Source organism: Salvelinus namaycush, chromosome 5 (assembly GCF_016432855.1).
Source record: "Salvelinus namaycush isolate Seneca chromosome 5, SaNama_1.0, whole genome shotgun sequence".
In the NCBI taxonomy this organism is placed as follows: domain Eukaryota; kingdom Metazoa; phylum Chordata; class Actinopteri; order Salmoniformes; family Salmonidae; genus Salvelinus; species Salvelinus namaycush.
Window position 1 is genome coordinate 70635566 of NC_052311.1, and position 67917 is coordinate 70703482.

General features: G+C 45.8%; 1 protein-coding gene and 1 long non-coding RNA gene across 2 annotated transcripts; both read left to right on the forward strand.

Moving 5' to 3' along the window:
* Positions 1-12647: 12647 nt before the first annotated feature.
* LOC120047327 (cell surface glycoprotein 1-like) lies at positions 12648-31120 on the forward strand. The gene is made up of 6 exons (XM_038992851.1): positions 12648-12708; positions 12880-12945; positions 13138-13221; positions 13360-14921; positions 15063-16469; positions 31067-31120. The coding sequence occupies exons 1-6, from the start codon at positions 12648-12650 to the stop codon at positions 31118-31120; spliced, it is 3234 nt and encodes a 1077-aa protein (XP_038848779.1).
* Positions 31121-40215: 9095 nt separating this feature from the next.
* LOC120047777 lies at positions 40216-43294 on the forward strand. Its single transcript, XR_005476923.1, has 3 exons — positions 40216-40343; positions 42592-42674; positions 43199-43294. It is a non-coding gene; the product is annotated as an uncharacterized LOC120047777 (long non-coding RNA).
* The last annotated feature ends 24623 nt before the right edge of the window (positions 43295-67917 follow it).

The window sequence follows — 67917 nt, forward strand, 5'->3', positions numbered from 1 at the left end:
GACTCCTGAAAGACAGGACAAAGTCATGTTTGGATGTCACCTACTGTGTCGCCTTTAGCCGTGTTGAAAACAACTGGGAACTCTCTGACTTCCGACTTCAGTGCGTTCAAGACAACCGGGGGGAAAAAACTAACTCCGACAGGGAAAAATCGTTTTCAATAGTCATCCAACTTGGATTTCCAAGTCAGAAGCAGCGCGGCTTGGCGTGTCATGTTTCGGAGGACTCCTGACTCGACCTTTACCTCCCCCGAGCCCGTTGGGAAGTTGCAGTGATGAGACTAGATCGTAACTACCAATTGGATATCACAAAAAAATGACAAAAAATTAAATTAAATAAAGTCGGAAACTCTGGCATCTTTTTAGAGCTCCAACTTTCCGACCTAAAGACCATGGATTTGACCAAGATCACTTGCCTTGAAAGCACCATTAACCCAACACTCATTGTCACATCATAATGCATCATATGCATAGAAATAGAATCACCAGAACATCATGTCAGGTGTACAGTTCAGTTTACCAGTCAAATTGCCATGGTCAGAGGCTCTATCCTTTCTAGTGATTCTATTTCTACGGTCACATCATAATGCATCATATCTATGCTTGTGTCCGAAATAGCACCCTATTTCCAATATAGTGCACTTCTTTTAGCCGGAGCCCTATAGAGTGCCACAGTAATGAGTCAAAATCCCCATAAAACCTAGTAGTCAAACAGGGAAATGGTTCCAATCGTTTTCCCACCATACATTTTTCCCATAGTGGATTTTAGAAACACTTAAAATAAGGGCTGTGTTTCAGGTAGGCTTACCATTTTGATAACTGTGTAAATCTCTCTAGGACAAGGTGACTTTTATCAATATATTCGCCTGTATTTACCCCCCCAAAATGAAATGCTAATTAGCTGCTAATGTGGCTATCATAAAGAATTTCAAATGCCACGATGATCATGCTGATCGAGGCAAAGGTAAGAATCTCTTGACTAACTATCTAATGTTAGCTAAATGTAGTAATTAATAAATTGGCTACATTTCTTTAAATGGACAATTCTGTGAACTGTTTAGCGCAAGTTTTAAATTGACACAATACCTGTTAGCAAAGGTGTCAGCTAGAAATGACGTTTAGGAGCTTGCAGGGATTTGTAGTTTTGCATGTCTACTTTGATGCTAATTAGACATTTCGAATCTGAGAGTAAATAGAGCCAAATGTATTGCTAAAAGTCACCTTGTCCATGAGAGCTTTACATGGTTATAAAAATGTCACACCACGGTAAACCCACATGAAACACAGCCCTTGTTTTATGTGTTTCTAAAATCGCCTATGGGAAAAATTAATGGTGGAAAAACGATTGGAACCATTTCCCTCCCTGTTTGACCGCTAGGTTTTATGGGTATTATGACACCTCCACTGTGGGGCTATATAGACGGGTTGGTTGTTTAGCAACAACACTGGCAAGTAACTGTGGGTAAAATAGACAGGGTAAATAGACAGGGTTTGCTTAGAATGTTGACAACATGTAAACTATATTTAGGCTCTAAATGTTAATTGCAAACAAATACATTTGCATAATGAGCACTTGCTAGCTGAGGTTTAGAGTCATAACAAGATACACGCATTCCGGCCATTGATGAGCGCGCATGTTTTTCGTGACGTCAGCCAACCAGTGTATGGATCTTGATCAAAAGTAGTGCACTAGCCTACATAGGGAATAGGGTGCCATTTAGGACAGAAATGTGAAGGTGGTGTCATAATAACCTTTGACCCTAGTCCCCCATTTGACCCACAACAGATTCTACTGTACCTTTAGCCAACTCTCATGACTCCCTGGCCATAGACTTTGTAGTTTGATATTACAGAATGAATAGCACATAATTTTATTTATTTAACAGTATTTAATCCACAGTAATTAATATAAATGGGGATTTAAAAATAATTATAAACTGGGTGGATCGAGACCTGAATGCTGATTGGCTGAAAGCCATGGTATATCAGACTGTATACCATGGGTATGACAAAACGTGTATTTTTTACTGCTCTAATTATGTTGGTAACCAGTTATAATAAATAGCAAAAAGGCACCTCGGGGATTCGTGATATATGGCCAATATACCACATGGCTACGGGCTGTGTCCTAGCACTTCGGGTTGCGTCGTGCGTAAAAACAGTCCTAGCCGTGGTATATTGACCATATACCACAACCCCTTGGACCTTATTGCTTAAATAACATGCCTACCTTGAACTCTTTATTCTCCATGTCCTTGCAAAATCAGTACATTTCCTTGCCAAAATGAACGCTCCTCCAGCACTAGCGAGAATCACTGAACTGCTCCCGCGGTTTCTCATCAGTTTCAACGTGTATCAGTGATGACGTAACAATGCTGTACAGATTTGACGCACTTCCAATCTCGTGCTGATGCAACGCTCTGTGCGGTTGTAAATTCACGCATGGAAATCCTGCGAGTTGTAAACAAATGTAGGCTACTATTGTCCTTAAAAATGTAATGTTGTGGACGCAATGCAAAATAAAATAGAATACATAACCCACACCGATAACCCAGAGTTCATCATTAAATAACATGTATTACTCATAAAATATACAGCAAACTTCAGATACTGAAAGAATTCATGGGAGTTTCGAATTCAGTCACTATTTCATATGTACGTGCTAGTTTCATCCGTTTAAAAGAATGATAATGACACGAAAAAACCTGTGAACCTCTTGTTGCTGATTTGGTGAACATAGCAAATGTATTGCACATATTTCCAGTTAAAATGATTTTCAAAAAGAGACAAAAACGGGGATTTGAACATGCAATCACATACAAGGATTGAGTGGTTTCATTTTTTGAAGAAGTTAAAGCAAGCAAAACCTGTTAAAAAACATTGATTATAAGACCAATAATATAGATATTTATTTTCCAACAGAAGAAAATCTAATTGCTGCTGTCCTACCATTGGTTTACAGTGTTTCTCCTCTCCAAGGGAGACATGTTTTCCACCTCACATGCCTCGGGATAGTATCGATGCTTTTCACAAACGTTGTAGTACTTAGTGTGCATCATTGTTTTCGCTCATACAGCTGCCCCTACTCTTCTAACCACCCCTTAGTAACTAACGAAGGCATAAAATTATGACATAAATATCACAAGAAAGAACACATGAATTAATCATTTACTTTCTAAAATACTTTCTAGAGGCCAAAGGACAGGTAGGTTTAATAACACAAATGTAATATGTCCCATCAAAAAGTCCTGTTGCTCACATACCGGTATGCAAAACCAGCATCCCAAATGGCACCCTATTTCCTTTAGAGTGCACTGCTTTTGACCAGAACCCTATGGGCCCTGTTCAACAGTAGTGTACTATTCAGTATAGGGAATAGGGTTCCATTACAATTACTCATGAGAGCAAATACTATGATGTTTTGATTCCCACAGAGCTTAAGACATGAATGATTTTATTAAAATGTTTGTTCATAAAAAATGTATGATTTCCCCTCCTCCCACATGGATTACAGACAAGAGGCTAGGTGCGTTCTGACTGTCTTAGTGTGCGGATAAACAAGACAATCACTCTCATGAAACTTAAATGAAACATCACTCCTAATGTCTTTTCTCAGCCCAAACACTCAGCCCAATATCTACAGTCAAAACAGGTTTTGAAAATGCTTCTTCCACATCTTTTGATCCCTGTCTGTATTGCTCTCAGTGAAGTGCTACTATCCCCTTGGACTACAGGTTATTGCCATCATAAGGTGTCTGTCTGTTGGCCGGACACTTTCTACCGTTTAGGACCTTTGTGGGTAAAGGTAAAGATGGGGTATAGAAGCAGCAGTTCCTCTGAAGTCCAGTATCTGCTGGAAGGACACCTGGTGGTACGAGAGGATGAGTGTGGGCCAGCCAGCCTGTTGTTCCTCCCCCTCTCCCTCCCCCGTTTTCTCTCTCTCTCAGTCTGAGGGACTTTTAAGGCTCCTGTGCGGACTGTCTCGGTTCGTGCCCTCCCGAAGCTGGCTGTGGTGATTTAAGACACGCTATATTTATGTGTGTATTTGTTTGTGGCCTCGGGCTCACTTCGCTGTCCCTCTGTCCAGTACGTACCGTTGTAGCAGGCCCAGTGTAGTGGCGTGTAGCCCTGGTTGTCTGTGATGACGGGGAGGGTCCACACTGACTGGGCGGTGTGTAGGAGCCACCCCAGCACCACGATGTGTCCGGACGTCGCCACCAGGTGGACAGGGCTCCGCCCCTTACCTTTCCGAACCAGGAAGCTGGCGCTGTGCTGCACTCCTCGTGACCCGTCACCGCCTAGGAGGAAGGGAGGGGAGACAAGAATGGATTTGAATAATTCATAATCTATTAAATGATAAGGAATCATAATAGGTATATTTGGGCATAATTTATATTCCATGCTAGATCCCACACCAAAGCCATCCCTAATAGTTCAATGGCCCCATCCCTAGATCAGAACAAGCCTCCCCCTCTCTTTCTGTGTGTGAGCGCGTACAGCCAGCTCTCCTCACTACCCTTCTGTGTAGAGCTGTTCTGTGCCATTTGTCTCTGGCTCCCTTGTTGAGCAATGAGTACACACAGTCTGTGTGTCCGCTCAGCACCGACAGCATCAGAGGGGTTCTGATACACAAGACAACAGGTCATATTACAAACTGGTAATAACCAGGCTGAGTCCCAAATGGCAACCTATTCCCTATATCGTACACTACTGTTGACCTGAGCCCATAGGGCTTTGGTTTAAAGTAGTGCATCAAGTAGGGTATAGGTTGCCATTTGGGATGAAGCCCTAGTGTCAAAATCTCTTTATTTCAGGAATTGTATCCGAAACCCAAATGAGTTACTGTCTATTCCCGTCTTGAACATCCACTGCACTCTGGAGGTCAGCATTTCCAATCAGGAAACGCAAACACTCCGAATAACCGTTGGTAGCTAGAGGAAGATAAACAGAGAGGATATAAGAATGTCAGATGATTGACCGTTGGTAGCTGGAGGAGGATAAACAGAGAGGATATAAGAATGTGAGATGATTGACCGTTGGTAGCTAGAGGAGGATAAACAGAGAGGACATAAGAATGTCAGATGATTGACCATTGGTAGCTAAAGGAGCATAAACAGAGAGGATATAAGAATGTGAGATGATTGACCGTTGGTAGCTGGAGGAGGATAAACAGAGAGGATATGAGCAGATTGCTGGATGACTATAACCTTCACATGAACAGACAGATTTGTAGAACAATGGTGTTGGTAGATGACATCCTCAAGATGTTAACACAGCAGATAATAAAGAATTTTGGGGCTGAGGCCATCGAAGCCTGTCACCTGCTAGCTGTGTACCTGGCTCTGGATAGAAGTCTCCCCTGTGCATTGATCTAGGATCAGCTTACCCTCCCTAGATCCTCAATCATTAGTGGAAAACATGACAAAAAATGACCTTAGATCAGTGTCTAGTGGGCATGTTCACACTATACCATGTAACATCCCTAGAGTGGACATTGTCGTCCTAGCAACATTACCAAACAAATGGCCATCTTGGTCAGGAAAACTTTTTAATTACAGAAGCTCTGTGTGATATCCTATGTGTACCTGCAGCGTGGATGGGGGTCCTCTTTAGGGTGAAGTATTTAACCAGGATGGAGGCTCCCTGGTTGATGAGGACGTCAACACACTCCACATGGCATTTTAAGGCAGACAGGTCCAGAGGGTGCGCCCCTGGCTGTCCCTCACGTCTAGATCCAGCAGAGACTGAACCAGGACCTCCATAGCATGGGGGTGGCCGTGGTACGCCTGAATAGAAACACAAACACAGTCTCAAGCAAAGTCCAGTGGTACGCCTGAATAGATATACACTCTTAATATAATCAATGTCCTATAGTAGACCAGTGGTACGCCTGAACAGAAATACAGTGCTAGACCTCTAAAGTAGACCAGAGTCTTTCAATCGGGAGCCCATTTTTGCTCCCGCCCAGCATCAACATCTGAGGTCTCTGCCAAGCGTGGGATTGAGAAACAAACACTCTACTTCTCCTCTGAGGTTGATTAACTCAAATGGCAAAATAAGGAAATCATCATCACTCTGTAGAATATGCATGTATTTCACACTAATCAGGAATAGATAGGAATTTGGTGTGTGAGTCTGTCTGGACAGTCAACTTCCTGTGGAAAATCAACACCATGCCTGCATCCCAGATAGCACCCTATTCCCTATGTAGTTAAGTACTTTTGATCAGGGCCTATAAGGATCTGGTCAAAAGTAGTGTACTAAGTAGGGAATAGGGTGCCATTTGTCATATGGAAACCACTACAGGAGCAGGTACGCTTTACTCACAGCGAGGTGTAGAGGGCTGATGGGAGCTCTGACATCAAAGTCGTTTAGCATGTCTGTCCCTGAGGTTTCAATTAGTTGAGGAAAGACAAGGACGCCAGTTCAGACTTGTAACATATTTACTTGGAAGGTTAGTCTAGTAGCATGTGAAACATGGTAAATCTCAGTGACCAGCCCATGCAGACATCCTGGGGTGTTGCATCCATACCTTAAACAAGCAAGTGTGAGAAAGTTACCAACTGGCACTTACATCTAAAGGTGTTTCACTTGCAATCTGGAAAAAGAACATCAAGAGTGACGATGCGTCCACGACAAACATGCAGCCACACCTTAAAACCTACTGTTGGGTTCTGAGAATATGAAATATACTAATTCATGTCACTGAGGGAGAGCGCTTAATGTATAACGTTTACATTATGTCAGGATATGTTATTGTTAGCCATCTGGGATCCTCTGGGATTTTTTGTTTATTTCACCTTTATTTAACCAGGTAAGCTAGTTGAGAACAAGTTCTCATTTACAACTGCGACCTGGCCAAGATAAAGCAAAGCAGTGCGACACAAACAACACAGAGTTACACATGGAATAAACAAGCGTACAGTCAATAACACAATAGAAAAAAAGAAAGTCTATACAGGTGTGCAAATGGCGTGAGGAGGTAAGGCAATAAATAGGCCATAGTTTCAAAGTAAGAAACATTTTGCAGACTAACACTGGAGTGATAGATGAGCAGATGATTATGAGCAGATGATGATGTGCAAGTAGTGATACTGGTGTGCAAAAGAGCAGAAAAGTAAATAAAAACAATATGGGGATGAGGTGGGTAGATTGGGGTGGGCTATTTACAGATGAACTATGTATATGTCATGACTGTCCTGATCAGGTGTAACGTTCGTCTTGTGGTGAATGAACGGACCAAGGCGCAGCGGGTGATGAATACATACTGATTTATTAAATGAAAGACGAAACACTAAAATGAACACTAGAACAAACTACAAAACAATAAACGAAGGCAACAGACCTGAAACAAACGAACTTACATATAGACGAAGAACGCACGAACAGACTACCTAAAACGAACGAACAAACGAAACAGTCCCATGTGGAATACACAGACACAGGAACAATCACCCACAAACAAACAGTGAGAACAACCTACCTTAATATGGTTCTCAATCAGAGGAAACGTCAAACACCTGCCTCTAATTGAGAACCATACCAGGCAACACATTAACCCAACATAGAAAACACATAACATAGACTACCCACCCCAACTCACGCCCTGACCAACTAAACACATACAAAACAACAGAAAACAGGTCAGGAACGTGACATCAGGTCAGGTTACAGGAGACCACAACCCTACAGATTATCTCTCAACCCCAACAGATGAGGAGAGATCTAGGGGTCTGAAGATGTGGGGGTTTTATGACCCCTCACACCCATGGTAATTCCCTCACACCCATGAAAATATTCCCTCTCACTATGTGGAGAACCAGCCTCAGAACTTTAAACATGCAATAAAGGGACTTTGGAACAATGGTTTCCGTCAACTACAATGGTGGTCATGACGATAGATGGAATATCAAAATGTATGTCATTTTTGTTTTGTTATTAAAGGTTAATAGATGACGTTATTATGAAAACATTGTAACGTTAAGAGTTTTCCTCGTATATGCTTGATGTTTATACATTGTACGTTGTGTGGAAAATGTCCAAATCAAAGAGAATGTTTCGGTAAAGATGAAATGTGAAGTTAGTTGTCTAAAATTGGATTTGAGTAAAATCTATACCTTGCCCTTTAAACTTGGTATGCCCAGAGAATTGCCCTGAAGGCGGTTACGCCCACTTCTGACCCGAGGGTATAAAACCTGTGAGTGCAGAATTAACAGATTAGACTAAGTGACCCGAGCTGCAGCCAAAGGTCTAAAAGGTCAACGAACCCAAAACGCAACAAGTTTGAAGACAAAGAAATCTTTTTCTACCCAAGCTACGGATGAGTAGCGGTGTCTAAGCGGGTGAATTCAAGCCGAACCACCTAGCCTCCACTCCCCATCGAATCGTGGTATCTACCCTCTTTCATCTTTACGCTGTGAGCTCTGAGCTACAGAGCTATCTGTCCTCCGAAGACCCCTTCCAGAGCAAGGACAAGTGAACAGGCCAGTAAGCCAAAGGACACGGACATCGTGAGGACACCTAGAGAGGTGCGCAGGAGCAGTGCGTCATTGAGCAGCTTGAACGGTCCACGCGGGAAAATCCACGGAGACCTTCCACAAGTAATTACATCATTATATTCTGACTCATAACAGCGGCAGTTTGGGGCAAGGCTAGGGTTAGAATGAGCATAGCTGACAATTTCCCCCAAATGTATATTTATCTCGTGTACTTTCTCTCTTTCTCTCTCTTTTAAATCCCCATTTTGGGTAACACGCGCCCTAGTGTGTTGGCCCGTTATACTAAGTTCTAATCAATAGCCTAGAATGTGTTTTTGTGTGTGTGTATCTTTTATCATCAATTTAGCTTTTTAGTAAATAAACATTCAACTAAGATTGGTGTGGTGCGAATTCATTAGTGAGACCCGGGTCCGTGCAGAATCCCGGGCTATACGACGTTCAGAACGAGATTGGTAGAGGCAACTGGTTAATTAGCGGCTGTGGTAAAATCGATATTCTGATATTCTTTGAGTTAATTTGGGAAATAGAAACTCAATAAAAACTAGTTTTCCCATGGTGCCCCAGGTTAATGAGTTAATAATTACTTGATTCAGTTAATCACGTAATTAGAAACTTGTAATCATTCGATGAGCAACAGTCGTCACATTAACTAATACAACGTCACAACATATAGCTGCAGTGATCGGTTAGCTGCTCAGATAGCTGATATTTAAAGTTAGTGAGTGAAATGTAAGTCTCCAGCTTCAGCGATTTTTGCAATTCGTTCCAGTCACTGGCAGCAGAGAACTGGAAGGAAAGGCGGCCAAAAGAGGTGTTGGCTTTGGGGATAACCAGTGAGATATACCTGCTGGAGCGCGTGCTACGGGTGGGTGTTGTTATCGTGACCAGTGAGCTGAGATAAGGCGGAGACTTATAGACTTATAGATGACCTGGAGCCAGTGGGTCTGGCGACGAATATGTAGCGAGGGCCAGCCGACAAGAGCATACAGGTCGTAGTGGTGGGTGGTATAAGGGGCTTTGGTAACAACACGGATGGCTCTGTGATAGACTGCATCCAGTTTGCTGAGTAGAGTATTGGAAGCTATTTTGTAGATGACATCGCCAAAGTCGAGGATTGGTAGGATAGTCAGTTTTACTAGGGTAAGTTTGGCGGCGTGAGTGAAGGAGGCTTTGTTGCGAAATAGAAAGCTGTTTCTAGATTTGATTTTGGATTGGAGATGTTTGATATGAGTCTGGAAGGAGAGTTTACAGTCTAGCCAAACACCTAGGTATTTGTAGTTGTCCACGTATTCTAGGTCGGAACCGTCCAGAGTAGTGATGCTGGGCGGGCAGGTGCGGGCAGCGAAATTTTGAAAAGCATGCATTTGGTTTTACTAGCGTTTAAGAGCAGTTGGAGGCCACAGGAAGGAGCGTTGTATGGCATTGAAGCTCGTTTGGAGGTTAGTTAACACAGTGTCCAAAGAAGGGCCAGATGTATACAGAATGCTGTCGTCTGCGTAGAGGTGGATCAGGGAATCACACGCAGCAAGAGTGACATCGTTGATATATACAGAGAAAAGTGTCGGCCCGAGAATTGAACCCTGTGGTACTCCCATAGAGACTGCCAGAGGTCCGGACAACAGGCCTTCCAATTTGACACACTGAACTCTGTCTGCGAAGTAGTTGGTGAACCAGGCGAGACAGTCATTTGAGAAACCAAGGCTGTTGAGTCTGCCGATAAGAATACGGTGATTGACAGAGTCGAAAGCCTTGGCCAGGTCGATGAAGACGGCTGCACAGTACTGTCTTTTATCGATGGCGGTTATGATATCGTTTAGTACCTTGAGCGTGGCTGAGGTGCACCCATGACCAGCTCGGAAACTGGATTGCACAGCGGAGAAGGTACGGTGGGATTCGAAATGGTCAGTGATCTGTTTATTAACTTGGCTTTCGAAGACTTTAGAAAGGCAGAGCAGGATGGATATAGGTCTATAACAGTTTGGGTCTAGAGTGTCACCCCCTTTGAAGAGGGGGATGACCGCGGCAGCTTTCCAATCTTTAGGGATCTCGGACGATACGAAAGAGAGGTTGAACAGACTGGTAATGGGGGTTGCAACAATGGCGGCGGATAATTTTAGAAAGAGAGGGTCCAGATTATCTAGCCCAGCTGATTTGTACGGGTCCAGTTTTTGCAGCTCTTTCAGAACATCTGCTACCTGGATTTGGGTGAAGGAGAAGCTGGGGAGGCTCGGGCAAGTAGCTGCGGGGTGTGCGGAGCTGTTGGCCGGAGTTGGGGTAGCCAGGAAGAAAACATGGCCAGCCGTAGAGAAATGCTTATTGAAATGTTCGATTATCATGGATTTATCGGTGGTGACCGTGTTACCTAGCCTCAATGCAGTGGGCAGCTGGGAGGAGGTGCTCTTGTTCTCCATGGACTTTACAGTGTCCCAAAACTTTTTGGAGTTAGAGCTACACTGTGCAAATTTCTGGTTGAAAAATCTACCAGACACAGTCTGGTACCAATCAACATGACAGCCTTGAGTTGGGGAGGAGTGAGCACTTTGGGGTAGCGGTCAGGTCAGATGAAGTGAGGAAGAACAGATATCACAAAGGTTCTGTCTAGCAACAGAGATGCATTGGCTGTTCAGAGGTGTAGGAGTAGACTCAGCATAGGAGAAAGGATTAAATATCAGTGCTTGTGTGAATATGTTTTTTGTCTAATGCAACTGTCTTGACCCTCTGGGAAGAATAAACTTGGTTAAAGCTTTCATAGTGTCCGTCGAGTTTTTACTCTGAGAATTAGAACCTAACAGTTGGCACTGCGAGCAGGGTTCACCACGATTTGCAGTCGAACTAGAGATTCTGAATCAGTGAAACAGAAACAAGGTAGGCACAGTTCCTACACCTGTTATCACTAATTCTGACATCTTGGGGAGATGAGAGTCGTACGCTGAACCAATTATAGGGTACGGACCTAGAAAGCCTGAGCTTATTCAGTAGTCCCATTGTAATTATGACCGGTCGTAGCTTTGTGGTATATGGTAAGTCCTGGAAGGTAAACCACAACAGGTTGATACCTGCAAAGGGTAAGTCCTAGGGGGTAAGACCCGGGTGGGGTTGGTTACCTGCTAATACCTGTAACGAGTGGGTGAAAGTCTCAGCCGCAGTGGACATGCGGCAGGAGAGTGGGTGTGGATGGATAAAATGACATGCTTGTGTACTAGGATAAAAAGTTGCCATTCAGGGTTAGAAGAAAAGCATTAAGATACTCGAACGCTGTTGGATTTGGTTGTATTAGCAATAAAGAGAGCAATAAAGAGAGGTTGGTTTTATGCCCTGTTAAGGTGGGGAACCATGACAGATTATGTGGAAATAGGAAGACAAGTGTGAATCATTTTGGTAATGTGTGTTATCAACAACAGTGATATTTGAACAGATTGGAGATGACTATCCATAACAATGAAATCCTTCATACAGTGAGGTTAGGGTAGGTTACCATGCTTGTCCTGAACCACAGCTGTAGACACAGCCTCCTCCAGGTCCTCAGACACTAGCTTGGAGATCCGTTACAGGATGTCTGTCACCCCACTGAGCCCCTATTGCAGGTTAGGGGTCACATCCACTTGAATGTCCTTCATATGACGAACCTCATACAGAGCAAATTAGGAAAATATGATATATTATGATTTATGTTAGTAACAATACAATATGGGAATTTTATCCCAAAGCTACCTACAGCTAACATATATATTTATGTATGTGATCTATGTAAATAAAGGAATATAACACAGCTGTAAAACTGTGAAGGACTATATGGTGGAGGCCTACCCATTTCCCAGGAGCATTGTAAAAAGTGGATTTGGGTACAGTGTTTATTTCCCCCTAATATCTTTGAAGATTACACCTAAAATAATTAGGCCTACTTCTTTCTACTGCTGAGCTGAGACCATTAGGGTTAAACATTACAGATATAAATGCAATATATGGAGTAGAAAAGATTGCCTGCCCAACATACGTTCTACATGGTCTATTTCTATCTGAATGTAACACCTCAATCAAGCATGTTAATTGATCGTTAAGTCATGTTTGTCAGGTAAACGGTCATTAGTGGCCTATATAAGCCTCATACAGGCCATGTGAAGACATTACCTGTTGATAACACAGACTATTTTCATGATCATGGGAGGTGTGAGAGAATTGCTGCTCTTTGTGGTGACTGTGGGGGTTGTGAAAGGTTGGTTCACTAATGTTTTATTTGGATTGAAGGGATTTGGTTGGGAAATAATCTCAACTTTATCAGTTGGAGATTAAAATTTGACTGTCTGTTCCGCATTGGTCATCTGCTATTATTAATATATGTAGTTATTTTGTGTCAACTCAACTTCTGTCAACACTTTCTCCTCAGTTTCTTGTTACCCTGTTGGAAAGTCCCAGAAGCAAGAGCAAGTCTCTCTGCAGAGGAGACTTGGAGGTAAGTGTTTCTTTCCACAACCCTTCTAGCTTTGTACTGTGTCTATGGTGCTGCTGTGTTTGACACTCATTCAACACCATAGCAACACCATAACACCATAGCTGTCATTCAACAACCATCTCAGTTGTCTAAATGTTGTCAAACCCTTTGATTTGGTCATTTTGCTTGTGTACCTTAACCTACGTTTTTCAGAGCTGTCATCAAATGACGTCTCCATTGTGCATGCCCTGGCCTTGCTCCGCTCCATAGGGTCTGACGCTAAACAAGACAGAGAAGGTACGGCCTGAAACATATACTTTTAAATCTGTGTTGGGTTCATGTTGCTCAACATTCGAATGGCAATTTGGCCTAGACCGTGTAGAACAGCTGTGTTGCTGTAGAATACCCAACTGTTCCTTTTTGTTTTCTCTCTAGAGTATTTCGAGACTAATGAAGTAGAATCCCAAGCTTCTCCAAACCATGGTAGCTCTCCGGCAAATGATGCCCTGTCCTCTGACGACGCTACCTCTGAAGCTGCCACTGGCCCGTCTGACGACGCTACCTCTGAAGCTGCCACTGGCCCGTCTGACGACGCTACCTCTGAAGCTGCCACTGGCCCGTCTGACGACGCTACCTCTGAAGCTGCCACTGGCCCGTCTGACGACGCTACCTCTGAAGCTGCCACTGGCCCGTCTGACGACGCTACCTCTGAAGCTGCCACTGGCCCGTCTGACGACGCTACCTCTGAAGCTGCCACTGGCCCGTCTGACGACGCTACCTCTGAAGCTGCCACTGGCCCGTCTGACGACGCTACCTCTGAAGCTGCCACTGGCCCGTCTGACGACGCTACCTCTGAAGCTGCCACTGGCCCGTCTGACGACGCTACCTCTGAAGCTGCCACTGGCCCGTCTGACGACGCTACCTCTGAAGCTGCCACTGGCCCGTCTGACGACGCTACCTCTGAAGCTGCCACTGGCCCGTCTGACGACGCTACCTCTGAAGCTGCCACTGGCCCGTCTGACGACGCTACCTCTGAAGCTGCCACTGGCCCGTCTGACGACGCTACCTCTGAAGCTGCCACTGGCCCGTCTGACGACGCTACCTCTGAAGCTGCCACTGGCCCGTCTGACGACGCTACCTCTGAAGCTGCCACTGGCCCGTCTGACGACGCTACCTCTGAAGCTGCCACTGGCCCGTCTGACGACGCTACCTCTGAAGCTGCCACTGGCCCGTCTGACGACGCTACCTCTGAAGCTGCCACTGGCCCGTCTGACGACGCTACCTCTGAAGCTGCCACTGGCCCGTCTGACGACGCTACCTCTGAAGCTGCCACTGGCCCGTCTGACGACGCTACCTCTGAAGCTGCCACTGGCCCGTCTGACGACGCTACCTCTGAAGCTGCCACTGGCCCGTCTGACGACGCTACCTCTGAAGCTGCCACTGGCCCGTCTGACGACGCTACCTCTGAAGCTGCCACTGGCCCGTCTGACGACGCTACCTCTGAAGCTGCCACTGGCCCGTCTGACGACGCTACCTCTGAAGCTGCCACTGGCCCGTCTGACGACGCTACCTCTGAAGCTGCCACTGGCCCGTCTGACGACGCTACCTCTGAAGCTGCCACTGGCCCGTCTGACGACGCTACCTCTGAAGCTGCCACTGGCCCGTCTGACGACGCTACCTCTGAAGCTGCCACTGGCCCGTCTGACGACGCTACCTCTGAAGCTGCCACTGGCCCGTCTGACGACGCTACCTCTGAAGCTGCCACTGGCCCGTCTGACGACGCTACCTCTGAAGCTGCCACTGGCCCGTCTGACGACGCTACCTCTGAAGCTGCCACTGGCCCGTCTGACGACGCTACCTCTGAAGCTGCGCCTGGCCCGTCTGACGACGCTACCTCTGAAGCTGCGACCGGCCCGTCTGACGACGCTACCTCTGAAGCTGCGACCGGCCCGTCTGACGACGCTACCTCTGAAGCTGCGACCGGCCCGTCTGACGACGCTACCTCTGAAGCTGCGACCGGCCCGTCTGACGACGCTACCTCTGAAGCTGCGACCGGCCCGTCTGACGACGCTACCTCTGAAGCTGCGACCGGCCCGTCTGACGACGCTACCTCTGAAGCTGCGACCGGCCCGTCTGACGACGCTACCTCTGAAGCTGCGACCGGCCCGTCTGACGACGCTACCTCTGAAGCTGCGACCGGCCCGTCTGACGACGCTACCTCTGAAGCTGCGACCGGCCAGTCTGACGACGCTACCTCTGAAGCTGCGACCGGCCAGTCTGACGACGCTACCTCTGAAGCTGCGACCGGCCAGTCTGACGACGCTACCTCTGAAGCTGCGACCGGCCAGTCTGACGACGCTACCTCTGAAGCTGCGACCGGCCAGTCTGACGACGCTACCTCTGAAGCTGCGACCGGCCAGTCTGACGACGCTACCTCTGAAGCTGCGACCGGCCAGTCTGACGACGCTACCTCTGAAGCTGCGACCGGCCAGTCTGACGACGCTACCTCTGAAGCTGCGACCGGCCAGTCTGACGACGCTACCTCTGAAGCTGCGACCGGCCAGTCTGACGACGCTACCTCTGAAGCTGCGACCGGCCAGTCTGACGACGCTACCTCTGAAGCTGCGACCGGCCAGTCTGACGACGCTACCTCTGAAGCTGCGACCGGCCAGTCTGACGACGCTACCTCTGAAGCTGCGACCGGCCAGTCTGACGACGCTACCTCTGAAGCTGCGACCGGCCAGTCTGACGACGCTACCTCTGAAGCTGCGACCGGCCAGTCTGACGACGCTACCTCTGAAGCTGCGACCGGCCAGTCTGACGACGCTACCTCTGAAGCTGCGACCGGCCCGTCTGACGACGCTACCTCTGAAGCTGCGACCGGCCAGTCTGACGACGCTACCTCTGAAGCTGCGACCGGCCAGTCTGACGACGCTACCTCTGAAGCTGCGACCGGCCAGTCTGACGACGCTACCTCTGAAGCTGCGACCGGCCAGTCTGACGACGCTACCTCTGAAGCTGCGACCGGCCAGTCTGACGACGCTACCTCTGAAGCTGCGACCGGCCAGTCTGACGACGCTACCTCTGAAGCTGCGACCGGCCAGTCTGACGACGCTACCTCTGAAGCTGCGACCGGCCAGTCTGACGACGCTACCTCTGAAGCTGCGACCGGCCAGTCTGACGACGCTACCTCTGAAGCTGCGACCGGCCAGTCTGACGACGCTACCTCTGAAGCTGCGACCGGCCAGTCTGACGACGCTACCTCTGAAGCTGCGACCGGCCAGTCTGACGACGCTACCTCTGAAGCTGCGACCGGCCAGTCTGACGACGCTACCTCTGAAGCTGCGACCGGCCAGTCTGACGACGCTACCTCTGAAGCTGCGACCGGCCAGTCTGACGACGCTACCTCTGAAGCTGCGACCGGCCAGTCTGACGACGCTACCTCTGAAGCTGCGACCGGCCAGTCTGACGACGCTACCTCTGAAGCTGCGACCGGCCAGTCTGACGACGCTACCTCTGAAGCTGCGACCGGCCAGTCTGACGACGCTACCTCTGAAGCTGCGACCGGCCAGTCTGACGACGCTACCTCTGAAGCTGCGACCGGCCAGTCTGACGACGCTACCTCTGAAGCTGCGACCGGCCAGTCTGACGACGCTACCTCTGAAGCTGCGACCGGCCAGTCTGACGACGCTACCTCTGAAGCTGCGACCGGCCAGTCTGACGACGCTACCTCTGAAGCTGCGACCGGCCAGTCTGACGACGCTACCTCTGAAGCTGCGACCGGCCAGTCTGACGACGCTACCTCTGAAGCTGCGACCGGCCAGTCTGACGACGCTACCTCTGAAGCTGCGACCGGCCAGTCTGACGACGCTACCTCTGAAGCTGCGACCGGCCAGTCTGACGACGCTACCTCTGAAGCTGCGACCGGCCAGTCTGACGACGCTACCTCTGAAGCTGCGACCGGCCAGTCTGACGACGCTACCTCTGAAGCTGCGACCGGCCAGTCTGACGACGCTACCTCTGAAGCTGCGACCGGCCAGTCTGACGACGCTACCTCTGAAGCTGCGACCGGCCAGTCTGACGACGCTACCTCAGCAGCTGCGACCGGCCAGTCTGACCATGCAATTGAGGAACTGTTGACTTCTGCATCTCAGCCCCCGTTGACCACAAACATGGATATCTGACGTGGGACATGGTGCTCGGGGTCCATGCAAGAGTTCATGGTTACTCTAGTCCAGGTTGTGTGTGTGTAACTGCATTTTCTTGTTTTGGCTCAATTAAACGCTAACTGTAATATTTGTGTCCTCAGTATTGTTTTGACGGTTCCTACTTTGAGTTGAGGTCTATGACCTGACATGAGTAACTGGTGATGGCAACATTTATTTTGCATTATAACCATGCTTTGGCATCAGCAATATGTCTACTTTGACCCGTGTGCTTAAACTACCATTTGACTTAAGCTACATTTGGTCAAATTATGCTAGTAGCATCACATGATGTGGAATGGGTTCTAGTTCATTTAAACTTGATGGTTGTGGAACTGAGTGTTTGGGATTTGTACATATGAGGCTGTTGCTAGAATCGGGGTTAATGGTGTCAGTGCTAACTAATATCACGGTTGTCAACTTGCATTTAAATGACTCTGCTGGGTGTCTACTAGTCTTCTCTCGTAATTGACTTGGTTTCCTATTAGTTAATGCTTACATGTAAAACCAGCTCTCGTATCATTAGCCCATCGTTTTGGCGGTTGGTCTTCATATCCCAGTTCTAATCCAAACTTTCAGGTTAAATTCAGGCTGTCTAGATCCAGGAGAGACTGAGCCAGGACCTCCATAGCATGGTGGTGGCCGTGGTACGCCTGACTAGATATACACTCTTAATATAATCAATGTCCTATAGTAGACCAGTGGTACGCCTGAACAGAAATACAGTGCTAGACCTCTAGACCAGAGTCTTTCAATCGGGAGCCTGTTTTTGCTCCCGCACAGCATCAACATCTGAGGTCCCTGCCAAGCGTGGGATTGAGAAACAAACACTCTACTTCTCCTCTGAGGTTGATTAACTCAAATGGCAAAATAAGGAAATCATCCTCATCATCACTGTGTAGAATATGCATGTATTTCACACTAATCAGGAATAGATAGGAATTTGGTGTGAGTCTGTCTGGACAGTCAACTTCCTGTGGAAAATCAACACCATGCCTGCATCCCAGATAACTACATAGGGAATAGGGTGCTAACTACTTTTGATCAGGGCCTATAAGGATCTGGTCAAAAGTAGTGTACTAAATAGGGAATAGGGTGCCATTTGTCATATGGAGACCACTACAGGAGCAGGTAGGCTTTACTCACAGCGAGGTGTAGAGGGCTGATGGGAGCTCTGACATCAAAGTCGTTTAGCATGTCTGTCCCTGAGGTTTCAATTAGTTGAGGAAAGACCAGGATGGCCAGTTCAGACTTGTAACATATTTACTTGGAAGGTTAGTTTAGTAGCATGTGAAACATGGTAAATCTCAGTGACCAGCCCCTGCAGACATACTGGGGTGTTGCATCCATACCTTAAACAAGCAAGTGTGAGAAAGTTACCAACTGGCACTTACATCTAAAGGTGTTTCACTTGCAATCTGGAAAAAGAACATCAAGAGTGACAATGCGTCCATGACAAACATGCAGCCACACCTTAAAACCTACTGTTGGGTTCTGAGAATATGAAATATACTAATTCATGTCACTGAGGGAGAGAGCTTAATGTATAACGTTTACATTATGTCAGGATATGTTATTGTTAGCCATCTGGGATCCTCTGGGATTTTTTGTTTATTTCACCTTTATTTAACCAGGTAAGCTAGTTGAGAACAAGTTGTCATTTACAACTGCGACCTGGCCAAGATAAAGCATAGCAGTGTGAACAGACAACACAGAGTTACACATGGAGTAAACAATAAACAAGTCAATAACACAGTAGGGGGAAAAATGAGTCTATATACATTGTGTGCAAAAGGCATGAGGTAGGCAATAAATAGGCCATAGGAGCGAATAATTACAATTTAGCAGATTAACACTGGAGTGATAAATCATCAGATGATCATGTGCAAGTAGAGATACTGGTGTGCAAAAGAGCAGAAAAGTAAATAAATAAAAACAGTAAGGGGATGAGGTAGGTAAATTGGGTGGGCTGTTTACAGATGGACTATGTACAGCTGCAGCGATCGGTTAGCTGCTCAGATAGCAGATGTTTAAAGTTGGTGAGGGAAATAAAAGTCTCCAGTTTCAGGGATTTTTGCAATTCGTTCCAGTCACAGGCAGCAGAGAACTGGAAGGAAAGGCGGCCAAATGAGGTATTGGCTTTTGGGATGATCAGTGAGATATACCTGCTGGAGCGTGTGCTACGGGTGGGTGTTGTTATCGTGACAAGTGAACTGAGATAAGGCGGAGCTTTACCTAGCATGAACTTATAGATGACCTGGAGCTAGCGGGTCTGGCGACGAATATGTAGCGAGGGCCAGCCGACTAGAGCATACAGGTCGCAGTGGTGGGTGGTATAAGGTGTTTTAGTTACAAAACGGATGGCACTATAATAAACTGCATCTAGTTTGCTGAGTAGAGTATTGGAAGCTATTTTGTAGATGACATCGCCGAAGTCGAGGATCGGTAGGATAGTCAGTTTTACTAGGGTAAGTTTGGCGGCGTGAGTGAAGGAGGCTTTGTTGCGAAATAGAAAGCCGATTCTTGATTTGATTTTGGATTGGAGATGTTTAATATGAGTCTGGAAGGAGAGTTTACAGTCTAGCCAGACACCTAGGTATTTATAGATGTCCACATATTCTAGGTCGGAACCGTCCAGGGTGGTGATGCTAGTCGGGCGGGCGGGTGCAGGCAGCGAACGGTTGAAAAGCATGCATTTGGTTTTACTAGCGTTTAAGAGAAGTTGGAGGCCACGGAAGGAGTGTTGTATGGCATTGAAGCTCGTTTGGAGGTTAGATAGCACAGTGTCCAAGGAAGGGCCAGAAGTATACAGAATCGTGTCGTCTGCGTAGAGGTGGATCAGGGAATCGCCCGCAGCAAGAGCAACATCATTGATATATACAGAGAAAAGAGTCGGCCCGAGAATTGAACCCTGTGGTACCCCCATAGAGACTGCCAGAGGACCAGACAACATGCCCTCCGATTTGACACACTGAGCTCTGTCTGCAAAGTAGTTGGTGAACCAGGCAAGGCAGTTATCAGAAAAACCGAGGCTACCGAGTCTGCCGATAAGAATATGGTGATTGACAGAGTCGAAAGCCTTGGCCAGGTCGATGAAGACGGCTGCACAGTACTATCTTTTATCGATGGCGGTTATGATATCGTTTAGTACCTTGAGCGTGGCTGAGGTGCACCCGTGACCGGCTCGGAAACCGGATTGCACAGTGGAGAAGGTACGGTGGAATTCGAGATGGTCAGTGATCTGTTAATTGACTTGGCTTTGGAAGACCTTAGATAGGCAGGGCAGGATGGATATAGGTCTGTAACAGTTTGGGTCCAGGGTGTCTCCCCCTTTGAAGAGGGGGATGACCGCGGCAGCTTTCCAATCCTTGGGGATCTCAGACGATATGAAAGAGAGGTTGAACAGGCTGGTAATAGGGGTTGCGACAATGGCGGCGGATAGTTTCAGAAATAGAGGGTCTAGATTGTCAAGCCCAGCTGATTTGTATGGGTCCAGGTTTTGCAGCTCTTTCAGAACATTTGCTATCTGGATTTGGTTGGCATAAATGAGTAAAGCGGTGCCACAGAAATGTTTGAATTACAGCAGATACCTACCGGTAGCTCAAAAGTTGGAGCCAATTTTGTTGCTGTATTAACTGCATTTAAAGGTTGCGTGTACGTGCTTTTTGAATTCATGGCGACTAAGTGCGGTTTGCTACGACGCACACCCTGAGCGTTCATCATGCGGCTAGAGAAGGCCTGTATGAACAGACTTCCTCACGCTTCTCATAGAAATTTACCGGTTTCTTCCAATGGTTTATCCCATGTAAATCGGAGTGGGTGGGAAATCCTGGTCAAACTGTTCCTGCCCTCAAACCCTAGGTTAGCGGCGCTACAAGCAACTCTGGGAGAGCCTGGACCTGATAGCAGCCTGCCAGCTAAGACAGGTTAGCATTGACTTATTTAAACCTGAAAGTTTGGATTGGCACTGGGATATGAAGACCAACCGCCAAAACGATGGGCTAATGATACGAGAGCTGGTTTTACATGTAAGCATTCACTAATAGGAAACCAAGTCAGTTACAAGAGAAGACACCCAGCAGAGTCATTTAAATGCAAGTTGACAACCGTGATATTAGTTAGCACTGACACCATTAACCCCGATTCTAGCAGCCTCATACAGTGGGGCAAAAAAGTATTTAGTCAGCCACCAATTGTGCAAGTTCTCCCACTTAAAAAGATGAGAGAGGCCTGTAATTTTCATCATAGATACACTTCAACTATGACAGACAAGATGAGAATTTTTTTTCCAGAAAATCACATTGTAGGATTTTTTATGAATTTATTTGCAAATTATGGTGGAAAATAAGTATTTGGTCACCTACAAACAAGCAAGATTTCTGGCTCTCACAGACCTGTAACTTCTTCTTTAAGAGGCTCCTCTGTCCTCCACTCGTTACTTGTATTAATGGCACCTGTTTGAACTTGTTATCAGTATAAAAGACACCTGTCCACAACCTCAAACAGTCACACTCCAAACTCCACTATGGCCAAGACCAAAGAGCTGTCAAAGGACACCAGAAACAAAATTGTAGACCTGCACCAGGCTGGGAAGAGTGAATCTGCAATAGGTAAGCAGCTTGGTTTGAAGAAATCAACTGTGGGAGCAATTATTAGGAAATGGAAGACATACAAGACCACTGATAATCTCCCTCGATCTGGGGCTCCACGCAAGATCTCACCCCGTGGGGTCAAAATGATCACAAGAACGGTGAGCAAAAATCCTAGAACCACACGGAGGGACCTAGTGAATGACCTGCAGAGAGCTGGGACCAAAGTAACAAAGCCTACCATCAGTAACACACTACGCCGCCAGGGACTCAAATCCTGCAGTGCCAGACGTGTCCCCCTGCTTAAGCCAGTACATGTCCAGGCCCGTCTGAAGTTTGCTAGAGAGCATTTGGATGATCCAGAAGAAGATTGGGAGAATGTCATATGGTCAGATGAAACCAAAATATAACTTTTTGGTAAAAACTCAACTCGTCGTGTTTGGAGGTCAAAGAATGCTGAGTTGCATCCAAAGAACACCATACCTACTGTGAAGCATGGGGGTGGAAACATCATGCTTTGGAGCTGTTTTTCTGCAAAGGGACCAGGACGACTGATCCGTGTAAAGGAAAGAATGGGGCCATGTATCGTGAGATTTTGAGTGAAAACCTCCTTCCATCAGCAAGGGCATTGAAGATGAAACGTGGCTGGGTCTTTCAGCATGACAAAGATCCCAAACACACTGCCCGGGCAACGAAGGAGTGGCTTCGTAAGAAGCATTTCAAGGTCCTGGAGTGGCCTAGCCAGTCTCCAGATCTCAACCCCATAGAACATCTTCGGAGGGAGTTGAAAGTCCGTGTTGCCCAGCAACAGCCCCAAAACATCACTGCTCTAGAGGAGATCTGCATGGAGGAATGGGCCAAAATACCAGCAACAGTGTGTGAAAACCTTGTGAAGACTTACAGAAAACGTTTGACCTCTGTTATATACCCTTTGTTGGCAATGACAAAGTATTGAGATAAACTTTTGTTATTGACCAAATACTTATATTCCACCATAGTTTGCAAATAAATTCATTAAAAATCCTACAATGTGATTTTCAGGAATTTTTTTTCTCATTTTGTCTGTCATAGTTGAAGTGTACCTATGATGAAAATTACAGGCCTCTCATCTTTAAGTGGGAGAACTTGCACAATTGGTGGCTGACTAAATACATTTTTGCCCCACTGTATGTACCAACCCCAAACACTCAGTTCCACAACCATCAAGTTTAAATGAACTAGAACCCATTCCACATCATGTGATGCTACTAGCATAATTTGACCAAATGTAGCTTAAGGCAAATGGTGATTTAAGCACAGGGGTCAAAGTAAACATATTGCTGATGCCAAAGCATGGTTATAATGCAAAATAAATGTTGCCATCACCACAGTTACTCATGTCAGGTCATAGACCTCAACTCCAAGTAGGAACCGTCAAAACAATACTGAGGACACAAGTATTACAGTTAACGTTTAATTGAGCCAAAACAAGAAAATGCAGTTACACACACATAACCTGGACTAGAGTACCCATGAACTCTTGCATGGACCCCAAGCACCATGTCCCACATCAGATATCCATGTTTGTGGTCAACGGGGGCTCAGATGCAGAAGTGAACAGTTCCTCAATGGCATGGTCAGACTGGCCGGTCGCAGCTGCCGAGTGTGAACGCTGCGTGTATCACATCCGGTATCAGGATAAATAAAAAGCAAGGTCTGCTAACTTTCTTTAATTATGTTTAATTACCGCAAACAATGAATGGCAAATGCAATTTTCGTATATACGGGTTCGCTGTATCACCACGCAGGGTACACAGGGAACTGGCAGGAAGTACGTAAACAGCTGTTCTTATACCGTGATGACGTAGTTCCAACGCGTCTGTTGGCCTATCACAGTAGAGGCTGGGCGCGGTTTAGACTTTGCCCCGCCTTTGCTGGCCCTCGGATTTGTCCAAGCCCCTTGGCGCGTTCCTTTTGTCCACATCTGGTTGCTGGGTAGATTAGATCCGTCTTGTGTCTGTCGATTCTACACTGAAACAGTTCCTAATATGGTATTGTCCAGTATTCTAATCTCCTGGTTGGCCTAGAGAGATGCACCCCTCCCCTCTCCAGACTGTCCACAGCTTTTATGGCCTGTGTTGGTCATTCCTTACACCTACACACACACCCCCCTCTGTATTGTGTGTGTGTGTAACAAAACAATATTCATCTTCAAACAATATGCTAACAGGCTATAGTGCATAAACATAAATCCTAACAATTTCCCCCTTTTTACACCCCCATGGGGTGTAACCAACTTATATATCCATATACTGGGTTGCCGTTGAACCCAGGAACATGAAACCTTCAACCAGGAGGATAGTTTATTTTATTTTTTATTTTTTTATATTTTTTTTGCAAAACAATATAAAAACATCAGTGGGGTTTTAGATGCCCCCTTTTGACACCCCCAAGGGTGTCATCACAACAACATGATTACATACAGAATATTAAAAAAAAAAACATCAGTGGGGTTTTTAGATTCCCCCTTTTGACACCCCCCAGGGTGTCATCACAACAACATGATTACATACAGAATATATATTTTAAAAATGTAACCCTCTGGTCTCTCCCTCTATACATCTTGTACCAGGTGGGCTCCTTGCCACCCGGGAACTTCAAACCTTCACAACAGGGAGGACTAATGTAATGACCTGGATAAAAAGTATATTGTTTCTTTTTATTATTATTAATTTTTATTTTTATTATACGACCACTTCACCCACAGCAAACCAAGGTCATCCTCAGTCAGACCCATCTTTCTCCTGTAGTTTGACTCAGTATCAGCATCTCCATCCGGAGCATCAAACAAAGGCATCATACCAGCAGCCTTCGCTACATCTGTAACAGATTTCTTTAGACAAGGTATGATGCAAGCAGCACAACACATTAACATAAGAAATACAACTACTAGGGTCAGAAATCCAGTAACCATCAATGTAGTGTACTTACCAAACCAACCACCCAGCCAGGGGAACAGTCCATCCTCCTCCACACCTGCAAAACCCTTTATCTCCACAGATAACTTTTCCAACCCGCTCAGAGCTTTTGAAATGCTCCCATCCGGACTGGTATTATTAGGAACAAACGTACAACACTGTTCTCCAAACATCTTACAAAACACCTCTCTGGTTGGCCAGAATCATGTCTAGTGCTAGCCTATTTTGTCTAGCGGTTCGAGAGGTGGCATCCAATTGTTCAGCCATCCCTATAAGTGCGGTGTGGTTAACTCATTGTTGATTATAGTAAATATAATTGATCCAGGCAGTTTGCTTATCATCAACAATAGCTGGGCCAATAATGGGCAACAAATGCCACAGACCATCATTTCTGTTTAACGCCCAGAATTCGTGGGGGACCCCTACAGGGAACCCCAACAGGTTGGTGTGGATGTTATCTGTACCCTCGGACCAAGGAGCGTCACGTTTCTGCCGTCTCCTGGGTTGGTCCCGCGCCTCTGTGTCATGTGTAGCTCCCAGGAGTTGGTTAGCTGTAACCTTAATAATAGTCAATGGTGTTATCAGACTGGCCAAAGCACATGTGCCCTGCCAGTCTCCTTTCAAAATGGAGGTCAACCGCCTGACAGGTCCACGCATCCACCATACATCAGCAACACCTCTAGTTTGGTTCAGCCCTTCAACGGGCCAGGTGGCATTAATAGTGACATTAGTGATGCAGTAGGGAGCCTCCCATAGTCTATACCCCTACCTGTACCAGTGATACAGCTGTAATATCCCCCATATGCCTCAACTCCCCACGGTGCCTTCTGGGGGGGACTTCTGGGAACACAAGACTCAGAGCTTTACACAGGGTCGAATTTAGCTTATGGTAAAAACCCTCCAATATGCACATCCAACCTCCCCACTGCTTAGGGCAAATGGGTGAGTAGCCAGAACAGGTCTAGCATGTCCACAGATCAGTCTTTTCTATTAAGTGTTCTGGCGGTGTATCTCATATAGGCTAACCACATGTTCTCCCTACCCTCATATCCAGTTTCAGTCCCCAATTGGTCACTGTCTGCGATATCCCTTACATTTATTACCTGTACCGGATTGGAGAGCTTAGGTGATGTGGCACACGGTCTTGAAGTGGTGGAGGAGTTCGGCTGAACCTGGCCTTGGCCTGTTGGAACTGGTGGTGGTTTTGGCAGTACTGTGACGGTAACCATCCCCATCGTATCCGCCCCGATTCTTTCCAATCCCAGGGTATAGGTACCTGCATCGGAGAGCTTAATAGACTTGATGGTTAGTAGGATTTCATCACCTTTACAAACATCAGTCTGCCCCTCAGTCCTTCCCCAGATAATGGGAAACCTGTCTACTTTTGTCGGGTTCCCTATGCTGTACGGGTAACCCCTCCTCCATTCCCAATAAGCACACCCATGCCCATTACACAGCTACACTGGCACACTCCTATACACAGGTGTTAAAACCAAACATTTTGGCTCAATTCTCCTGGTTCCACAAATATCTCAATTTCTTCCCTGCTTATCCAGATTAAGTGATCCTTCATGCTTGGTTAATACAAAATCCTCATCGTCTAAACTATGGGTCAGGTTACCCTCTTTAGCCTTCTCGGGGGCTCATGGTGTATCAGGAATATGGCTCCCACAAATCAGACAGCTCAGAACAACCAATACTCCTCTAAAGCCCCACCCTCTCCCAGAGAACACATCATCAGCCAGAGGCCAAGCCACACTTTCACTTCTATGAACGCTCACAGCGGGGAAAGATCGGGTATAAGGAAATCTTCAGTAGAGAGTTGGCCCCCAGTACCCTGTTGGTTCTGGTTCTGCTCCTACCCCTGTGATTGTTCGACAGAGTCAGTGTGTCTTACCCTAATACAATGTGTGATATGCCCCCCAGGTAGCTCTTTCAGTTATCCTCACTGCGAATGCAGTCACCAGGAGTGCTTGGTATGACTCCTCCCACCGTGGCTGCTTCCAGTCCTTTTTCTTTAGTGATTGGACCCAGACCCAGTCCCCTGGCCCATTCATGTGGGTAATCTCCTCCTGTAGTTCTCCTGTAGAGCATAAAATCATGGACATACGGGTTTGGTTAATTAACAGTATTTTAATGTGTTCTGCTAGAACCTCTGTCATTCTATCTGTTCTATCTGATTAGCTAGAATGTCATCCATTATTATCCTAGTCCACCATCTCTAGAAATGTTTAACTAATAGGCCACACCACAACGTGTCCTATTCCATCCCCCTTTTGATACATGGCTCCGCCCTTGTATCAATACTGGCACAAATCTAACAATTCTCTGTCAAGTGTCTTATCTACTTTAAAAGTTATCAGTGCTGTCCCTTAGTTCCTGAAACCAACCAAGTCTTCATTGTGTTTTTAAGCCCATATGCTTAAAATCAGCTTAAAATGTCCAATGGCGCCCTCTAGTGACTTTTCACCATCACTACTATCTATCACATTACCTTAAACTCAGACGCCAAGGCCCTTATATTCTCCATTTTAAGTGGCTCTTCAAGGAGGTTGATCAGACAACCCTGAAAAGTAACTTTGGAAATCATACCCCCACTTTTATGTGTGTGTATCCCTTTAAGATATTTTTTCGCTGGGAAATTTAGAAATCCCCCTCTAACCCAAACGTTTACTACAAACAAAATCTAGTAGTTATAACTGTCCCTTTAACATTAGCTATCATAAACTTTTACGATTAAACTATTCTGACCTTCCTATTTTCTATTTGAAACTTTTAACAACTTCTGAAAAGTGGCTCAAAGCTATAATGCACGCATTTTCCCTCTAAATGACACAAACCATTTTCTCTGTCCCTTCTCAGTCACAACATCATTGCTTCGATAAACCAAAACCAATTTATCACCATTGTATCACTAATGTTGGATCTTGAATAGAATTTACAACATCAATCAACATCTCTTAATCAAAATTATACTGCCCGAAGTACAGTAAATAGTGTACCTGAACGGTCAAAACAATTTGCATAACATTATTGTGTATCCCAAATACTGTCGCAGTTTTACGTTAACTATCGTAAAAGTAAAATCAACTTTCTCCACTCCCAACTTTTTTAAAACCCCATGTACCTCGCTAAATTTATATCGCAAGAATGTATTTTAGTCTCTCGGTACCAAGGCTGAGACACTAACCCGAGTCTCCCGCGCCGCAGTTAAAAAATCTTCTCCGTCATAGCCAACCCTATCTGCGCCTCCCTATCTTGCCTTCTCCATAGCATCTGCAAGTTAACCCCTTTGTAACGCTCCCTCTCTTTTTCTGGCTTCAGACAACCACACTCTAGCATCTCTACCGTCTGCTATATCAACTTTATCATTAATTGTAATCTTTCTACATCCATACTCTCAAACTCGTACATTCCTCTCCACCCCGGGCATTAGATTCACCCAAACATTCCACCGGGTTCCCCGTCGACTGGGAGCCCCTCCTTCCACTCTCTATCTCTTTCACTCCTCTCCTTACCATTATCCATCTCTAGAACAGATTTCAACTTCCTCAAAACCTTTTCTGTTTCTGGAGACATTATATAGTCTGTGCGTATACTCACGTATGTGTGTAAATTAATTAAAAGAAATAAAATCTACCTTATTTCTCGTATAACACTTTTCTTTTTTTTTTACATAAACAAAATGAATCTCAACACATTCAACTATGCACTGTGGGTCCCCTAAGATACCAGCCCCGACTGCAATATCTAATATACTTTCATTCACGCGGTAAAATTATTCCATACAAACTTTGTGTCCCCAAACACTTTAAAACCCGCAGGTCATTCAAACTTGGTATAAGTACACCGACTTAACTCAATGTACTACATTTATTCTATAAACTTATCTTATTTCAAATATAACTGGCCCCTGGCCACTATTATTATTGTTATATTGCCGTTTATTTGCGTTCTCACCTCATATGTAGGCCCCAACCTACGTCATACAAACTTGGCTCAGCCTAGTACATTACTTTCGTTATTGTATGATATTACCCTCAATTATACTTGTAAGCCCCAACTTACGTCATACATTCAGTACATTTCATTTACACATTGCATCTTTGAACGATTTTGATCAAATAAAATTGCATTTGCCATTACCTGGTCCACGGCATTTTAGACTATTCGTATATTGAATATAAGGAATTTGGTAACTTACATCGAACAAGCGTCGCACAAAATAAATTTGGATAATGCCAATGTGCAGAATTTTTTTTTTTTTTAAAGACCGGTCTTTGTGAGTAACGCCGTCCGACGACAGTAAAGGTATCTTAGCTGGCTCGTTCTATGTCCAGCGAGTTCCTTAACCCGGATGACGTCGGGGTCACCATGTGAACGCTGCGTGTATCACATCCGGTATCAGGATAAATAAAAAGCAAGGTCTGCTAACTTTCTTTAATTACCGCAAACAATGAATGGCAAATGCAATTTTCGTATATACGGGTTCGCTGTATCACCACGCAGGGTACACAGGGAACTGGCAGGAAGTACGTAAACAGCTGTTCTTATACCGTGATGACGTAGTTCCAACGCGTCTGTTGGCCTATCACAGTAGAGGCTGGGCGCGGTTTAGACTTTGCCCCGCCTTTGCTGGCCCTCGGATTTGTCCAAGCCCCTTGGCGCGTTCCTTTTGTCCACATCTGGTTGCTGGGTAGATTAGATCCGTCTTGTGTCTGTCGATTCTACACTGAAACAGTTCCTAATATGGTATTGTCCAGTATTCTAACCTCCTGGTTGGCCTAGAGAGATGCACCCCTCCCCTCTCCAGACTGTCCACAGATTTTATGGCCTATGTTGGTCAGTCCTTACACCTACACACACACCCCCCTCTGTATTGTGTGTGTGTGTGTAACAAAACAATATTCATCTTCAAACAATATGCTAACAGGCTATAGTGCATTAACATAAATCCTAACACGAGGTAGCGTCGTCAGACTGGCCAGTGGCAGCTTCAGAGGTAGCGTTGTCAGACGGGCCAGTGGCAGCTTCAGAGGTAGCGTCGTCAGACGGGACAGTGGCAGCTTCGTCAGACGGGCCAGTGGCAGCTTCAGAGGTAGCGTCGTCAGAGGACAGGGCATCATTTGCCGGAGAGCTACCATGGTTTGGAGCAGCTTGGGATTCTACTTCATTAGTCTCGAAATACTCTAGAGAGAAAACATAAAGGAACAGTAGGGTATTCTACAGCAACACAGCTGTTCTACACGGTCTAGGCCAAATTGCCATTAGAATGTTGAGCAACATGAACCCAACACAGATTTAAAAGTATATGTTTCAGGCCGTACCTTCTGTCTTGTTTAGCGTCAGACCCTATGGATCGGAGCAAGGCCAGGGCATGCACAATGGAGACGTCATTCGATGACAGCTCTGAAAAACGTAGGTTAAGGTACACAAGCAAAATGACCAAATCAAAGGGTTTGACAACTGAGTTACTCTATGGTGTTGAATGAGTGTCAGGCACAGCAGCACCATAAACACAGTACAAAGCTAGAAGGGTTGTGGAAAGAAACACTTACCTCCAAGTCTCCTCTGCAGAGAGACTTGCACTTGCTTCTGGGACTTTCCAACAGGGTAACAAGAAACTGAGGAGAATGTGTTGACAGAAGTTGAGTTGACACAAAATAGCTACATATATTAATAATAGCAGATGACCAATGCGGAACAAACAAACAGTCAAATTTTAATCTCCAACTGATAAAGTTGAGCATATTTCCCAAACAAATCCCTTCAATCCAAATAAAACATTAGTGAACCAACCTTTCACAACCCCCACAGTCACCACAAAGAGCAGCAATTCTCTCACACCTCCCACGATCATGAAAATAGTCTGTGTTATCAACAGGTAATGTCTTCACATGGCCTGTATGAGGCTTATATAGGCCACTAATGACAGTTTACCTGACAAACATGACTTAACGATCAATTAACATGCTTGATTGAGGTGTTACATTCAGATAGAAATAGACCATGTAGAACATATGTTGATTCTGGTGGGCAGGCAATCTTTTCTACTCCATATATTGCATTTATATCTGTAATGTTTAACCCTAATGGTCTCAGATCAGCAGTAGAAAGAAGTAGGCCTAATTGTTTTAGGTGTAATATTCAAAGATATTAGGGGGAAATAAACACTGTACCCAAATCCACTTTTTACAATGCTCCTGGGAAATGGGTAGGCCTCCACCATATAGTCCTCACAGTTTTACAGCTGTGTTATATTCCTTTATTTACATAGATCACATACATAAATATATATGTTAGCTGTAGGTAGCTTTGGGATAAAATTCCCATATTGTATTGTTACTAACATAAATCATAATATATGATATTTTCCTCATTTGCTCTGTAGGAGGTTCGTCATATGAAGGACATTCAAGTGGATGTGACCCCTAACCTGCAATAGGGGCTCAGTGGGGTGACAGACATCCTGTAACGGATCTCCAAGCTAGTGTCTGAGGACCTGGAGGAGGCTGTGTCTACAGCTGTGGTTCAGGACAAGCATGGTAACCTACCCTAACCTCACTGTATGAAGGATTTCATTGTTATGGATAGTCATCTCCAATCTGTTCAAATATCACTGTTGTTGATAACACACATTACTAAAATTATTCACACTTGTCTTCCTATTTCCACATAATCTGTCATGGTTCCCCACCCCAACAGGGCATAAAACCAACCTCTCTTTATTGCTAATGCCAAATCCAACAGCATTCGAGTATCTTATTGCTTTTCTTCTAACCCTGAATGGCAACTTTTTATCCTAGTACACAAGCATGTCACTTTATCCATCCACACCCACTCTACTGCCGCATGTCCACTGCGGCTGAGACTTTCACCCTCTCGTTGCAGGTATAGCAGGTAACCAACCCCACCCTAGGAGTTACCCTCTACAGGTATCAACCTGTTCGGGTTTACCTTCCGGGACTTACCATATACCACAAAGCTACGACCGGTCGTAATACAATTGGATTACTGAATAAGCTCAGGCTTTCTAGGTCCGTACCCTATAATTGGTTCAGCCTACGACTCTCATCTCCCCAAGATGTCAGAATTAGTGATAACAGGTGTAGGAACTGTGCCTACCTTGTTTCTGTTTCACTGATTCAGAATCTCTAGTTCGACTGCAAATCGTGGTGAACCCTGCTCGCAGTGCCAACTGTTAGGTTCTAATTCTCAGAGTAAAAACTCGATGGACACTATGAAAGCTTAAACCAAGTTTATTCTTCCCAGAGGGTCAAGACAGCTGCATTAGACAAAAAACATATTCACACAAGCACTGATATTTAATCCTTTCTCCTATGCTGAGTCTCCTCCTACACCTCTGAACAGCCAATGCATCTCTGTTGCTAGACAGAACCTTTGTGATATCTGTTCTTCCTCACTTCATCTGACCTGACCGCTACCCCAAAGTGCTCACTCCTCCCCAACTCAAGGCTGTCATGTTGATTGGTACCAGACGGTGTCTGGTAGATTTTTCAACCAGAAATTTGCACAGTGTAGCACTAACTCCAAAAAGTTTTGGGACACTGTAAAGTCCATGGAGAACAAGAGCACCTCCTCCCAGCTGCCCACTGCATTGAGGCTAGGTAACACGGTCACCATCGATAAATCCATGATAATCGAAAATTTCAATAAGCGATTCTCTACGGCTGGCCATGTTTTCTTCCTGGCTACCCCAACTCCCCAACTTCTTTGGTCTTGGCCATAGTGGAGTTTGGAGTGTGACTGTTTGAGGTTGTGGACAGGTGTCTTTTATACTGAACAAGTTCAATCAGGTGCCATTAATACAGGTAACGAGTGGAGGACAGAGGAGCCTCTTAAAGAAGAAGTTACAGGTCTGTGAGAGCCAGAAATCTTGCTTGTTTGTAGGTGACCAAATACTTATTTTCCACCATAATTTGCAAATAAATTAATACAAAATCCTACAATGTGATTTTCTGTATTTTTTTTTCTCTTGTCTGTCATAGTTGAAGTATACCTATGATAAATTACAGGCCTCATCTTTAAGTGGAAGAACTTGCACAATTGGTGGCTGACTAAATACTTTTTTGCCCCACTGTATGAGGCTGCTGGAATTGGGGTTAATGGTGTCAGTGCTAACTAATATCACGGTTGTCAACTTGCATTTAAATTACTCTGCTGGGTGTCTTCTCTCGTAACTGACTTGGTTTCCTATTAGTGAATGCTTACATGTAAAACCAGCTCTCGTATCATTAGCCCATCGTTTTGGCGGTATGTCTTCATATCCCAGTGCCAATCCAAACTTTCAGGTTTAAATAAGTCAATGCTAACCTGTCTTAGCTGGCAGGCTGCTATCAGGTCCAGGCTCTCCCAGAGTTGCTTGTAGCGCCGCTAACCTAGGGTTTGAGGGCAGGAACAGTTTGACCAGGATTTCCCACCCACTCCGATTTACATGGGATAAACCATTGGAAGAAACCGGTAAATTTCTATGAGAAGCGTGAGGAAGTCTGTTCATACAGGCCTTCTCTAGCCGCATGATGAACGCTCAGGGTGTGCGTCGTAGCAAACCGTACTTAGTCGCCATGAATTCAAAAAGCACGTACACGCAACCTTTAAATGCAGTTAATACAGCAACAAAATTGGCTCCAACTTTTGAGCTACCGGCAGGTATCTGCTGTAATTCAAACATTTCTGTGGCACCGCTTTACTCATTTATGCCAACCAAATCCAGATAGCAAATGTTCTGAAAGAGCTGCAAAACCTGGACCCATACAAATCAGCTGGGCTTGACAATCTAGACCCTTAATTTCTGAAACTATCCGCCGCCATTGTCGCAACCCCTATTACCAGCCTGTTCAACCTCTCTTTCATATCGTCTGAGATCCCCAAGGATTGGAAAGCTGCCGCGGTCATCCCCCTCTTCAAAGGGGGAGACACCCTGGACCCAAACTGTTACAGACCTATATCCATCCTGCCCTGCCTATCTAAGGTCTTCGAAAGCCAAGTTAATAAACAGATCACTGACCATCTCGAATTCCACCATACCTTCTCCACTGTGCAATACGGTTTCCGAGCCGGTCACGGGTGCACCCCGGTCACGGGTGCACGCTCAAGGTACTAAACAATATCATAACCGCCATCGATAAAAGACAGTACTGTGCAGCCGTCTTCATCGACCTGGCCAAGGCTTTCGACTCTGTCAATCACCGTATTCTTATCGGCAGACTCAACAGCCTTGGTTTCTCAAATGACTGTCTCGCCTGGTTCACCAACTACTTCGCAGACAGAGTTCAGTGTGTCAAATTGGAAGGCCTGTTGTCCGGACCTCTGGCAGTCTCTATGGGAGTACCACAGGGTTCAATTCTCGGGCCGACACTTTTCTCTGTATATATCAACGATGTCACTCTTGCTGCGTGTGATTCCCTGATCCACCTCTACGCAGACGACAGCATTCTGTATACATCTAGCCCTTCTTTGGACACTGTGTTAACTAACCTCCAAACGAGCTTCAATGCCATACAACGCTCCTTCCTGTGGCCTCCAACTGCTCTTAAACGCTAGTAAAACCAAATGCATGCTTTTCAAAATTTCGCTGCCCGCACCCGCCCGCCCAGCATCACTACTCTGGACGGTTCTGACCTAGAATACGTGGACAACTACAAATACCTAGGTGTTTGGCTAGACTGTAAACTCTCCTTCCAGACTCATATCAAACATCTCCAATCCAAAATCAAATCTAGAAACAGCTTTCTATTTCGCAACAAAGCCTCCTTCACTCACGCCGCCAAACTTACCCTAGTAAAACTGACTATCCTACCAATCCTCGACTTTGGCGATGTCATCTACAAAATAGCTTCCAATACTCTACTCAGCAAACTGGATGCAGTCTATCACAGAGCCATCCGTGTTGTTACCAAAGCCCCTTATACCACCCACCACTACGACCTGTATGCTCTTGTCGGCTGGCCCTCGCTACATATTCGTCGCCAGACCCACTGGCTCCAGGTCATCTATAAGTCTATGCTAGGTAAAGCTCCGCCTTATCTCAGCTCACTGGTCACGATAACAACACCCACCCGTAGCACGCGCTCCAGCAGGTATATCTCACTGGTTATCCCCAAAGCCAACACCTCTTTTGGCCGCCTTTCCTTCCAGTTCTCTGCTGCCAGTGACTGGAACGAATTGCAAAAATCGCTGAAGCTGGAGACTTACATTTCACTCACTAACTTTAAATATCAGCTATCTGAGCAGCTAACCGATCACTGCAGCTATACATAGTTCATCTGTAAATAGCCCACCCCAATCTACCCACCTCATCCCCATATTGTTTTTATTTACTTTTCTGCTCTTTTGCACACCAGTATCACTACTTGCTCATCATCTGCTCATCTATCACTCCAGTGTTAGTCTGCAAAATGTTTATTACTTTGAAACTATGGCCTATTTATTGCCTTACCTCCTCACGCCATTTGCACACCTGTATAGACTTTCTTTTTTTCTATTGTGTTATTGACTGTACGCTTGTTTATTCCATGTGTAACTCTGTGTTGTTGTTTGTGTCGCACTGCTTTGCTTTATCTTGGCCAGGTCGCAGTTGTAAATGAGAACTTGTTCTCAACTAGCTTACCTGGTTAAATAAAGGTGAAATAAACAAAAAATCCCAGAGGATCCCAGATGGCTAACAATAACATATCCTGACATAATGTAAACGTTATACATTAAGCTCTCTCCCTCAGTGACATGAATTAGTATATTTCATATTCTCAGAACCCAACAGTAGGTTTTAAGGTGTGGCTGCATGTTTGTCGTGGACGCATTGTCACTCTTGATGTTCTTTTTCCAGATTGCAAGTGAAACACCTTTAGATGTAAGTGCCAGTTGGTAACTTTCTCACACTTGCTTGTTTAAGGTATGGATGCAACACCCCAGTATGTCTGCAGGGGCTGGTCACTGAGATTTACCATGTTTCACATGCTACTAGACTAACCTTCCAAGTAAATATGTTACAAGTCTGAACTGGCCGTCCTTGTCTTTCCTCAACTAATTGAAACCTCAGGGACAGACATGCTAAACGACTTTGATGTCAGAGCTCCCATCAGCCCTCTACACCTCGCTGTGAGTAAAGCCTACCTGCTCCTGAAGTGGTCTCCATATGACAAATGGTACCCTATTCCCTCTTTAGTACACTACTTTTGACCAGATCCTTATAGGCCCTGATCAAAAGTAGTTAACTACATAGGGAATAGGGTGCTATCTGGGATGCAGGCATGGTGTTGATTTTCCACAGGAAGTTGACTGTCCAGACAGACTCACACACCAAATTCCTATCTATTCCTGATTAGTGTAAAATACATGCATATTCTACACAGTGATGATGAGGATGATTTCCTTATTTTGCCATTTGAGTTAATCAACCTCAGAGGAGAAGTAGAGTGTTTGTTTCTCAATCCCACGCTTGGCAGGGACCTCAGATGTTGATGCTGGGCGGGAGCAAAAATGGGCTCCCGATTGAAAGACTCTGGTCTACTTTAGAGGTCTAGCACTGTATTGCTGTTCGGGCGTACCACTGGTCTACTATAGGACATTGATTATATTAAGAGTGTATATCTATTCAGGCGTACCACTGGACTTTGCTTGAGACTGTGTTTGTGTTTCTATTCAGGCGTACCACGGCCACCACCATGCTATGGAGGTCCTGGTTCAGTCTCTGCTGGATCTAGACGTGAGGGACAGCCAGGGGCGCACCCTCTGGACCTGTCTGCCTTAAAATGCCATGTGGAGTGTGTTGACGTCCTCGTCAACCAGGGAGTCTCCATCCTGGTTAAATACTTCACCCTAAAGAGGACCCCCATCCACGCTGCAGGTACACATAGGATATCACACAGAGCTTCTGTCATTAAAAAGTTTTCCTGACCAAGATGGCCATTTGTTTGGTAATGTTGCTAGGACGACAATGTCCACTCTAGGGATGTTACATGGTATAGTGTGAACATGCCCACTAGACACTGATCTAAGGTCATTTTTTGTCATGTTTTCCACTAATGATTGATGATCTAGGGAGGGTAAGCTGATCCTAGATCAGTGCACAGGGGAGACTTCTATCCAGAGCCAGGTACACAGCTAGCAGGTGACAGGCTTCGATGGCCTCAGCCCCAAAATTCTTTATTATCTGCTGTGTTAACATCATGAGGATGTCATCTACCAACACCATTGTTCTACAAATCTGTCTGTTCATGTGAAGGTTATAGTCATCCAGCAATCTGCTCATATCCTCTCTGTTTATCCTCCTCTAGCTACCAACGGTCAATCATCTGACATTCTTATATCCTCTCTGTTTATGCTCCTCTAGCTACCAATGGTCAATCATCTGACATTCTTATATCCTCTCTGTTTATCCTCCTCCAGCTACCAACGGTCAATCATCTGACATTCTTATATCCTCTCTGTTTATCCTCCTCTAGCTACCAACGGCCAATCATCTGACATTCTTATATCCTCTCTGTTTATCCTCCTCCAGCTACCAACGGTCAATCATCTCACATTCTTATATCTTCTCCGTTTTTCCACCTCTAGCTACTGAAGGTCAATCATCTCACATTCTTATATCCTCTCTTTTTATCTTCCTCTAGCTACCAACGGTCAATCATCTGACATTCTTATATCCTCTCTGTTTATCCTCCTCTAGCTACCAACGGTCAATCATCTGACATTCTTATATCCTCTCTGTTTATCTTCCTCTAGCTACCAACGGTCAATCATCTGACATTCTTATATCCTCTCTGTTTATCCTCCTCTAGCTACCAACGGTCAATCATCTGACATTCTTATATCCTCTCTGTTTATCCTCCTCTAGCTACCAACGGTCAATCATCTGACATTCTTATATCCTCTCTGTTTATCCTCCTCCAGCTACCAACGGTCAATCATCTGACATTCTTATATCCTCTCTGTTTATCTTCCTCTGGCTAACAACGGTTATTCGGAGTGTTTGCGTTTGCTGATTGGAAATGCTGACCTCCAGAGTGCAGTGGATGTTCAAGACGGGAATAGACAGTAACTCATTTGGGTTTCGGATACAATTCCTGAAATAAAGAGATTTTGACACTAGGGCTTCATCCCAAATGGCAACCTATACCCTACTTGATGCACTACTTTAAACCAAAGCCCTATGGGCTCAGGTCAACAGTAGTGTACAATATAGGGAATAGGTTGCCATTTGGGACTCAGCCTGGTTATTACCAGTTTGTAATATGACCTGTTGTCTTGTGTATCAGAACCCCTCTGATGCTGTCGGTGCTGAGCGGACACACAGACTGTGTGTACTCATTGCTCAACAAGGGAGCCAGAGACAAATGGCACAGAACAGCTCTACACAGAAGGGTAGTGACGAGAGCTGGCTGTACGCGCTCACACACAGAAAGAGAGGGGGAGGCTTGTTCTGATCTAGGGATGGGGCCATTGAACTACTAGGGATGGCTTTGGTGTGGGATCTAGCATGGAATATAAATTATGCCCAAATATACCTATTATGATTCCTTATTATTTAATAGATTATGAATTATTCAAATCCATTCTTGTCTCCCCTCCCTTCCTCCTAGGCGGTGACAGGTCACGAGGAGTGCAGCACAGCGCCAGCTTCCTGGTTCGGAAAGGTAAGGGGCGGAGCCCTGTCCACCTGGTGGCGACGTCCGGACACATCGTGGTGCTGGGGTGGCTCCTACACACCGCCCAGTCAGTGTGGACCCTCCCCGTCATCACAGACAACCAGGGCTACACGCCACTACAGTGGGCCTGCTACAACGGTACGTACTGGACAGAGAAGTGAGCCCGAGGCCACAAACAAATACACACATAAATATAGCGTGTCTTAAATCACCACAGCCAGCTTCGGGAGGGCACGAACCGAGACAGTCCGCACAGGAGCCTTAAAAGTCCCTCAGACTGAGAGAGAGAGAAAAGGGGGGAGGGAGAGGGGGAGGAACAACAGGCTGGCTGGCCCACACTCATCCTCTCGTACCACCAGGTGTCCTTCCAGCAGATACTGGACTTCAGAGGAACTGCTGCTTCTATACCCCATCTTTACCTTTACCCACAAAGGTCCTAAACGGTAGAAAGTGTCCGGCCAACAGACAGACACCTTATGACGGCAATAACCTGTAGTCCAAGGGGATAGTAGCACTTCACTGAGAGCAAAACAGACAGGGATCAAAAGATGTGGAAGAAGCATTTTCAAAACCTGTTTTGACTGTAGATATTGGGCTGAGTGTTTGGGCTGAGAAAAGACATAAGGAGTGATGTTTCATTTAAGTTTCATGAGAGTGATTGTCTTGTTTATCCGCACACTAAGACAGTCAGAACGCACCTAGCCTCTTGTCTGTAATCCATGTGGGAGGAGGGGAAATCATACATTTTTTATGAACAAACATTTTAATAAAATCATTCATGTCTTAAGCTCTGTGGGAATCAAAACATCATAGTATTTGCTCTCATGAGTAATTGTAATGGAACCCTATTCCCTATACTGAATAGTACACTACTGTTGAACAGGGCCCATAGGGTTCTGGTCAAAAGCAGTGCACTCTAAAGGAAATAGGGTGCCATTTAGGATGCTGGTTTTGCATACCGGTATGTGAGCAACAGGACTTTTTGATGGGACATATTACATTTGTGTTATTAAACCTACCTGTCCTTTGGCCTCTAGAAAGTATTTTAGAAAGTAAATGATTAATTCATGTATTCTTTCTTGTGATATTTATGTCATCATTTTATGCCTTCGTTAGTTACTGAGGGGTGGTTAGGAGAGTAGGGGCACCTGTATGAGCGAAAACAATGATGCACACTAAGTACTACAACGTTTGTGAAAAGCACTGATACTATCCCGAGGCATGTGAGGTGGAAAACATGTCTCCCTTGGAGAGGAGAAACACTGTAAACCAATGGTAGGACAGCAGCAATTAGATTTTCTTCTGTTGGAAAATAAATATCTATATTATTTGTCTTTGGTCTTATAATCAATGTTTTTTAACAGGTTTTGCTTGCTTTAACTTCTTCAAAAAATGAAACCACTCAATCCTTGTATGTGATTGCATGTTCAAATCCCAGTTTTTGTCTCTTTTTGAAAATCATTTTAACTGGAAATATGTGCAATACATTTGCTATGTTCACCAAATCAGCAACAAGAGGTTCACAGGTTTTTTCGTGTCATTATCATTCTTTTAAACGGATGAAACTAGCACGTACATATGAAATAGTGACTGAATTCGAAACTCCCATGAATTCTTTCAGTATCTGAAGTTTGCTGTATATTTTATGAGTAATAAATGTTATTTAATGATGAACTCTGGGTTATCGGTGTGGGTTATGTATTCTATTTTATTTTGCATTGCGTCCACAACATTACATTTTTAAAGGCAATAGTAGCCTACATTTGTTTACAACTCGCAGGATTTCCATGCGTGAATTTACAACCGCACAGAGCGCTGCATCAGCACGAGATTGGAAGTGCGTCAAATCTGTACAGCATTGTTACGTCATCACTGATACACGTTGAAACTGATGAGAAACCGCGGGAGCAGTTCAGTGATTCTCGCTAGTGCTGGAGGAGCGTTCATTTTGGCAAGGAAATGTACTGATTTTGCAAGGACATGGAGAATAAAGAGTTCAAGGTAGGCATGTTATTTAAGCAATAAGGCCCAAGGGGTTGTGGTATATGGTCAATATACCACGGCTAGGGGCTGTTCTTACGCACGACGCAACCCGAAGTGCTAGGACACAGCCCGTAGCCATGTGGTATATTGGCCATATATCACGAATCCCCGAGGTGCCTTATTGCTATTTATTATAACTGGTTACCAACATAATTAGAGCAGTAAAAAATACACGTTTTGTCATACCCATGGTATACATACAGTCTGATATACCATGGCTTTCAGCCAATCAGCATTCAGGTCTCGATCCACCCAGTTTATAATTATTTTTAAATCCCCATTTATATTAATTACTGTGGATTAAATATTGTTAAATAAATAAAAGTATGTGCTATTCATTCTGTAACATCAAACTACAAAGTCTATGGCCGGGGAGTCATGAGAGTTGGCTAAAGGTACAGTAGAATCTGTTGTGGGTCAAATGGGGGACTAGGGTCAAAGGTTATTATGACACCACCTTCACATTTCCGTCCTAAATGGCACCCTGTTCCCTATGTAGGCTAGTGCACTACTTTTGACCAAGATACATACACTGGTTGGCTGACGTCACGAAAAACATGCGTGCTCATCAATGTGCTCATCAATGGCCGGAATGCGTGTATCTTGTTATGACTCTAAACCTCAGCTAGCAAGTGCTCATTATGCAAATGTATTTGTTTGCAATTAACATTTAGAGACTAAATATAGTTTACATGTTGTCAACATTCTAAGCGAACCCTGTCTATTTACCCTGTCTATTTTACCCACAGTTACTTGCCAGTGTTGTTGCTAAACAACCAACCCGTCTATATAGCCCCACAGTGGAGGTGTCATAATACCTATAAAACCTAGCGGTCAAACAGGGAGGGAAATGGTTCCAATCGTTTTTCCACCATTAATTTTTCCCATAGGCGATTTTAGAAACACATAAAATAAGGGCTGTGTTTCATGTGGGTTTACCGTGGTGTGACATTTTTATAACCATGTAAAGCTCTCATGGACAAGGTGACTTTTAGCAATACATTTGGCTCTATTTACTCTCAGATTCGAAATTTCTAATTAGCATCAAAGTAGACATGCAAAACTACAAATCCCTGCAAGCTCCTAAACGTCATTTCTAGCTGACACCTTTGCTAACAGGTATTGTGTCAATTTAAAACTTGCACTAAACAGTTCACAGAATTGTCCATTTAAAGAAATGTAGCCAATTTATTAATTACTACATTTAGCTAACATTAGATAGTTAGTCAAGAGATTCTTACCTTTGCCTCGATCAGCATGATCATCGTGGCATTTGAAATTCTTTATGATAGCCACATTAGCAGCTAATTAGCATTTCATTTTGGGGGGGTAAATACAGGCGAATATATTGATAAAAGTCACCTTGTCCTAGAGAGATTTACACAGTTATCAAAATGGTAAGCCTACCTGAAACACAGCCCTTATTTTAAGTGTTTCTAAAATCCACTATGGGAAAAATGTATGGTGGGAAAACGATTGGAACCATTTCCCTGTTTGACTACTAGGTTTTATGGGGATTTTGACTCATTACTGTGGCACTCTATAGGGCTCCGGCCAAAAGAAGTGCACTATATTGGAAATAGGGTGCTATTTCGGACACAAGCATAGATATGATGCATTATGATGTGACCGTAGAAATAGAATCACTAGAAAGGATAGAGCCTCTGATCATGGCAATTTGACTGGTAAACTGAACTGTACACCTGACATGATGTTCTGGTGATTCTATTTCTATGCATATGATGCATTATGATGTGACAATGAGTGTTGGGTTAATGGTGCTTTCAAGGCAAGTGATCTTGGTCAAATCATGACTTCCATGGTCTTTAGGTCGGAAAGTTGGAGCTCTAAAAAGATGCCAGAGTTTCCGACTTTATTTAATTTAAATTTTTTGTCATTTTTTTGTGATATCCAATTGGTAGTTACGATCTAGTCTCATCACTGCAACTTCCCAACGGGCTCGGGAGAGGTAAAGGTTGAGTCAGGAGTCCTCCGAAACATGACACGCCAAGCCGCGCTGCTTCTGACTTGGAAATCCAAGTTGGATGACTGTTGAAAACGATTTTTCCCTGTCGGAGTTAGTTTTTTCCCCCCGGTTGTCTTGAACGCACTGAAGTCGGAAGTCAGAGAGTTCCCAGTTGTTTTCAACACGGCTAAAGGCGACACAGTAGGTGACATCCAAACATGACTTTGTCCTGTCTTTCAGGAGTCAGAGGTCAGTGGGAATGACCTCACCCTCATAGACCTGGATGACCCCATCAATGACGGTGATGTTATGAAGGAAGACAGGTAAGTGATTTACACTAATGACACATTTGTGACTGGTTACAGGATCACGTAGGCCTACAAATACAGATTCTGTAGTAGGTCAAAGGTCCTATGGAGAGGTAGGCCCAGAGCCATGTATTTAGAGAGATGGGACATCTATCTGCATTATGTTGCATTTACATCAATATGTATACATTATATGACACAGTATAATCAAAGATATCCATATGAGAGCTGGCTCCCCATGTGCAATATTGACATTTTAAACAATAATATGTAACTGAACATCTATTTTATAATTGACTTATTGGGTAAATGAAAGGCTCAAAGGCGCTAACATGGAGTCCTTTCTAAAAGTTTGCCAAATTCTCTAAATACTGTATATACCTCTGGATAGGCCGAGTCATCTCAGAGTATTGGAACCATATAATTCGAGTGATTCTATTCTAATTCTATGATTCTAAATCTATAATTGGAACACATCCTCACACTCACATTATAGCACATTATAGTGACCTTAGAGAGATTCCTTTTTCTGTATCTAGATCTGATAAAGATCACAGAGAGGTTGAGAGACAGACCACGTTGGAAGAGGCTGTTCTAGAGACAGATATCCAAACTCTGTCACTAGAGGCTGAAGGAAAGATTGAGATGCAGGAGGCTGATCTGAAGACAGATGGCACGTCTCAGTCACAGAAGGTTGAAGGAGAGATTGAGTTGGACGATGCTGTTGCCATCCCACCTCAGTCACAGGAGGTTGAAGGAGAGTGTGAGTTGGACGAGGCCGTTGTCATCCCATCTCAGTCACAGGAGGTATGATGTTTTGTGTTTTAATGACGCATTGAAGATTAAAATGACAAATGAATTTTCAAAGCTTGAGCTAGTAAAGGTCTTCTAATCTAGGAGGCCAAAGGTGAGAGTGAGTTGAAGCAGGTTGATCTGAAGACAGCCACATCAACTCTGACACTGGAGGTCGAAGGAGAGAGTGTGATGCAGGAGAGTGATGATCTACAAACAGCCGGGACATCTCAATCCCAGGAGACTGAACGAGTGGCAAAGGTAAATGCTTCCAGATAACAGTGTGTGTGTACATTTCTGTTTGTGCATGCAGACAGTAGTTCGTAAACAGACATTGCATTAACAGTGCTATGGCGAATTTGATTGAATTCCAGCCTAAGTCTGCTTTCTGTCGTCCCCATCAGGCTGCAGTGGTGACCTTCACTAGCGTGACCCGCAAGGCTGCAGCCTCCCAGACCAGCCTCACCCTCAGCAGGGGAAAGAGAAGCTACCCAGACCTACACACCTTTGTGCAGGACATGAAGGATGGGTAAGTTTCTCTTTGGCTTCCCCATGCATCCCCTAGATATGTTCCCTATTAGAGCCTTGGTCAACAATAGTTCAGTATTTAAGGAATAGGGGCCATTTGGGACGCACCCATAGGGACAATTTCAATTGCATACTCCTCACGTCCTCTCTTCTCGCCTCCTTCTCAAAACCCATTGGATGAGAAAGCCCTCCCTTTTGACCTTCTCGTCCAATGGGTTTTGAGAAGGAGGTGATGAGTCTCGGGCAAATACAAGGGACTCAACTGACCAAATGACCAATCAGGGATGTTTGGATGTGGCCTAGTTCCGTAGAGGTCCATCCATAACGTAATCTAAGAGAATAGAGGTAATGTCATGTAGTTTAATTGTGTACCTTTATTTATTTACTTTTCAGCCATTGGAATCTGCTGAGTGAGAATATGCGTGCCGGGTGAGTTATAGTCACTTCTAAAGTAGTTCATGTTGGTAAGATGGACCAAACATTCCAAACTCTTATTGGTGGAAATCGTGCAGGACCTTTAATTCAGAGGTTCCCAAACTTTTTCACTCAGGCCCCCCTTTCCAGCATTGGGGAACATCCTGAACCACTGCTTTAATTGACTAGCTTGAGTGAACACATGGTGCAGCAGTGCAGCTCCGTTAACAAACTAACTCTGTATGGTCTTTCAACATTTCAGATGAGCAGACATGAGTTTAGTGCCAGGTGCATGGATATCACAAATTGGGTGATGGAGTCTACATCCACTGTGGTCATTCCCGCCCTTGACCTCACCATGCAGATAGAGCTCTCTGATTCGTCAAGCTCTTCTGGATCAGGAAGTAATGAGGCAAGAGAAGTGACCTCTCTTGGCCGCAGCGTCAGATTCAGCTTTAGTGGAGGACCCAGTAGGCGCACCAGTTCTAGAACCACTTGCAGCACACGAACTCCCACCCCTTTCCCCTCCTCTCATAGGTACCTACCCCTATCCCCTCCTCTCATAGGTACCTAACCCTATCCCCTCCTCTCACAGGTACTTACCCCTATCCCCTCCTCTCACAGGTACTTACCCCTATCACCTCCTCTCATAGGTACCTAACCCTATCCCCTCCTCTCACAGGTACCTACCCCTATCACCTCCTCTCACAGGTACCTACCCCTATCCCCTCCTCTCATAGGTACCTAACCCTATCCCCTCCTCTCACAGGTACTTAACCCTATCCCCTCCTCTCACAGGTACTTACCCCTATCCCCTCCTCTCACAGGTACTTACCCCTATCCCCTCCTCTCATAGGTACCTAACCCTATCCCCTCCTCTCATAGGTACTTACCCCTATCCCCTCCTCTCATAGGTACTTACCCCTATCACCTCCTCTCACAGGTACTTACCCCTATCCCCTCCTCTCATAGGTACCTACCCCTATCCCCTCCTCTCACAGGTACCTACCCCTTTTCCCTCCTCTCACAGGTAGCTACCCCTATCCCCTCCTCTCACAGGTACTTACCCCTATCCCCTCCTCTCACAGGTACCTACCCCTAGCCCCTCTTTTCACAGGTACCTACCCCTAGCCCCTCCTTTCACAGGTACCTACCCCTATCCCCTCCTCTCATAGGTACCTAACCCTATCCCCTCCTCTCATAGGTACTTACCCCTATCCCCTCCTCTCATAGGTACTTACCCCTATCCCCTCCTCTCATAGGTACCTACCCCTATCCCCTCCTCTCACAGGTACCTACCCCTTTTCCCTCCTCTCACAGGTAGCTACCCCTATCCCCTCCTCTCACAGGTACTTACCCCTATCCCCTCCTCTCACAGGTACCTACCCCTAGCCCCTCTTTTCACAGGTACCTACCCCTAGCCCCTCCTTTCACAGGTACCTACCCCTATCCCCTCCTCTCACAGGTACTTACCCCTTTCCCCTCCTCTCATAGGTACTTACCCCTTTCCCCTCCTCTTCTTGTAAGTCTTTCTTAAAACATTATTCCCATGTCCCTTGTTATAGGTACAAATATCCATTCCAGATCCACTTAGTGAGAAATACTACTTAGATACTTCCAAATTCTTGGATCATATTTTGTATTTTGTTACCATGTACTATTCATTTCTGTTGTGCCTTCTGCAGGTCCATGACTTCCTTGCTGAGTGAGGATGAAGAGCGATATGTCTCCTCACCTGAGGGTGGTGATAGAGAGATGAGACACAGACCCCACTCAGCACCACTGAGATCTGTGTTTGGAATCTCTGAGGATTCTGTCTTCAACATGGTCCAGAGCGGCCAGTCGCAGAGTGACATCGTACTGTCGTCCAGTTGGAGTAGACGGGAGAAATACAGACCTGTCAAAATACCAACGGACACCAGGTTTATGATGGGTATTGTAGAGTTGGTTATGAACCTTCTCAACTCCAGATTGGCTGAGCTAATGCAAAGTCTCAGTCAGGGAACTCTAGGTCCGCTGTCTGGTAGTATCTCAGCAAGTCAGCAGTTTGCCCAAGAGATGCTAAGCATGGTGTCTGCTAAGATGTATTCCCATGCCATAGAGCATATTGCGCATGGCCACAAGTCTCCCCTTGAGTTAGAGAGGGAGCTTGAGGCCATATTGGGTCCTCTGGCTGGACAGGTTATAGTCATCATCATAGATAGCATCTTCAAGGCTAAAGCCAACGGAGGAAACAAGGGGCGAGCGACCAGCCCCTTGACCTATTTTCTCACTGCCATTTCGGCAGAAGTACAAAGCCTAGTTGTTCAGAGATCGGCTAGTAGACCGTCTACCAGACTGTCCAACAACGACCCACTGCTGAACATTTCCAAGTCAAAGGTCTTAAGATCAGTTCTGCTCAAAATGGCAGAACTCTTTGGTCAAGGTCCAAGTGAAACCTGTCTAGTTCCACTAGTCCAGAGTCAGTCCGACAACTCTATTTGCGACTGGACTCTGAATGCAGGCACCATTCATCCAAGTCAATTTCTGTCCAACAACAGAATGACAGAAGTGTCATCCGATGTTGTGGATCTTGTACTTGAAGTTTTTGGGATAACAGGATTTTTGGATAGCAGGAGCCCGTCAAGGCCACAGAGTGCCTGCTCCTACAACTCAGCTAGTGGAGCAATAGACATGAGAGCTCTTGCTGGGGACTTGGTCAGACAGGTGTCTGTCAAACTCAGACCCTTTGTCTCTGAGAGTCAACTCTCCACCATGTCCATGACAGATCTGTCATCATCTATTTCTGACTCCACCTTGAAGCAGTTGTGTTGTAGCGCTGCTGTTGCTGCAGCAACTGTCTGTCAAGCAATCAAAACGGAGTTCGAGAGCCAGAGACCTACCAACCTGTCAGCCAGAGACCTACTATCGTCTCTGGTAGAGACCATTGAGGACATGGATATCTCTGACGTCCTCCAGGGCCCGTCGGCCATTTTGGAGGAGGCTGCTATGATAAAGCACCCAGAGATGTCCACCTCGATAATATACAGGTCTTTGCTTCTCGACTCATCTCTCGCCTCCTCTAACATGGTCACTGAGAGCATTATCTTCAACAGTCCACGCCCATCAGAGGAGAATGTGAGTATTCAGAAGGTGCTCCCTGCTGATAAAGTTGACATCCTCCATGGTCAACCAGTGGAGGAGTATATCGTCAAAGCTGAGCAGTGCATCACTCAGGTCATTCAGGATGCAGCTGTGACATATACTGGCGTGCTGGATAAAACTGACACTTGTGGGAAACTGTCGGAAGTTCTGTCTGTCTGTGTTTCCACGGAGAATATTGAGGAAGCATCCTCTGATCTATTTGGTGGAATTATTTCCGACCTGCATGAGGTATTTGAGGTCAATAAGGCCTCCATGCGTACGAAATCAGGTCGCAAAATGTTCTGGGTGGAAGTGAGTTCAGGTTCCCAGAAGATTTATACCAAAACCCTGGACAAACTGAGGAAGCTTTTCACCTCTCACCTTCTCACTGAGGGAAAAAATACTCCTGTGCAAATTGAGCTCTATGACACTGGACTACTTGTAACTGAGACCACTGTGGAGGTATCTCCTGTACAGAAGACAGACAGTAATACCTCTTCTATGTCCTCAGCCTCAGCCCACCAGCTCACCCTCGACACCTGCACTAAAGGGGTCATCAAACAGGTGATCTCGGTGCTGAGGTTGGAGACTTCAAAGGAAGACCGCTTCGCTTCCGTTGGGGAGAACACGTCAAATGCGTCCTTCGACTTCAACCAGAAGTTGGACTCGATACTTTCGAAATTGGAGGACCTCACCATTTCGAGTGACGTGACGTCAGCCAAGATTGCCACGCTCACGCGATCTCGTAGTGCAGCCAGCAGAACCTCTAACATTTCCATCCAGAGCTTTCACAGTGCTGAGTTCCGAGCTAAGGCCAAACAGATTGTGCGTGAGGCCATTCTCAGAGCTGCTAGCGAAGCCAACTGTTCTTTGCCACAGAGCATGCCTAGCATCACCTTCTCACACCATGTGGTTTCTACAACTGAAGATATAGTGAATATGGTCATGCAAGACCTTGAAAGTGTATCCCAGTACACAGTGGAGGACGCAGACTCCTTCCCACTAGGAGAGAAAAAGCTGCAGTCCCAGCTCAATCCCAGAGTTGTCTTTAACAACTCATTTTTTGCTGCTCAAATCATGTACCACAGAGTAAAGGATAGACTGAACGTCTTTTTGTCTTTTCCACCCGTGTCAGTCACCACAGCCAAAGATGTGCTGGACTTCACCCCTGTGGAGACACTCAGATGCTCGAAGTCCCCTGACACTGCTCTTCTTAAGGACAGAAGCCGCCCGCCGTCTGTGAGAAGTGAGAAGCCATTTTCAAAAGTCAGTTTGACTAAGAGGTTTAAAGCCCTTGTGTCTTCGAGTGGCTCCTCCACAGACCACCATGTAATTGACACATGCAGTGAGGATGTCAGTCTGCCCACCAGGAGTATGTCAGTTGTGAGCGACACCAGTTTGAAGAGCGCCTCTCCTCTCCATGGTTGTGGATTGAGTGAAAGTTGTGAACCTCTTGTGGCTCTACAAGACGGAACAGTGGCATTCAGCCAAGAAGGCTTTAGCAAAACTGCAAAGAAGACACTCAGCTTGATCCTAAATGTGATCAAGTGCAGATTGGCCAACTCTGAGAGTTCATCTGTTGGTAAGAATGCAAGTGAGGAGTGTCTGATAGCCACTAACATGTTAGACTCTCTACTGGAGAGCCTTGACCTGTTGCCTGACATGAGCGCTGCCGATGAGATCACAAGGACAGAATGCCATACCTCTAACGCAATGGACAAGACAGGTTCACAGTCAGCGCTTGTGAGCCAACAAGAAATTAACATATCTGACACCGGTATCATAGTGAAAACTATAATGGACACATTGAAGACAGACGACCCAGAGATGACTTCAGCAGAAGAAAATCTGGATAGGCTTCTGTCAATTGAAGCCCTTCAAGATGCGTCTGGCAACCTGATCGCAAAGGTCCATGGTCTCATTCAGGAGATAACCATAAGACGCCAGCTTCAATCCATGACTGGCCACAGAAGCCTCTCTCAACCAGCGCTGCCAAATCCAGCACTGAGGAAGCTGTCAAAGGACGATGCGTCAGAGCTCGTTTACAGCTTTGCCCACACTTCTGTTAGCAGACTCCTGGGGCAGTGTTTGGGTAGGCCTATGCCACCCACTGCTGACAGGGTTTTGGATCAGGTCATCAAGTTGATGACAGACATGGTGATGGACAGTCTGACTGATCTGTCCAAGTCTGCAATGGAGGGTGGTAAGTGAAAGTACCTCTTTTCATCTGCATAGGACTTCATTGTAACATGATGCTCAATACATTGCGTTTTATGATGTGAACTTTGCTGGTTGTGTCCAAAATGGCACCTTCTTCCATGTTTAGTGCACTACTTTTGACCAGAGCCAGACCCTATGGGCCCTGTTCAAAAGGTTGTGCACTATAAAGGGAAGAGAATGCCTTTTGGAACGCAGTGACTGCTTTCCATTGTTGCGTCCTCTTCTCCCAGTTATTGTACCCAGGTCAGTCACACCAGCTTGCTCTTCTTATTTAGACACCAGCAATGCCGCAAGTGACATCACTCATGGCGTTGTGGCTGACCTTAATGCTACTGAGGAATTCCCCGCCAGGGGCCTTAGCCCGGCTGATGTAAAGGCTGACGGCATGGCCCGCCTTCCCTCTGCCAGAGGGGAAGAGACTAAGAAGAACAGGAAGTGGCGCTTCCTACCCAAAATTGGCAAGATTCCAAAGATCAGGATGAAGGTAGGGGGCTCAGTGTTTGGAGATGACCTCTGTAAGGCAGGGCTGAAATGTACCCTACAGATTCACTAAACTAAACCTAATGTCTCTCAGCATTAGAACAATGCTGTTGTCATTGTCTTTAGGAGGTTGAGTAAGGCCGCTGTAATACAATCCTAATACACATGGGAGAGAGTCAATGGTTGTGTCCCAAATTGCACCCTATTCCCTATATAGTGCACTACTTTTGACCAGAGCACTATGGGCCCTTGTCAAAAGTAGTGCCTTACGTAGCCAATAGGGTGCATTTAGGGATGCATACCATATATTTTACACAGGCTCAGTTGTCCTGATGTGTTTTGTCAACAGCTGTTCAAGACAAAAGGGGAACCGAAGAGCTACCCTGAAAAGGATGCGCTGCCTACCAAACGTCTCAGAGAGACTCGTATTTCACAGAGTAAGTGATAAGCAACGATAATGTCATATTGATGTATCACCCTATGGCCAGCTTGTTAAAACAGTGACTACAGATACAGGCGGACAGACAGACGGATAGACAGGCAGACAGACAGACAAACACACACGTTCATTTTCTGATTATGAAATATTCTTATCACAGATGCTGAGGTTCCAGAGGTTCCATCCACTTCCCCACCCAAGAAGGACCTGACAACCACACTGGCCCCTGCTCCCCAGGAGTCCCAGTCCCGTAAACGCCCTCTCATAGTCAGGGTGTTACGAGCTATCTCCAGAGCCGTCTCCAAACCATTCAGAGGAGCTTTTGGGAAGAAGAATTAGCCAAATGCCTGATTTTATTACTATTTTAATCAGAGCCTTTATTTAATAAGTTAGGCCAAACGACCTTTACTCATCATTGGGAAAGGTAGGCCAAAAGGCCTTTACTTATCATTGGGAAAGGTAGGCCAAACGACCTTTACTCATCATTGGGAAAGGTAGGCCAAACGACCTTTACTCATCATTGGGAAAGGTAGGCCAAACGGCCTTTACTCATCATTGGGAAAGGTAGGCCAAACGATCTTTACTCATCATTGGGAAAGGTAGGCCAAACGGCCTTTAATCATCATTGGGAAAGGTAGGCCAAACGGCCTTTACTCATCATTGGGAAAGGTAGGCCAAACGGCCTTTACTTATCATTGGGAAAGGTAGGCCAAACGGCCTTTACTCATCATTGGGAAAGGTAGGCCAAACGGCCTTTACTCATCATTGGGAAAGGTAGGCCAAAAGGCCTTTACTTATCATTGGGAAAGGTAGGCCAAGCGGCCTTTACTTATCATTGGGAAAGGTAGGCCAAAAGGCCTTTACTTATCATTGGGAAAGGTAGGCCAAAAGGCCTCTACTCATCATTGGGAAAGGTAGGCCAAACGGCCTTTACTCATCATTGGGAAAGTTAGGCCAAACGGTCTTTACTTATCATTGGGAAAGGTAGGCCAAACGGTCTTTACTTATCATTGGGAAAGGTAGGCCAAACGGCCTTTACTCATCATTGGGAAAGGTAGGCCAAACGGTCTTTACTTATCATTGGGAAAGGTAGGCCAAACGGTCTTTACTTATCATTGGGAAAGGTAGGCCAAACGGCCTTTACTCATCATTGGGAAAGGTAGGCCAAACGGTCTTTACTCATCATTGGGAAAGGTAGGCCAAACGGCCTTTACTCATCATTGGGAAAGGTAGGCCAAATGGTCTTTACTTATCATTGGGAAAGGTAGGCCAAACGGCCTTTACTCATCATTGGGAAAGGTAGGCCAAACGGCCTTTACTCATCATTGGGAAAGGTAGGCCAAACGCTCTTTACTCATCTTTGGGAAAGGTAGGCCAAACGGCCTTTACTTATCATTGGGAAAGGTAGGCCAAACGGCCTTTACTCATCATTGGGAAAGGTAGGCCAAACGGCCTTTACTTATCATTGGGAAAGGTAGGCCAAGCGGCCTTTACTTATCATTGGGAAAGGTAGGCCAAACGACCTTTACTCATCATTGGGAAAGGTAGGCCAAACGGTCCTTTACTTATCATTGGGAAAGGTAGCCAAACGGCCTTTACTCATCATTGGGAAAGGTAGGCCAAACGACCTTTACTCATCATTGGGAAAGGTAGGCCAAACGGCCTTTACTCATCATTGGGAAAGGTAGGCCAAACGACCTTTACTCATCATTGGGAAAGGTAGGCCAAACGGCCTTTAATCATCATTGGGAAAGGTAGGCCAAACGGTCTTTACTCATCATTGGGAAAGGTAGGCCAAACGGCCTTTACTTATCATTGGGAAAGGTAGGCCAAACGGCCTTTACTCATCATTGGGAAAGGTAGGCCAAACGGCCTTTACTCATCATTGGGAAAGGTAGGCCAAAAGGCCTTTACTTATCATTGGGAAAGGTAGGCCAAGCGGCCTTTACTTATCATTGGGAAAGGTAGGCCAAAAGGCCTTTACTTATCATTGGGAAAGGTAGGCCAAACGGCCTTTACTCATCATTGGGAAAGGTAGGCCAAACGGCCTTTACTTATCATTGGGAAAGGTAGGCCAAACGGCCTTTACTTATCATTGGGAAAGGTAGGCCAAACGGACCTTTACTCATCATTGGGAAAGGTAGGGCCAAACGGTCTTTACTCATCATTTGGGAAAGGTAGGCCAAACGGCCTTTACTCATCCATTGGGAAAGGTAGGCCAAACGGCCTTACTCATCATTGGGAAAGGTAGGCCAAACGGCTTTTTGGAAGAGGTAGGCCAAGCGGCCTTTACTTATCATTGGGAAAGGTAGGCCAAACGACCTTTACTCATCATTGGGAAAGGTAGGCCAAACGGTCCTTACTTATCATTGGGAAAGGTAGGCCAACGGTCTTTACTCATCATTGGGAAAGGTAGGCCAACGGCCTTTACTATCATTGGGAAAGGTAGGCCAAACGGCCTATTACTCATCATTGGGAAAGGTAGGCCAAACGGACTTTACTCATCATTGGGAAAGGTAGGCCAAACGGCCTTTAATTCATCATTGGGAAAGGTAGGCCAAACGGTCCTTTACTCATCATTGGGAAAGGTAGGCCAAACGGCTTTACTCATCATTGGGAAAGGTAGGCCAAAACAGGCCTTTACCTCATCATTGGGAAAGGTAGGCCAAACGGCCTTTACTTCATCATTGGGAAAGGTAGGCCAAAACGGTCTTTACTTATCATTGGGAAGGTAGGCCAAACGGCCTTTACTCATCATTGGGAAGGTAGGCCAAACGGTCCTTTACTCATCATTGGGAAAGGTAGGTCAAACGGCCTTTACTCATCATTGGGAAAGGTTAGGCCAAACGGCCTTTACTCATCATTGGGAAAGGTAGGCCAAATGCCTTTACTTCATCATTGGGAAAGGTAGGCCAAACGGCCTTTACTCATCATTGGGAAAGGTAGGCCAAACGGCCTTTACTCATCATTGGGAAAGGTAGGCCAAACGGCCTTTACTCATCATTGGGAAAGGTAGGCCAAACGGCCTTTACTTCATCATTGGGAAAGGTAGGCCAAACGGCTTTACTCATCATTGGGAAAGGTAGGCCAAACGGCCTTACTCATCATTGGGAAAGGTAGGCCAAACGGACTTTACTCATCATTGGGAAAGGTAGGCAAACGCCTTTACTCATCATTGGGAAAGGTAGGCAACGGCCTTTACTTCATCATTGGGAAAGGTAGGCCAAACGGCCTTTACTCATCATTGGGAAAGGTAGGCCAAACGTCCTTTACTCATCATTGGGAAAGGTAGGCCAAACGGCCTTTACTCATCATTGGGAAAGTAGGTCAAACGGGCCTTTACTCAGCATTGGGGAAAGGTAGGCCAAACGGCTTTAACTTATCATTGGAAAGGGTAGGCCAAACGGCCTTTACTCATCATTGGGAAAGTAGGCCAAACGCCTTTACTCATCATTGGGAAAGGTAGGCCAAACGGCCTTTACTCATCATTGGGAAAGGTAGGCCAAACGAGCCTTTACTCATCATTGGGAAAGGGTAGGCCAAACGGCCTTTACTCATCATTGGAAGGTAGGCAAAACGGCCTTTACTCATCATTGGGAAAAGGTAGGCCAAACGACCTTTACTCATCATTGGGAAAGGTAGGCCAAACGGCCTTTACTCATCATTGGGAAAGGTAGGCCAAACGATCCTTTACGCATCATTGGGAAAGGTAGGCCAAAAAGGCCTTTTACTCATCATTGGGAAGGTAGGCCAAACGGCCTTTACTTCATCTTGGGAAAGGTAGGCAAAAGGACCTTACTATCATTGGGAAAGGTAGGCCAAAACGGCCTTTACTCATCTTGGGAAAAGGTAGGCCAAACGGCCTTTACTCATCATTGGGAAAGGTAGGCCAAACGGTCTTTACTCATCATTGGGAAAGGTAGGCCAAACCGTCCTTTACTCATCATTGGGAAAGGTAGGCCAAACGGCCTTTACTCATCATTGGGAAAGGTAGGCCAAACGGCCTTTACTCATCATTGGGAAAGGTAGGCCAAACGGCCTTTACTCATCATTGGGAAAGGTAGGCCAAACGGCCTTTACTCATCATTGGGAAAGGTAGGCCAAACGGCTTTACTCATCATTGGGAAAGGTAGGCCAAACGGCCTTTACTCATCATTGGGAAAGGTAGGCCAAAAGGCCTTTACTCATCATTGGGAAAGGTAGGCCAAACGGCCTTTACTCATCATTGGGAAAGGTAGGCCAAACGGCCTTTACTCATCATTGGGAAAGGTAGGCCAAACGGCTCTTACTCATCATTGGGAAAGGTAGGCCAAACGGTCTTTACTTATCATTGGGAAAGGTAGGCCAAACGCCTTTACTCATCATTGGGAAAGGTAGGCCAAACGGTCCTTTACTTATCATTGGGAAAGGTAGGCCAAACGGCCTTTACTCATCATTGGGAAAGGTAGGCCAAACGGACTTTTACTCATCATTGGGAAAGGTAGGCCAACGGCTTACTTCATTGGAAAGGTAGGCCAAACGGCCTTACTCATCATCATCATTGGGAAAGGGTAGGGCCAAACGGGCCTTTACTCATCATTGGGGAAAGGTAGGCCAAACGGCCTTTACTCATCATTGGGAAAGGTAGGCCCAAACGGCCTTTACTCATCATTGGGAAAGGTAGGCCAAACGGCCTTTACTCATCATTGGGAAAGGTAGGCCAAACGGCTTTACTCATCATTGGGAAAGGTAGGCCAAACGGCCTTTACTCATCATTGGGAAAGGTAGGCCAAACGGCCTTTACTTATCATTGGGAAAGGTAGGCCAAGCGGCCTTTACTTATCATTGGGAAGGTAGGCCAAAGCGCTCTTACTCATCATTGGGAAAGGTAGGCCAAACAGCCTTTACTCATCATTGGGAAAGTAGGCCAAACGGTCTTTACTCATCATTGGGAAAGGTAGGCCAAACGAGCCTTTACTCATCATTGGGAAAGTGGCAGGGTTAAAAAGGCCAAACGCCTTTACTCATCATTGGGAAAGGTAGGCCAAACGGTCTTTACTCATCATTGGGAAAGGTAGGTCAAACGGCCTTACTCATCATTGGGAAAGGTAGGCCAAACTGGTCTTTACTCTATCATTGGGAAAGGTAGGCCAAACGGCCTTTACTCATCATTGGGAAAGGTAGGCCAAACGGTCCTTTACTTATCATTGGGAAAGGTAGGCCAAACGGCCTTTACTCATCATTGGGAAAGGTAGGCCAAACGGCCTTTACTCATCATTGGGAAAGGTAGGCCAAACGGCCTTTACTCATCATTGGGAAAGGTAGGCCAAACGACCTTTACTCATCATTGGGAAGGTAGGCCAAACGGCCTTTACTCATCATTGGGAAAGGTAGGCCAAACGGCCTTTACTATCATTGGGAAAGGTAGGCCAAACGGCCTTTACTTATCATTGGGAAAGGTAGGCCAAACGGCCTTTACTCATCATTGGGAAAGGTAGGCCAACGTCCTTTACTCATCATTGGGAAAGGTAGGCCAAAAGGCCTTTACTATCATTGGGAAAGGTAGGCCAAACGGCCTTTACTTATCATTGGGAAAGGTAGGCCAAACGGCCTTTACTCATCATTGGGAAAGGTAGGCCAAACGCCTTTACTCATCATTGGGAAAGGTAGGCCAAACGGCTTTACTTATCATTGGGAAAGGTAGGCCAAACGGTCTTTACTTATCATTGGGAAAGGTAGGCCAAACGGCCTTTACTTCATCATTGGGAAAGGTAGGCCAAACGGCCTTTACTCATCATTGGGAAAGGTAGGCCAAACGGCTTTACTCATCATTGGGAAAGGTAGGCCAAACGGCCTTTACTCATCATTGGGAAAGGTAGGCCAAACGGCCTTTACTCATCATTGGGAAAGGTAGGCCAAACGGCCTTTACTCATCATTGGGAAAGGTAGGCCAAACGGCCTTTACTCATCATTGGGAAAGGTAGGCCAAACGGCCTTTACTATCATTGGGAAAGGTAGGCCAAACGGCCTTTACTCATCATTGGGAAAGGTAGGCCAAAGGCCTTTACTATCATTGGGAAAGGTAGGCCAAACGGCCTTTACTTATCATTGGGAAAGGTAGGCCAAACGGCCTTTACTCATCATTGGGAAAGGTAGGCCAAACGGCCTTTACTCATCATTGGGAAAGGTAGGCCAAACGGCCTTTACATCATTGGGAAAGGTAGGCCAAACGGCCTTTACTTATCATTGGGAAAGGTAGGCCAAACGGCCTTTACATCATTGGGAAAGGTAGGCCAAACGTCCTTACTCATCATTGGGAAAGGTAGGCCAAACGGCTTTACTCATCATTGGGAAAGGTAGGCCAAACGGCCTTTACTCATCATTGGGAAAGGTAGGCCAAACGGCCTTTACTCATCATTGGGAAAGGTAGGCCAACGGTCTTTACTCATCATTGGGAAAGGGTAGGCCAAACGGCCTTTACTCATCATTGGGAAAGGTAGGCCAAACGGCTTTACTCATCATTGGGAAAGGTAGGCCAAACGGCTTTACTCATCATTGGAAAGGTAGGCCAAAACGGCCTTTACTATCATTGGGAAAGGTAGGCCAAACGGCCTTACTCATCATTGGGAAAGGTAGGCCAAAACGGCCTTTACTCATCATTGGGAAGGTAGGCCAAACGCCTTTACTTATCATTGGGAAAAGGTAGGCCAAACGGCCTTTACTCATCATTGGGAAAGGTAGGCCAAACGGCTTACTATCATTGGGAAAGGTAGGCCAAACGCCTTTACTTCATCATTGGGAAAGGTAGGCCAAACGGCCTTTACTTATCATTGGGAAAGGTAGGCCAACGGCCTTTACTTATCATTGGGAAAGGTAGGCCAAACGGCCTTTACTCATCATTGGGAAAGGTAGGCCAAACGGCCTTTAATCATCATTGGGAAAGGTAGGCCAACGGCCTTTACTCATCATTGGGAAAGGTAGGCCAAACGGCCTTTACTTATCATTGGGAAAGGTAGGCCAAACGGCTTACTCATCATGGGAAAGGTAGGCCAAACGGCCTTTACTCATCATTGGAAAGGTAGGCCAAACGTCCTTTACTTATCATTGGGAAAGGTAGGCCAAACCGGTCTTTACTTAATCATTGGGAAAAGGTAGGCCAAACGGCCTTTACTCATCATTGGGAAAGGTAGGCCAAACGGTCTTTAACTCATCATTGGGAAAGGTAGGGCCAAACGGTCTTTACTTATCATTGGGAAAGGTAGGCCAAATCGGTCTTTACTTATCATTGGGAAAGGTAGGCCAAACGGTCCTTTACTCATCATTGGGGAAAGGTAGGCCAAACGGCCTTTACTCATCATTGGGAAAGGTAGGCCAAACGGTCTTTACTCATCATTGGGAAAGTAGGCCAAACGGCCTTTACTCATCATTGAGGAAAGGTAGGCCAAACGGCCTTTACTCATCATTGGGAAAGGTAGGCAAAACGGGCTTTACTTATCATTGGGAAAGGTAGGCCAAACGGCCTTTACTTATCATTGGGAAAGGTAGGCCAAACGGCCTTTACTCATCATTGGGAAAGGTAGGCCAAACGGCCTTTACTTATCATTGGGAAAGGTAGGCCAAGCGGCCTTTACTTATCATTGGGAAAGGTAGGCCAAACGACCTTTACTCATCATTGGGAAAGGTAGGCCAAACGGTCTTTACTTATCATTGGGAAAGGTAGGCCAAACGGCCTTTACTCATCATTGGGAAAGGTAGGCCAAACGACCTTTACTCATCATTGGGAAAGGTAGGCCAAACGGCCTTTACTCATCATTGGGAAAGGTAGGCCAAACGGCCTTAATCATCATTGGGAAAGGTAGGCCAAACGGCCTTTACTCATCATTGGGAAAGGTAAGGCCAAACGGCCTTTACTTATCATTGGGAAAAGGTAGGCCAAACGGCCTTTACTTATCATTGGGAAAGGTAGGGCCAAAAGGCCTTACTCATCATTGGGAAAGGTAGGCTCATCATTGGGAAAGGGTAGGGCCAAACGGCCTTTACTCATCATTGGGAAAGGTAGGCCAAAGAACGGCCCTTTACTTATCATTGGGGAAAGGTAGGCCAAACGGCCTTTACTCATCATTGGAAAGGTAGGGCCAAACGGCCTTTACTCATCATTGGAAAGGTAGCCAAACGGCCTTTACTCATCATTGGGAAAGGTAGGCCAAACGGCCTTTACTCATCATTGGGAAAGGTAGGCCAAAAGCCTTTACTCATCATTGGGGAAAGGTAGGCCAAACAGGCTTTACTCATCATTGGGAAAGGTAGGCTCAAACGGCCTTTACTTCATCTTGGAAAGGTAGGCCAAAAGGCTTTACTTATCATTGGGAAAGGTAGGCCAAAACGGCCTTTACTCATCATTGGGAAGGTAGGCCAAACGGTCCTTTACTCATACATTGGGAAAGGTAGGCAAACAGGCTTTACTCATCATTGGGAAAAGGTAGGCCAAACGGCCTTTACTCATCATTGGAAAGGTAGGGCCAAACGGTCTTTACTCATCGTTGGGAAAAGTATTGCCAAACGGCTTTACTCATCATTGGGAAAGGTAGGCCAACGGCCTTTACTCATCATTGGGAAAGGTAGGGCCCAAACGGTCCTTTACTTATCATTGGGAAAGGTAGGCCAAACGGCCTTTACTTATCATTGGGAAAGGTAGGCCAAACGGCCTTTACTCATCATTGGGAAAGGTAGGCCAAACGGCCTTTACTCATCATTGGGAAAGGTAGGCCAAACGGCCTTTACTCATCATTGGGAAAGGTAGGCCAAACGGCCTTTACTCATCATTGGGAAAGGTAGGCCAAACGGCCTTTACTCATCATTGGGAAAGGTAGGCCAAACGCCTTTACTTAATCATTGGGAAAGGTAGGCCAAACGACCTTTACTCATCATTGGGAAAGGTAGGCCAAACGGCCTTTACTCATCATTGGGAAAGGTAGGCCAAACGGCCTTTACTCATCATTGGGAAAGGTAGGCCAAACGGACATTTACTTATCATTGGGAAAGGTAGGCCAAACGGCCTTTACTCATCATTGGGAAAGGTAGGCCAAACGGCCTTTACTCATCATTGGGAAAGGTAGGCCAAAAGGCTACTTATCATTGGAAGGAGGCCAAAGCCTTTATCATCATTGGGAAAGGTAGGCCAAACGGCCTTTACTATCATTGGGAAAGGTAGGCCAAACGGCCTTTACTTATCATTGGGAAAGGTAGGCCAAACGGCCTTTACTCATCATTGGGAAAGGTAGGCCAAACGGCCTTTACTATCATTGGGAAAGGTAGGCCAAACGGCCTTTACTATCATTGGGAAAGGTAGGCCAAACGGCCTTTACATCATTGGGAAAGGTAGGCCAAACGGCCTTTACATCATTGGGAAAGGTAGGCCAAACGGCCTTTACTATCATTGGGAAAGGTAGGCCAAACGGCCTTTACTCATCATTGGGAAAGGTAGGCCAAACGGTCTTTACTCATCATTGGGAAAGGTAGGCCAAACGGCCTTTACTATCATTGGGAAAGGTAGGCCAAACGGCCTTTACTTATCATTGGGAAAGGTAGGCCAAACGGTCTTTACTCATCATTGGGAAAGGTAGGCCAAACGGCCTTTACTCATCATTGGGAAAGGTAGGCCAAACGGCTTTACTCATCATTGGGAAAGTAGGCCAAACGCCTTTACTCATCATTGGGAAAAGGTAGGCCCAAGCGGTCTTTACTTATCATTGGGAAAGGTAGGCCAAAACGGCCTTTACTCATCATTGGAAAGGTAGGTCCAAACGGCCTCTTTACTTCATCATTGGGGAAAGGTAGGCCAAACGGTCTTTACTTATCATTGGGAAAGGTAGGCCAAACGGCCTTTACTCATCATTGGAAAGGTAGGCCAAACGGTCTTTACTCATCATTGGGAAAGGTAGGCCAAACGGTCCTTTACTCATCATTGGGAAAGGTAGGCCAAATGGTCTTTACTCATCATTGGGAAAGGTAGGCCAAACGGTCTTTACTCATCATGTGGGAAAGGTAGGCAAACGGCCTTTACTCATCATTGGGAAAGGTAGGCCAAACGGCTTTACTTATCATTGGGAAAGGTAGGCCAAACGGCCTTTACTATCATTGGAGAAAGGTAGGCCAATTCTTATCATTGGGAAAGGTAGGGCCAAACGGCCTTTACTCATCATTGGGAAAGGTAGGCCAAAGGTCCTTTACTTATCATTGGGAAAGGTAGGCCAAACGGACTTTACTCATCATTGGGAAAGGTAGGGCCAAACGGCCTTTACTGCATCATTGGGAAAGGGTAGGCCAAACGGTCTTTACTTATCATTGGAAGGTAGGCCAAACGGCCTTTACTCATCATTGGGAAAGGTAGGCCAAATGGTCTTTACTTATCATTGGGAAAGGTAGGCCAAACGCCTTTACTTCAGCATTGGGAAAGGTAGGCCAAATGGTCTTTACTCATCATTGGGAAAGGTAGGCCAAACGGTCCTTTACTCATCATTGGGAAAGGTAGCCAAACGGCCTTTACTCATCATTGGGAAAGGGTAGGCCAGACGGTCTTTACTTATCATTGGGAAAGGTAGGCCAAACGGCCTTTCTCATCATTGGGAAAGGTAGGCCAAACGGTCCTTTACTTATCATTGGGAAGGTAGGCCAAACGGTCTTACTCATTATTGGGAAAGGTAGGGCCAAACGGTCTTTACTCATCATTGGGAAATGGTAGGCCAAACGGCCTTTACTCATTGGGAAAGGTAGGCCAAACGGCCTTTACATCATTGGGAAAGGTAGGCCAAACGGCCTTTACTTATCATTGGGAAAGGTAGGCCAAACGGCCTTACTCATCATTGGGAAAGGTAGGCCAAACGGCCTTTACTCATCTGGGAAAGGTAGGCCAAACGGCCTTTACTCATCATTGGGAAAGGTAGGCCAAACGGCCTTTACATCATTGGGAAAGGTAGGCCAAACGGCCTTTACTCATCATTGGAAAGGTAGGCCAAACGGCTTTACTCATCATTGGGAAAGGTAGGCCAAACGGCCTTTACTCATCATTGGGAAAGGTAGGCCAAACGGTCTTTACTCATCATTGGGAAAGGTAGGCCAAACGGTCTTTACTCATCATTGGGAAAGGTAGGCCAAACGGCCTTTACTCATCATTGGGAAAGGTAGGCCAAACGGCCTTTACTCATCATTGGGAAAGGTAGGCCAAAGACCTTACTCATCATTGGGAAAGGTAGGCCAAACGGGCTTTACTCATCATTGGGAAAAGGTAGGCCAAACGGTCTTTACTTCATCATTGGGAAAGGTAGGCCAAAGCGGCCTTTACTCATCATTGGGAAAGGTAGGCCAAACGGCCTTTACTCATCATTGGGAAAGGTAGGCCAAACGGCCTTTACTCATCATTGGGAAAGGTAGGCCAAACGGCCTTTACTCATCATTGGGAAAGGTAGGCCAAACGGCCTTACTTATCATTGGGAAAGGTAGGCCAAACGGTCCTTTACTTCATTCATTGGGAAAAGGTAGGCCAAACGGATCCTTTACTCATCATTGGGAAAGGTAGGCCAAACGGCCTTTACTCATCATTGGGAAAGGTAGGCCAAACGGTCTTTACCTCATCTTTGGGAAAGGTAGGCCAAACGGCCTTTACTTATCATTGGGAAAGGTAGGCCAAACGGCTTTACTCATCATTGGGAAAGGTAGGCCAAACGACCTTTACTCATCATTGGGAAAGGTAGGCCAAACGACCTTTACTCATCATTGGGAAAGTTAGGCCAAACGACCTTTACTCATCATTGGGAAAGGTAGGCCAAACGGTCTTTACTTATCATTGGGAAAGTTAGGCCAACGGCCTCAAACGGTCTTACTCATCATTGGAAAGGGTAGGCAAACGACCTTTACTCATCATTGGGAAAGGTTTAGGCCAACGACCTTTACTCATCATTCGGGAAAGGTTAAGGCCAAGCGGCCCTTTACTTCATCATGGAAAGGTAGGCCAAAGAACCTTTACTCATCATGGGAAAGGTAGGCTCAAACGGTCCTTTACTTCATCATTGGGAAGGTAGGGCCAAACGGCCTTTTACTTCATCATTGGGAAAGGTAGGCCACACGGCCTTTACCTTCATCATTGGGTAAGTTAGGCCAAACGGTCCTTTACTCATCATTGGAGAAAGGTAGGCCAAACGGGCCTTTACTCATCATTGGGAAAGGTAGGCCCAACGGTCCTTTACTTCATCATTGGGAAAGGTTAGGCCAACGGTTCCTTTACTCATCATGGGAAAGGTAGGCCAAACGGTCTTTTACCATCATTGGGAAAGGTAGGCCAAACGGCCTTTACTCATCATTGGGAAAGGTAGGCCAAACGGCCTTTACTTATCATTGGGAAAGGTAGGCCAAACGGCCTTTACTATCATTGGGAAAGGTAGGCCAAACGCCTTTACTTCATCATTGGGAAGGTAGGCCAAACGGCCTTTACTCATCATTGGGAAAGGTAGGCCAAACGGCCTTTACTCATCATTGGGAAAGGTAGGCCAAACGGCCTTTATCGTTGGGAAAGGTAGGCCAAACGGCCTTTACTCATCATTGGGAAAGGTAGGCCAAACGGCCTTTACTCATCATTGGGAAAGGTAGGCCAAACGCCTTTACTCATCATTGGGAAAGGTAGGCCAAACGGCCTTTACTCATCATTGGGAAAGGTAGGCCAAACGGCCTTTACTCATCATTGGGAAAGGTAGGCCAAACGGCCTTTACTCATCATTGGGAAAGGTAGGCCAAACGGCTTTATATCATTGGGAAAGGTAGGCCAAACGGCCTTTACTTATCATTGGGAAAGGTAGGCCAAAGGCCTTTACTATCATTGGGAAAGGTAGGCCAAACGCCTTTACTCATCATTGGAAAGGTAGGCCAAACGGTCTTTACTCATCATTGGGAAAGGTAGGCCAAACGGCCTTTACTTATCATTGGGAAAGGTAGGCCAACGGCCTTTACTCATCATTGGAAAGGTAGGCCAAACGGCCTTTATCATCATTGGGAAAGGTAGGCCAAACGGCCTTTACTCATCATTGGGAAAGGTAGGCCAAACGGCCTTTACTATCATTGGGAAAGGTAGGCCAAACGGCCTTTACTCATCATTGGGAAAGGTAGGCCAAACGGCCTTTACTCATCATTGGGAAAGGTAGGCCAAACGGTCTTTACTCATCATTGGGAAAGGTAGGCCAAACGGTCTTACTATCATTGGGAAAGGTAGGCCAAACGGTCTTTACTCATCATTGGGAAAGGTAGGCCAAACGGTCTTTACTCATCATTGGGAAAGGTAGGCCAAACGGTCTTTACTCATCATTGGGAAAAGGTAGGCCAAACGGCCTTTACTCATCATTGGGAAAGGTAGGCCAAACGGCTTTACTCATCATTGGGAAAGGTAGGCCAAACGGCCTTTACTCATCATTGGGAAGGTAGGCCAAACGGCCTTTACTCATCATTGGGAAAGGTAGGCCAAACGGCCTTTACTCATCATTGGGAAAGGTAGGCCAAACGCCTTTACTCATCATTGGGAAAGGTAGGCCAAACGGCCTTTACTCATCATTGGGAAAGGTAGGCCAAACGGCCTTTACTCATCATTGGGAAAGGTAGGCCAAACGGCTTTACTCATCATTGGAAAGGTAGGCCAAACGGACCTTTACTCATCATTGGGAAAGGTAGGCCAAACGGTCTTTACTATCATTGGGAAAGGTAGGCCAAACGGCCTTTACTCATCATTGGGAAAGGTAGGCCAACGGCCTTTACTCATCATTGGGAAAGGTAGGCCAAACGGCCTTTATCATCATTGGGAAAGGTAGGCCAAACGCTTTACTATCATTGGGAAAGTAGGCCAAACGGCCTTTACTCATCATTGGGAAAGGTAGGCCAAACGGCCTTTACTCATCATTGGGAAAGGTAGGCCAAACGCCTTTACTCATCATTGGGAAAGGTAGGCCAAACGCCTTTACTCATCATTGGGAAAGGTAGGCCAAACGGCCTTTACTCATCATTGGGAAGGTAGGCCAAAAGGCCTTTACTTATCATTGGGAAAGGTAGGCCAAACGGCCTTACTATCATTGGAAAGGTAGGCCAAACGGCCTTTACATATCATTGGGAAAGGTAGGCCAAACGGCCTTTACTCATCATTGGGAAAGGTAGGCCAAACGGCCTTTACTCATCATTGGGAAAGGTAGGCCAAAGTCTTTATCATCATTGGGAAAGGTAGGCCAAACGGCCTTTACTCATCATTGGGAAAGGTAGGCCAAACGGCCTTTACTCATCATTGGGAAAGGTAGGCCAAACGCCTTTACATCATTGGGAAAGGTAGGCCAAAGCCTTTACTCATCATTGGGAAAGTAGGCCAAACGGTCTTACTATCATTGGGAAAGGTAGGCCAAAAGGCCTTTACTTATCATTGGGAAAGGTAGGCCAACGGCTTTACTCATCATTGGGAAAGGTAGGCCAAACGGTCTTTACTCATCATTGGGAAAGGTAGGCCAAACGGCCTTTACTCATCATTGGGAAAGGTAGGCCAAACGGTCTTTACTCATCATTGGGAAAGGTAGGCCAAACGGTCTTTACTATCATTGGGAAAGGTAGGCCAAACGGCCTTTACTCATCATTGGAAAGGTAGGCCAAACGGTCTTTACTCATCATTGGGAAAGGTAGGCCAAACGGTCTTTACTCATCATTGGGAAAGGTAGGCCAAACGGCCTTTACTTATCATTGGGAAAGGTAGGCCAACGGCCTTTACTTATCATTGGGAAAGGTAGGCCAAACGGTTTTACTTATCATTGGGAAAGGTAGGCCAAACGGCCTTTACTCATCATTGGGAAAGGTAGGCCAAACGGCCTTTACTCATCATTGGGAAAGGTAGGCCAACGGCCTTTACTCATCATTGGGAAAGGTAGGCCAAACGCCTTTACTCATCATTGGGAAAGGTAGGCCAAACGCCTTTACTCATCATTGGGAAAGGTAGGCCAACAACCTTTATCATCATGGGAAAGGTAGGCCAAACGGCCTTTACTCATCATTGGGAAAGGTAGGCCAAACGGCCTTTACTTATCATTGGGAAAGGTAGGCCAAACGGCCTTTATTATCATTGGGAAAGGTAGGCCAAAGGCCTTTACTCATCATTGGGAAAGGTAGGCCAAACGGTTCTTACTCTCATTGGGAAAGGTAGGCCAAACGGCCTTTACTCATCATTGGAAAGGTAGGCCAAACGGCCTTTACTATCATTGGGAAAGGTAGGCCAAACGGCCTTTACTCATCATTGGGAAAGGTAGGCCAAACGGCCTTTACTCATCATTGGGAAAGGTAGGCCAAACGCCTTTACTCATCATTGGGAAAGGTAGGCCAAACGGTCTTTACATCATTGGGAAAGGTAGGCAAACGGCCTTTACTCATCATTGGGAAAGGTAGGCCAAACGGCCTTTACTCATCATTGGGAAAGGTAGGCCAAACGACCTTTACTCATCATTGGGAAAGGTAGGCCAAACGGCCTTTACTCATCATTGGGAAAGGTAGGCCAAACGGCCTTTACTCATCATTGGGAAAGGTAGGCCAAACGGCCTTTACTCATCATTGGGAAAGGTAGGCCAAACGGCCTTTACTCATCATTGGGAAAGGTAGGCCAAACGGCCTTTACTCATCATTGGGAAAGGTAGGCCAAACCTTTACTCATCATTGGGAAAGGTAGGCCAAACGGTCTTTACTCATCATTGGGAAAGGTAGGCCAAACGGTCTTTACTCATCATTGGGAAAGGTAGGCCAAACGGCCTTTACTCATCATTGGGAAAGGTAGGCCAAACGGCCTTTACTTAATTGGGAAAGGTAGGCCAAACGGCCTTTACTCATCATTGGGAAAGGTAGGCCAAACGACCTTTACTCATCATTGGGAAAGGTAGGCCAAACGGCCTTTATCATCATTGGGAAAGGTAGGCCAAACGCTTTACTCATCATTGGGAAAGGTAGGCCAAACGGCCTTTACTCATCATTGGGAAAGGTAGGCAAACGGCCTTTACTCATCATTGGGAAAGGTAGGCCAAACGGCCTTTACTCATCATTGGGAAAGGTAGGCCAAACGGCCTTTACTACATTGGGAAAGGTAGGCCAAAGGCCTTTACTTATCATTGGGAAAGGTAGGCCAAAGGCCTTTACTATCATTGGGAAAGGTAGCCAAACGGTTTACTATCATTGGGAAAGGTAGGCCAAACGGCCTTTACCATCATTGGGAAAGGTAGGCCAAACGGCCTTTACTCATCATTGGGAAAGGTAGGCCAAACGGTCTTTACTCATCATTGGGAAAGGTAGGCCAAACGGCCTTTACTCATCATTGGGAAAGGTAGGCCAAAACGGCCTTTATTATCATTGGGAAAGGTAGGCCAAACGGCCTTTACTCATCATTGGGAAAGGTAGGCCAAACGGCCTTTACTCATCATTGGGAAAGGTAGGCAAACGGCCTTTACTTATCATTGGGAAAGGTAGGCCAAACGGCCTTTACATCATTGGGAAAGTAGGCCAAACGGCCTTTACTCATCATTGGGAAAGGTAGGCCAAACGGCCTTTACTCATCATTGGGAAAGGTAGCCAAACGGCCTTTACTCATCATTGGAAAGGTAGGCCAAACGGCCTTTACTCATCATTGGGAAAGGTAGGCCAAACGGCCTTTACTTATCATTGGGAAAGGTAGGCCAAACGGCCTTTACTCATCATTGGGAAAGGTAGGCCAAACGGCCTTTACTCATCATTGGGAAAGGTAGGCCAAACGGCCTTTACTCATCATTGGGAAAGGTAGGCCAAACGGCCTTTACTCATCATTGGGAAAGGTAGGCCAAACGGCCTTTATCATCATTGGGAAAGGTAGGCCAAACGGCCTTTACTCATCATTGGGAAAGGTAGGCCAAACGGCCTTTACTCAATTGGGAAAGGTAGGCCAAACGGCCTTTACTCATCATTGGGAAAGGTAGGCCAAACGGCTTTACTATCATTGGGAAAGGTAGGCCAAACGGCTTTACTTATCATTGGGAAAGGTAGCCAAACGGCCTTACTTATCATTGGGAAAGGTAGGCCAAACGGCCTTTACTCATCATTGGGAAAGGTAGGCCAAACGGTCTTTACATCATTGGGAAAGGTAGGCCAAACGGTCTTTACTCATCATTGGGAAAGGTAGGCCAAACGGCCTTTACTCATCATTGGGAAAGGTAGGCCAAATGGTCTTTACTTATCATGGGAAAGGTAGGACAAACGGCCTTT

Coding starts and splice junctions, on each gene's coding strand:
- LOC120047327 (XM_038992851.1), top strand. CDS start 12,648: ATGATCATGGGAGGTGTGAGAGAATTGCTGCTCTTTGTGGTGACTGTG. Junction 12,946..13,137: donor TCTGCAGAGGAGACTTGGAG/GTAAGTGTTTCT, acceptor TACGTTTTTCAG/AGCTGTCATCAAATGACGTC. Junction 13,222..13,359: donor CGCTAAACAAGACAGAGAAG/GTACGGCCTGAA, acceptor TTTTCTCTCTAG/AGTATTTCGAGACTAATGAA.